Below are 69461 nucleotides of genomic sequence, written 5' to 3'. Positions count from 1 at the left end.
CAACTCTTCTGACTGCTAGTCAGGTGCTCTGTCCATAGACCACACTAACACCCTGAGGCAGAGAGGTCTAGTTGTGAGGCAAACATTACCTAGACAAAACAAAGGCCACAGTGCTATTATTAACCCTTTGTTTTGTTAGCCTAGGGCCAAGTCACCTCAGTACTGGTTTCCCTTTTCCAGGGGTAAAGGGTGAGGTAGCAAAATTTGCCGACAATTCAAAATTACTCAAGATAGTTAAGTCCAAAGCAGACTGAAGTTACAAAGAGGTCTCACAAAACTGAGTGACTGGGTAACAAAATGGCAGATGAAATTCAATGCTGATAAATGCAAAGTAATGTACATTGAAAAACATAATCCCAACTATACGTACAAAATGATGGGGTCTAAATTAGCTGTTACCACTCAAGAGAGAGATCTTGGAGTCGTTGTGGCTAGTTCTCTGAAAACATCTGCTCAATGTGCAGCGGCGGTCAAAAAAGCAAACAGTACGTTGGGAACCATTAGGAAAGGGAAAGATAAGACAGAAAATATCATAATGCCTCTGTATAAAGCCATGCTACGCCCACATCTTGAATACTGTGGATCTGGATGCCACATCTCAAAAAAAGATATATTAGAATTGGAAAAGGTAAGAGAAGGGCAACTGAAATGATTAGGGGTATAGAACAGCTTCCGTATGAGGAGAGATGGAAAGAACTGGGCCTTTTCATCTTGGAAAAGAGATGACTAAGGGGGGGGATATGATAGAGCACTTTAAAATTCTTGACTGGTATGGAGAAAGTGAATAAGGAGTTATTTACTCCTTCACATAATACAAGAACTAGGGGTCACACAATGAAATTAATAGGCTGCAGGTTTAAAAAAGTCCAAAACAAAATAAAGTAGTTCTTCCCACAATGCACTGTCAATCTGTGGAACTCTTTGCCAGGGGATGTTGTGAAGGTCAGAACTATAAGAGGATTTAAAAAAAAAAAAAAAGAAAGAAAAAGAAAGAAAAAACTAGATAAGTTCCTGGAGGATAGATCCATGGCTATTAGCTAGGATGGGCAGGGATGCAACACCATGCTCTGAATGTCCCTAGCCTCTGTTCACCTGAAGATAGGAGTGGACAACAGGATGATCACTTGATTGCCTGTTCTGTTCATTCCCTCTGAAGCACCTGGTACGGGCCGCTGTCGGACGACAGGATACTGGGCTAGATGGACCACTGGTCTGACCCAGTATGGCTGTTCTTATGTTCCAGGTCCCTCTGGCTGGTCTCAGATTGTGGGCTGTTCAGGGCACAGCCTTCTTTTATGACTGGAAAGCACCTAGCACATTACAGGCAGGATTGAAAGTCACCATCGTCACAGGGGAAAGCATGCAGTGGGTTTGATGCAGAGATGGGCCAAAGCCCCACAGCTGGGAGCCAGACTTGCCCTTAAGTCCTGGTACAGTTGCATCTGGGTTTGCCATTTGGGCACAGGGCTACATTTTTATTCTCACTGAGGCTGCAAGAGAGATACTTTGTGAAGCAGTGTTCAGACAGGCCACACGTCTTGGTCACCTGTTTTCATAGGCACCAACTCTGTGGGTGCTCCAGGGTTGGAGCACCCACAAAGAAAAATTAGCGGGTGCTTAGCACCCACTGGCAGCAAGCTCCTCCCCCTCCCTCCCACCATCAGCTGTTCTGCAGTGTGCAGGAGGTGCTGGGGAGAGGGGGGAGGCGCACAGACAGGTGCGCTCGGGGAAGGGGGCAAAGTGGTGGTGGGAAGAGGTGGGGCAGGGATGGGGGCTTGGAGGAAGGGGTGGGGTGGGGGCAGGGCCTGGGGCAGAGCAGGCGTTGAGCATCCCTGGGGCAAGGAGGAAGCAGACACCTGTGCCTGTTTTAGCCACTCCATCACCTTTGCTCCTTAGGTTTTCTGGTTTGTTAGGAGAGCAAGACTTGCCCCTCACTCAGGAGGTCTTGCAGAGTAGGTGTCAGTGAATCCCTTTTGCAAGGGCTGACAGCCCAGCCCACAGGACTTGACTTGCCACGTCCTGCCTCTGCATCCTCCACTCTCAGCCCAGAGAGCGAGGTGGTCATTCCCCATCAGGTTTAATATGCTACCCCCACACCACTCCCAGTCCAGGGAGTAAGAGATCAAGTAAGATGCTCTCAGTGGGTTGTCGACCTTGACCAGGTCCTGCGAGAGAGCACCCCCTGCATGCCGGGCCCTCCGGACCTTTTTATCAGGCCCCTGTGCCATGGCCCCCCCAGCCATCCCACCCCTTCACTGTGAGCCAGCTGCACAAATTGCAGCCATCTCGCTTCTGGACCGTGACAAGGAAACATCTGTACACGCTCATGCTCCACACCCTTCACATCCTCACCCTTGCATCCTGCCCTGACACAAAGTGTCGGGGACCTCCTACCGCCTCTGGAGGGTGAGGCACCCCAGTGGGCCAGCCTACACTCCACCCTGGTCCCAAGGCCCGCCGGGGATGTCAGTTGGCAGCTCCTTCATGGGGCTGTGAGCACAGGGGTGTCCTTGGCACGGTTCACCTCCATCCTGGACACCTGCCCCTTCTGCGGCGTGAAGGAGACCCTGGCGCACATGTACCTGGAGTGCACCAGGTTGCAGCTCCTATTCCGGCTCCTCCAGAACCTCCTGCTGAGGTTCTGGCTGCACTTCTCCTCACACTTGTTCATCTTCACACACCCTATCTGTGGCATCACTAAGTCACGAGACCTCCTTGTCAAGCTCCTCCTGGCACTAGCCAAAGTAGCCATTTACGCTACAAGGAAGAGGTTGGTAGACAAGTGGGTGCTCTGTAGCTGTGAGGCCTACTTCCGCTCCTCCCTGGTCTCACGCATCCGGGCAGAGTTCCTCTGGGCAGCGTCCGCTGACTCCCTTGATGCCTTCAAGGAGCAGTGAGTGCTGTCCGGGGTTCTCTGCTTGGTGTCCCTGTCTGGTTCCCTTCATTTAGCCCTGTGACCTCACTCCCGTCCCTGTTATATCTTTAGTTGTCCCCCATACTTAATTGAGATCCCGGACCATGTGGATCCTCCGCTTAGGCTGGGGGAGGTCCTTTAGTAGTGGGATCCATCTCCAAGATCCCAACAGACTGTGGGTTGTCAATCTGGGGGTCATGAACAGCCTCTCTTCCTTTATGATGAGATGGAAGGGGCTTCCCAAACCTTTTTCTATAGTAACAGGAGGTCACGGTATGGAGAAGGGGGAGAACCACTGCTTTAACCCTACTCCTCAGGGCTAAGCTTGCTGCCCCCACACCACGTCCAACTCCTGCTGCAGACAGCCTGAGCCAAGGGCTGCTGCATGGATCCCAAATGCAGACCCCTTGCTTCAGGCAGCATAGGGATCTGGCAGGGCTTGGCTAGGGTGGTGGAAGAGTGGGGCCTGGAGCTGCCACAAGGTGCTGGATTGCCAGCTTTGAAACAACGGGCTTGGTTTCATCCCCAAAGCAGCTCTAGCAAAGCAAGCTCCCAGCACCCTCCATCTCCTTCTATATGTGGCCAGCCCTCCTCCATGGAGCCTAGTCCACAAGGTCCAACTCCTTGGCCCCTTTGCTGAGGCTACCAACAAGGAGGCCACTTGTGATTTAGGTACCTCTCCTCTAGGCACCGCACTTCAGTCACAAGCTTATTACGCACAGTGCCAGCTGGCTTGGTAGCCCAGGGATATACCACCACTGCCCAACATCGCATTTGAACCTATGACCTAGAGGTGAAGCTTCACAGCCCATTCCTCAAATCCTGAAGCCAGACACTTAATACCAGAGGCTGACACAAAAGCCTGTGATGTGGCCAGCAGGGAGGTCCAGGGGCATGGTGAGAAGCCCTGCCCCCAGTTGCTGGGATGGAAGAACATGCAGGAATTCCCACTAGGGTGCTATCCCCGAACCCTGGTCAGGGGCTGTAGTTTTCATATTAGTCTCTGGCTAGTAGGCATCTCATGAACTTGAAACCACTGCCCACTCCTTTGCAGCAGGAAGAGGAGAAGCAGCTCTCTCTTCTCCCGCCCTACCCAGAGCCATTAGGGGAAGGGTTGAATATTCCACCCTTCCCTAAAGCCTCCTGGATGCTGGGGTAGAAAGGAGGAGTGGAGGGGGGAGTCTTGCTGTTCTACTAAGAGCTGGATTAAAGGCACAGACACAATAAGCATGTGTCTAGATTCTAGTCCGTGGGAGTCATATGACCACAACAGATTCTCAGCTTTCATTTCAAGGGCAAAAATAACGTTGCCATCCCTTATGATTATAGAGAGAAGCTTGAAAACATGTGTAAAGGGCTTGTCTACACTAGACAGCTTTGTCGCTTTAAGGATAGCAGGATAGTTAAAGCAGGAAACAAAAAAAACAATCCCCTTCTTGTGGATACAGTTATACCGGTATAAAGGTACTTATACTTGTGCAGCTTATTCCAATTTGAAAAGGAGTACTAGTGGCACCTTAGAGACAAACCAATTTATTTGAGCATAAGCTTTTGTGAGCTCATTTCATTGGAGCTGTAGCTCACGAAAGCTTATGCTCAAATAAATTGGTTAGTCTCTAAGGAGCCACTAGTTCTGTTCTTTTTGCGAATACAGACTAACACGGCTGCTACTCTGAAACCTGTCATTATTCCAATTTGCAAGGGGAAATATGTTTTACAGATATAAGGAACCTTATACCAGCATAACAGCATTCACACTAGGGCTAGAACTAGAATAGATATAAAAGTCACACCCCCTAACCACAACACTGTTATACTGGTAGAAAATTTTCTAGTGTAGACTAAGCTTAATAGTTATGTCCGACTCAGACCTGGTTTGGGGGTGGGAGCAGGGGGTGGGTGTGGAGGCTTTAACTTTCTAGTGTAGACAAGACCTGAGTCCTCCAGCAGCATGACACAACAGCTTTACGAGGTGTGAGCTGCCCCATTCATCTTAACACACCCATAAACACTTCCAGTTCCTCAAACAGCAACCACGTGAAGCTGACCCAATACTAGTGAGTGCATTTTTCCATTTGTGTTAGCTTAACTGAGATAGTGGAAAGCCCTTTACACGTGTTACCCTGTGTCAATGCCATGTTTGTAGTCTAGGCGTCAGGGCTGCCCACGGCTGCAGTGAAGCTGAACAGAGTCTTGTGAACTTCCCTTTATGGATGCTTGGCTAAGCTCTAAGCAGCAGTGGCAGCACTGGAGCTGCCTGCAGGCCCAGGAAAATGACATCATGTTTGGAAAGTTTCTCACAGCCATAAAGACTAGAAGCCTTGACCAAAACAAAGAATCAAAGTTCAGATGCTGCACAGATATTGATGGCTTCAGCTCCCATGCTCGCCAGGAGACAGTGGATTTTTCAGACCCTTCCTGAGCCCATCTAATATCCCATGTATGTCCTGGGGTCAGACTGGAACTCCAGAGATGGGGGGAGGCCCTATGTCCTAGTCCCTAAACCAGACAGTGCCCTGCACCATTAACCCCATGTGGGTCCAGATTGGAAGCTGGGCCCTAGAGGTGGAAGGCTCCACTCCAATGCATGGGCAGCGTTGTTTGTGATGTCATGGATGACAGCACAGGCCTGTGACTAGCACTGTGGGTTCCCTCTGGTGGCTCCCTGGCCCTGCTGCGGCACAGGGAAGTTTGTGTGTGTGGAGAGGTGGAAGTTAAGGGAGACAAAGTGTGTCTCTTTTTACCCTCAGACATGCAGGGGTTTCAAATGGCCAGAAGGCACTGGGGGAGGGGGAACTCTGGGGGGAGGGGAACCGGGTTTATTGTCCTTGAAAGAAGGAAAGGCATTTTCTGGACAATTATGTCCTGGGGCGAAGTCCACATGGAGAGACAATACAAAGGTTCCTCACGCTCCGTTCCAAAGCTGGGCTGAGAGGCCCCAAGCGGGGAGTGAGGAGCCGGTGAAACTGCCCTGGGAGGCCCAGTTCGCATGGGGAGGTGGCGGCTCCACAGCAGGGCTTGGGGCCGGCGGGGAGGCGGAATAGACAGAGTGGGTGAGGCAGGGACTTCCCTGGTAGCCGCCGCAGCCCCCTGGGCACCACCCTGCAGCTGCTCCGCGTCCGGAGGTGATTGCACAGCTTCCCCTTCGGCTCAAGCCCCAAGCGTTTGGACCCTGCTGACCTGGGCTGCGCTTCCTGCAGTCCGGCCCACGCCTGGCTTTCACCCTTGGGATGAAGATTCCCTCCTGAGCCAGGGCTGTGCGTTGGGAATCTCCCCTGGACTCACCTTGCTTGTTGGGCAGAGCACTACAGCTCACACCAGCCAATCCCCGGCTGCTGCTGCTTGCCTTGCTCCCTCGGCAAGGCAGTTCCCTGGACATTTAAATCCTGCAGCAGGAAGCGCAGCAGGCTCCACTTTCTCAGCTGGGTCCCACATTCAGACTGGAACTGGTTTCAGATCTGGAGTGAACCATCTGGAGTGATTGGCTTTGGCTTGTGTGAAGGGGTCTCAGCTCCTCCCCTCCCCCACCAGGAAATAGTCCATCCTCAAGTGCTCTTGTATCCAAGATGAAAGGAGTGCAGATTCAGGGGTCACTTCCAAAGCTAAAGTGATAATGGCTATTGTCTCAAGACACTCAGGCCAGCAGGACTTCTTAAAGGGCCAGCACCTTCACTACTGTGTGCTCTCAGACCTTCCAGAACGTGAGCAGAAAAACAAGAAGAAACTGGGAAGATCTCAGTTCCAAAAGGAAAATGTAAAAGCAGAGAAGTCCTCCGGAAGGGCTCTGCCTGAAGCTGGGAGCCATGTGGGCAACTCGGACACTGGGAAGGGAGCTTGGATACAGACTGATTGGTTTGGACCCCCAACAGCTTCCTCCTCAGCCCCTGCAACACCCTCCTGCTGCTTCCACAATTATAACAGAAAGAGAATCAAAGGGCCAGGAACTTCTTGCCCAGAGATCAGCCCTGGATTTGATTTCTCCTCTTGCTCCATCAACTCAGAGCAAGAAAAATTGAATGTTTTCTTACCTAGTCTGCTAGCTATCACCCTTCCGCACCCACTCTCCGGCCTGCCTACCCTTTCCCAGGCAAGTCTCCTGCCACTGCCCATGCAATCTGTTGCCTGCCCTAAATATTGTGGGAAGCAGACCCTCCTCCACAAAATACTCTGTTGCCATGGGGAAGGTGCACAGAGCTGGGAGCCAGGACTCCAGGAGTTCAAGTCATACCTCTTTCACTCACAGCTGTTTATATTTCTGTGCATTTCACAACCCTTATTCATGAGCAAGGCTTCACATTTTTCTCTATGAGACAAGCAAGTATAATTCTCCCCATTTTACAGATAAGGTACCTTCTGGCAGAGCTAGGAATAGAACCTGGTTCTAATATGGCAGACCCAAGTCTCAGCTGCATTGCCTTTCAGAAAGAATTATCCACATTTACCTGCTTGTCTGTAACCACCAGGCCCTACTGCCTCCTAGAGCCCAACCTTACCAGTCTCCCCCTGGCTCTGGTGCTCTACCCACTGGCTCTTTACTCCTGGCAGCTTGCTTATACACATGGCTTGTCCCTCACCCACACCCTTCTACCATCAGCCTCTTTCCCCCACTCTCCCTGATACCTGGACTGGTCCCTCTCTTGTTCATTGGATCTCTTCCCTCACTCCTTTCTTGCCCTCAGAAACCACCCCCCTCCCACTAGCTCTGGCCTGCTGCAGCTCTCTCCCTCTCCCTATTCTCTTGGCCCCAGAAATCTCTTTATCAGCCCCTCCCAGCACATTAGATTCGTCACATTCCTTGGGCTTTACATGAATCTGTGTAAACAATAAAACCCATGAGAGTTTTGCTCCATTGTCCCCCAGTCCCTAAAACCAACTGCCTCAAAGTCTAAGTCCTCTCTGCAAGACCCTGCAGCCTCTAAGACCTCACTCGAGACCCTGAAATTGCAAACCTTACCCTCTTCTTCCAGCTACAGCTCTGCCATTCCCACAGCCTCTCCAGCCCTCCAATGCCCTGTGGTCTATCCTAACCTAACCACTGCCTCCTGCCAGCCCCCCTGAAGCCCCTGCACTCTTGCCCTCTATGTCTATTCCACACTGGCTTCTCCAAAGCATCTGTCTCCCATGCCCTGTTTGGATTTGTGTGGAAAAAACAGCAATGGAATGAATGGTATGTCAATTTCCTAGGACTCTGGTTCTACCAGGGGCGGCTTCCTGCAGTCTTTGTAGTGGGTTGGTCATTTGCACAGTCAGTGTCCAGGCTCTGGACTGGGACAATTCAGATGAGGGAAGTTTAAACAAGTTCTTGGATTTGAAATGCTTAATTGAGAGAGTGAGAGACTGACTGTCCACTGCCCCAAAATGGGGCCCTGAGCTTTGGTGCTTGTTACTGAGGGTGGGCAGATATAATGGACCCCAGTGGTCTTGGAAGCCCAGCATACATCATGTTTTCTCTTGCAGGTATTAGCAATAAGAAGAGAGGAGCCCTGGTGTCAGGTTATCCCCAACCGGTTCATTATTCTCGTTGTCAGCTGCATCCACCTTTGTTTAGCCAACGTGTGATTTCTGCTGGCCCCCAAACAAACCCTTTACTCAGGTCTAGTCTCCACCCACCCCCTTCTCCCAGGACTAGCCCAGACCCCAACCCAGCCCCGTACCTTTTGACCTGCCAAACCCCAAGCATGGGATATGGTGTGTGACAAAGACCCGAAGTGAGAGGCACAAAATAGTTATTGATGCAGATACCGAACATGCTGTAGCATTCCTTCGTCAGCATAACTCACTTTCTGGACCTTCCATTTTTTTATTCTTTATTTCTCATGTAATAATGGCCAGTAATAATGGAGGGGGGGGATCAAATTTTTGAAGTTGTGTGGCCTGTAGGTAACTTTGGGGCTAAAAATGAGTTAGGACCCTTGAAATGAGGGACATTTGAGAAGTGTTTCCAGACCCCCTATGTCTCATTCCTGTTTTCTCCCCCACTCTCCTCCCAATGTGCAAATGACTCGCTCAGTTGCCACTGCTCACTCCAGAAGCATCTTGGGGAGGTTTCAGCAGGAGAAGAAGGGCATGACTCCCTGTAGACTAGTGCTGTGACCAGCCCCATCTCCCAGCTGCTAGACTCTCCTCAATCCCTCTAATTAAGACCATGACCCAATCTACCTTCGAACCCTGGCAGCCCCTATTTCCAGGTGTTGGCTGCTCACCCAGAACTTGGATTCCATGCCCAATGAGTTCACTATTCTGAAACACTGAAGAGTCATTTCAGAGAGAGTGAATGAGGGAGAGGAACCCAAAGAGCTGCCAGATTAGCCTCCTTCTCCCTGACACCTTGGGCAGCTGCATAGCCAGTTTCCTTCTCCCTCAGACCCTGATTCAGAATCACCTCTCCCTGGCAGCCTGGCTGGCTCCTTTCTCCCTAGCACACCCACAGACACTCTAACAATGTTTTCCTGCACCCTTCTCTTTGTAACTTTTTGGTCTTATTTGCAAGGCTGCGCTCACAGGCCTGGGACACTGGTAAATCCAGAGTCAGCTGGATCAGTGATTAACATGGGGGCTGGAAAGCACACAAAGAGACACCCCTGAGCAGTTCTGTTATGCAGATCACTGCACACACAGGCTTGCAGCATATAAACAAGTAGTTAGTGTTTTTCTGTGCTTGGTGCCGCCTGTTCCCTGGGCCAGGTCAGCGGGAGACACCATTGCTCTCTGTTACTTGGTTCTGAGGAGGCTGGATTTTTTTTCTGTAGGTCATGGAGACATTTGTGGTTTAGCTGTTGTGCTTTAACCTGCCTGCTGCAGCCCGTCCTTCTCAAACAAGCCCTGGGGCAGGGGGCGCAGAATCCAGCTGGGCTCAGTTTCTCATGCTGGGTTCTCTGCCATGTTGTAAGTCAGGCCTGTCTGCTCTAAGCCATCGGCACATGCATTTCTGTGCAGAAAACTGGTCCAGTTTTCAATAGACATTTGTAACTCTCCCTGGTGTTTTTGAAATGGGGGAGGAGTGTCCGCAGGGCGTAGAGCTGGGTTCTTGTTCAAGGAGGGGTATTTGTAGCTGCGTCACTGGAATGTGATGACTCTGATAGCGCCTGAAAAGGGGAAGGGGGGCACATTTGAACACATTCCACACTCTCCCCCAAATAAGAAGAAAGCACTCTCCTCTCCCTACCCCAATGCAGAGTCAACTTCCCTCACAGGATCAGATACAGGGGACCCTCCAGAACGGAGCATGGGCTGAGCAAGTCCAAGTAACTCATTGACTCCAGCATTGTTCAGGGGAGGACAGAGGAGACCGATTGATTTTGGGCTGTGGGATGTCATATAATTGCCCAATCTTCTGTGTGTCACAGCTAGAGCCAGGCTCTGTTCTGGGTGGGTCAGGCTGCTGCTGGGGTGATTCTTCTGGATTTGGCCTGAGTTGATCTGAATGGATTCAGGGCTCGTGTCGCTCAGCCCTTCTCTAAAGAATAGATTTTGTTCTTTGCCTTTCTCAGGGCTCAGTCCAGCAAGGTGCTGAGCTCCCTCCATTCCCATGGAAGTCTATGGGAGTTGAGGGTGCTGCACATCTGTTCCCATGGTTTGACTTCTCCCCTCTTACTCATGTGCTGTTCTGCAGGGAAGCTGAAACCTGGGAAGTGGGAAGAGTTTGCAGCAAGCAGGGTGGAGTTTGCAAATTGCACCAAAAGCTGGGTCAGTGCAGTGGCCCCAGGTCAGGAGACAGAGGGGTGAGAACCCCTCTCTGTACAGCTCTGGTGGGATATTATGTTCAGTTCTGGGCACCTCTCTCTGAGTTAGATAGAGAGAGTTCAGAGAAGAGCAACAAAAAGGCTCAGAAACTAGAGCAATTGAATTATGGGGAAAGATTAAATGAGCTAAATCTGTGTAGCTGAGCTAAGTAAGGACTAGAGGGGAGGGACAGCTAGCATCAAAGGGGTTAACCCAGGGATTTCTCAAATTGGGGGTCAGGACCCCGCAGGGGTTTATGAGGTTATTACATGGGGGGGGGGGTCACGAACTGTCAGCCTCCACCCCAAACCCCGCTTTGCCTCCAGCATTTATCATGATGTTAAATATATAAAAAAGTGTGTTTAATTTATAAGGAGGGGTCACACTCAGAGGCTTGCTATGTGAAAGGGGTCACTGGTACTAAAGTTTGAGAACCACTGAGTTAACCCTTACGGAGGGAGAGGAACTAATTAGGGTGATACCAGGGGCAGGGACTGAGCGTAATGGAATGAAATGAAGGAAGGAAGGGGAAACCCTTGCTCAGAGAATGGCTCAGGGGGAGACTTGTCCCTCCAGGGGAAGGTGAGCAGGAGGGGAGAGGCCCCATTGCTTGAGTCATTTCGACCAGAAAATGCACTGGCCCATTTGCAAGAGGGACAGTCCTGCCCTGGGATAATAGAGATGGGACCCAAATGGCTTTCTCATCTCTGCCTTTGATTTCCAATGACATGCTCTGGGCTTCTGCACTCTTAGGCTCCCTGCCCTCCTCGCTCAAGGTACCTGCCCAGTTGGGTTCCCTTCTCCCGCACCCTGCTTTTGCAAAGGGTGCGTGCCATGGACTGATTTAACGCTGGTTCTGGGCTCTGTTTTCTGCTCTGGGGGGCTGTCCTTAGGGGTGACTGTAATGCACACAGCACAGTTTCCTGCTGTTGGACAGGAGCGGGAGACACCAGCTTATCCCAGCCCATGTCCTATAATGCTGGGCAAGCTCCTGGCAGCAGGTGGTGGGGGAGGGGGAGTTCTGGGAACTGCTGAAGATTCAAAGTCAAGATCAAAGCATTTCTCTTCTGATCCCCTCACACTTTCCTTCCCTCCCGCATGCACATAAAAGCATTCAGCCCCCAGCAGGCTCTCTGTGGAAGGGGATGGGGGCTGCTCTTCCCCTTGCTTTTCCTGTGTCATAATAACTCTACCCGCAGTGGAGACCTGGTGAATGTCCCCCACCCCCAGTGTTAGTGGAGACCTGATGTGAGTTTGGTGACTGATTTCCTCCCATGCTTGTGCCAAGAACTCTCAAGGAGCCTCACAGTCCAGGGCTTCTTTCAGGGCGGGGGGAGGGGTCCCAGAAGATCTCCTTGCTACCCCTTTCCCTACCCCTTTCCCAGGAACAGGGGCTGCCAGTAGGACCTGGGAGGAGTAGGGATTGGAGGTTAGTGGTAGACGGTGAACCACAAGGAGAGATTTGGAAGAGGAGAATAAGGCAGCTTGGCCCTCTGGAAAAGGAAGGTTAAGCCAAGCATAGTGAATGGGGTGAGAAGAAGCAGAGTCATTAGATACTAGGATGACAGGCACCAACCTACACACATAGACTTGAGAGCAAGAGGAAGACAAAGGGAGTGGGAGTGCAGGGGACAATAATAGGCCGAATTATATTTAATTTCCTCATTAATGATCCAAAAGGGGGACTGAACAACCTGCTATGACACTTGCTGATGACACTGAGTTGTGAGCAGCTGCCAACTCCAGGGAATACAGAGAACTATAAAAGGGCCTAGAGATTAGACCCATGGGCAGGAAACAGCAGAGCAAGACTCAACTTTGGAAAGCTTCTGCTGATATGTCTGGAGGAAGATAATCCCAAACCCAGCTACCGGCAGGGGGAACCTGGGAAGTAGGAATGTCTGGAAGAGACTGAATGTGGAGAACAGGCAGCTTGCAATGCAGTCTAGCTGCAAAGAAGCCACTGTCACTCTGTCAAAGAGAATGTATAGTCACTGTCCATACAGCTCTGCCTCTGCTGTGACCGCAAACTGGAAGGAGCTGGAGAGCAGCAACAAGAATGGTTCAGGGGCTTGAGAGACTGACTGATGAGGAAAGTTGAATAGAGCTAAATCTGTCTAGCTTGGGTATAGAACATTGGGCTCAGGGGGGACAACAACCAGGAGGTTTGGAGGATTGTGGGAGGCATGCAAGGGGTTATAACTGAGAGCAACAGGATGGACTGACACCTAGGAAAATACAGGCTGAATCTCAGGCAATTTCTGAATGCTGAGATCAGTCAAGCTCTGCACAGAGAAGGGAGTGGCAGCCTTATCTCACGGCTCATTGAGAACTGGACTGGCCAAAGCCCTGCTTAGTACACCAGAGGGAATTACGTTGCACTGCTGGGAGGGGGTCAGCTGTATGGGACCAACTAGAGCTCTTCCTTCTCTAACTTCTGAATCAATAGCAAATCCCTCAGTCGGGGCCCTGCAGTGCAGAGGGGATCATTTGGTGCGTGTCGCCAGAACAGCGGATATGAAATGGCCTGTGGTGTAAACAGTGCAGCGCGTCCCCAGAAGGTCTGACTCCAGGACTCACTCCCCAGCCCTGCCCTGAGGCATGTCCTGGAATGGACACAGCCTTTGCTAGTGAAGAAGTGTGAGAAGTGGGAAGGGTGTCATAAAAGATGTAAATGTTCAGTGCTGAGAGCGGCTCCGACTGTCTTGGACACGGGCTCTGGGGGGGAGGGGGAAGAAAGCTGATAGAGAGGCCCAGAGGGTGCGTTTCTCTTTTGTTCTTGATCTTGGCTGTGTCAGGAAGAGCTGGGGAAATTCTTGGAACTGATACACTAAATGGAGCTCACAGCAGGTGTTGTATGAGGCAGGGGGAGGACAAAGAGGTGGTGGGAAAGGGGTTGGAATAGACAATTGCAGCCCAGCATGTATATGTGTGTCAGATCCCCTGGCTTCCAAGCATTCAAAGTGGAGTCCAGTTTATAACAACCCGGACATGAATATTCTGTCCCAGCTGGGAAGCCACTTAATCTTCCTAGTGGGAGGGAGAGCGAGGCAGATAAATTCCAGTGATTACTGACATGACAAGGCTCACAAATGCCACCTCTTAAATACTGGTTTCAGAGTAGCAGCCGTGTTAGTCTGTATTCGCAAAAAGAAAAGGAGTTCTTGTGGCACCTTAGAGACTAACCAATTTATTTGATCATCAGTTGGCAAGAACAAATGGGACAAATGCCCAGTTTGCCAGAAAAGTCAGGTGCAACTGCTAGCGGGGCAGGAAAGACTGTGCGGGGGGAGGGAGGGTTTGGGCGAGCAGCTCAGGCTGGCCTGGCCCCACGCAGGCGGGGAGAGTGAGTGGCAGGAGCTGGCCCCACGCAGGCAGTGGGGACCCTCAGGCTAGCCCCAGGCGGTGTCCCGTTTTCGCTTTGGGGAAATATGGTTAACCAGTAGCCATAACATTCCATGCTAGTGGGCTCAGTGTTTGACAGTGGTGGTGGGCTTGACCTTTAAATATGACTGATAAAGCTGTAAATCACAACAGCCTGTGGTGGGAGGGAGCTGAGATGTGAACCAGGTGGGAGAGCGATATTTGCAAGGAGGCAGATTGTGTGCATTTTAATTGATTATGTAGAGTCTGATTTTTTTTGTTGCTTTTTAAACTGATCAGGCACAGGACCAGCTAGTGCCTGAGTAGAGAGGAGTGTGGGGAAGCAGCCAAGAGGAGTGACCTGCAAGGAGGGATTGGACAGGACAGGGGAGTGAGGCTGGTTGGTGTGTGGACAAAGGGAGCATGGTCTGGGCACAGGGGTTGTGTGTGTGCAAGGAAAGGCCCAAAGGCGCAGTGGGAGAAGAGATACAAAGAGAGGTCCAGGTGTGAGGGGGGATTGTGAGGAAATGTGGGCCTCAAGCCCAAAGGGGCTCAAATCTCTTTACAATCAGATTTTCCTCAAGCAAAAAGGTTTCCTAACCCAGAGTTAAGATACAATTTAAAAAACAATAGCTTTAACTGACTCCAGCATTAAAGATGAGATTGCTGAAAGGCCAGGAAAGTCAGTGGTAACTTAAAGAAAAGGAGTACTTGTGGCACCTTAGAGACTAACCAATTTATTTGAGCATGAGCTTTCGTGAGCTACAGCTCACTTCATCAGATGTTTACCGTGGAAACTGCAGCAGACTTTATATACACACAGAAATCATGAAACAATACCTCCTCCCACCCCACTGTCCTGCTGGTAATAGCTTATCTTAAGCTATTACCAGCAGGACAGTGGGGTGGGAGGAGGTATTGTTTCATGATTTCTGTGTGTATATAAAGTCTGCTGCAGTTTCCACGGTAAACATCTGATGAAGTGAGCTGTAGCTCACGAAAGCTCATGCTCAAATAAATTGGTTAGTCTCTAAGGTGCCACAAGTACTCCTTTTCTTTTTGCGAATACAGACTAACACGGCTGTTCCTCTGAAACCAGTGGTAACTTAGGTTCCAACACAGACCCTATTCTGCCACCTACTTCAACTTCCTACCACAGACCCTCCCCATTTCGCATCAGTCTCACTGTGCCTCTCTCTTCTGCTCCTTCACCAACCTCCACTCTGACCGCTTGTGTTCATCCTTTACAATAGGAGGTTTCATTGCAGGATCATGGGACACACATGGGATTATGCTGTTAACCACCACCTACCTACTGTATATTAGTCTAATGTCTTCTTTGCTTGCCAGTATGCTGTTTGCACCGTGTTGTGTGACCCTGGAAAGAGAAACCTGTTTGAAAAGAGCAACAGGGCCATCACAAAAGGTTCTGGTTACTTGGGATGCTTCTGTGAAGGCCCCCCCTCTATTCCCACCCCACAAGTCATCAACCCTGCTGTTCTCCTTCCCTTCCTCAGCCCCTCTGGCAGTAGCACACTTGAGAGGAATGCTTGCCACCTGCAGGGGCCTTCTCTCAGTCGGTGGGGATCTTCATGGGGAGGGTCAGGCTCCTTGCTCCCCAGAAACAAGTGGTGGTGCCCATTTTTGAACTGGAGACACCAGAAAGCTTTGCTGACAGCAGCAGCCCAGAATGTAAATGTGTAGCATCCCTATGTTGGGCTTAATATGACATTTTGGGCTCCGGACTGGTGCAGCCAGGGAAGCTCCCCAGAAGAGCTGTGCCGGCAGCAGACTCAGATTGTGTCGGCAAGCCATAATGTTGATGGTGCCGGTCCTGACTCATACAGAGAGTTTGGTTGGGCTTTGTTTGAGGAGATAGGGTTTGGCCAAAGCACTTCCTATGTGTAAGGAGCTGGTGCTGGAACATCAGGGTGGAGGAGTTTGTGGGTTGGTGTTGGAATTATTACTGGGAAGTTCCTGACTGGCAACATTTAAATTAATCTCATGGTAACTTGAACTGTTTGTAGAGGGGAGAAATTCTCAACCTTAGCCTCGTGCGCTGGATGGAGATTTCTTTGGTTTCTCTGGGAAGATATCTTAGAGACTAACCAATTTATTTGAGCATCAGCTTTCGTGAGCTACAGCTCACTGCATCGGATGCATCCGATGAAGTGAGCTGTAGCTCCCGAAAGCGCATCCGATGAAGTGAGCTGTAGCTCCCGAAAGCGCATCCAATGCAGTGAGCTGTAGCTCCCGAAAGCGCATCCGATGAAGTGAGCTGTAGCTCCCGAAAGCGCATCCGATGAAGTGAGCTGTAGCTCCCGAAAGCGCATCCGATGAAGTGAGCTGTAGCTCCCGAAAGCTGATGCTCAGATAGATTGGTTAGTCTCTAAGGTGCCACAAGTCCTCCTTTTCTTTTTGCGAATACAGACTAACACAGCTGCTACTCTGAAATCTGGGAAGATATGTAACTGCTGTAGGTTGTCAGAGAGTGACTCAGCTGTGAAAAATGTAAGAGATAAAAAGATGACAATCAGTGTAAGCTTGCCCTATATTTCTACTGCTTTATTGTTCTTTAAGTGACATCACTGCGTGCTCATCTTTGTACAAGGGGCTCACAGTGCAAACACAATGCAGCTCACGTGGAATTGACCAGAGGAGGGTTATATTCTCTGGCTGTACTATTCACAGCACTAGGCTTGGCAGCAGGATGTGTTTTAAGGCAGTGGTTCCCAAACTTTAACAGTCCGTGAACTCCTTTCACAAAAATATCAAATCTCATGAACCCCCTCCTTAAAATGAATATTTCCATAAATTATAGAAGCATAAATTATAGAAGCAGTGATCTTGGAAATAATTTGGTTTTTTTATGACATTACACTTATTACACACTATTTATCATTACATTATTAATTTTATTACATTATGAAAATGGCAACACTCTTCCAAGATTTCACTTCTGTAGCTCATATCCTACATGTTTCATCAAGGAGTACCAGACGTGAAACAGCATGAAGGTATTTAAGAAGCCAACTCAAATCAAGAGTTCCTCCCACAAAGATTCGGGTCTTGAGCAGTCCAGGCAAACAACGCATGATTACAATACAACAAAGCTTAAACTTGTTCTGTCAGGAAGTCATGGTCACGGAGCTCGGGCTGCCGGCCCCCGCGCCTCACGGGGCTTGGGCTGCCGGCCCCCGCGGGGGTTGGAGTCCCTCGGGACAGCTCTGTCCCCCATTACAGAATTTTTTTCTGAGAACCCCCTGATACATTTCACAAACCCCAAGGGTTCACGAACCCCAGTTTGGGAACCACTGTTTTAAGGGATTTGAATGAAGAAAATTTTATGTTGCAAATCTTTGACTGTGAATATTATTAGGAGAGCTGCACATTTCTACCATAACTCAAAAAGATCTCCTTTATCATGTCTAGAGTTTCCTAAATAATTCATCTGTGCATGAGCCTGATCTATGTCAGCCCTGGGGAAATGTATTTCTGAAAAGAAGAAGGGCTGGAAAATGGAGGGGAGGCCCAAAGAAAGTCCAGATGCTACAAAGAGCCATGTGGTGGCTCGATAGGGGTCGCTGTGCCCTCTAGCACCGCTCTCCCCAGTGTTGCAGACGGTGGCGCTTGGGGGTGCTGTGCTGTAGGGAGCGGTGCTGGTGATTCCAGACTTTATGGGGCTGCAGTATCTTGTTATCCGCTGGGTGGGAGTGTAAAAGGACCAGCAGCAGCGGACTCGTGGCCCTTCTAGCCCCCCTCGCGAGATGTCTATCGTATGGGATTTTCCTTCCCTGCCGCCATGTTGACCGCGTCCGCGCCCTCCCTTTCCCGGATCTGCTCTATCTCAGCTGTCGAATTCTTTGGTCCCTGCCGGCGCCTGTCTGCCTCGTGGTGTAGAGACGCTACAGTTCCATTGGTGGGCGGGCTGAGAAGGGCATCTCATGAATATTCAGAAGGAGTGATGAATATTCATCACGTGGTGCTGGGGGCGGGGTAGGACGCTGGCGAAGTGACGGTCTCTTTCGGACTCTGGCCCCGGCGGCGGCAAGGCCCGGTTCGGGGGGTGCTGGGCTTATGGCTGTCGGGAGCGCAACGGTGGGGAGCGCCGGCAGCCGGTGAGTGGGAGCGGGGTGCAGTGGGGAGGGATATGGGGGCCGCGTTGGTTTGCGGGGGTAAGAGGTATGTGGGGGGCGTGTTTTCTGGCAGGGCGTGCAGGGGATATGGGGGTACGTTGGCTGGAGGGGGTACGGGGGATGTGGGGGTTCTTTGGCTGGTGGGGGTATAGGGTAGGGGCACGTTGGCTGGAGGGGGTACGGGGGATGTGGGGTTCTTTGGCTGGTGGGGGTATAGGGTAGGGGCACGTTGGCTGGAGGGGGTACGGGGGATGTGGGGTTCTTTGGCTGGTGGGGGTATAGGGTAGGGGCACGTTGGCTGGTGGGGGTATAGGGTAGGGGCACGTTGGCTGGAGGGGGTACGGGGGATGTGGGGTTCTTTGGCTGGTGGGGGTATAGGGTAGGGGCACGTTGGCTGGTGGGGGTATAGGGTAGGGGCACGTTGGCTGGAGGGGGTATAGGGTAGGGGCAAGTTGGCTGGAGGGGGTACAGGGGATGTGGGGGTTCTTTGGCTGGTGGGGGTATAGGGTAGGGGCACGTTGGCTGGAGGGGGTACGGGGGATGTGGGGTTCTTTGGCTGGTGGGGGTATAGGGTAGGGGTACGTTGGCTGGTGGGGGTATAGGGTAGGGGTACGTTGGCTGGTGGGGGTATAGGGTAGGGGCACGTTGGCTGGTGGGGGTATAGGGTAGGGGTACGTTGGCTGGAGGGGGTACGGGGGATGTGGGGTTCTTTGGCTGGTGGGGGTATAGGGTAGGGGCACGTTGGCTGGTGGGGGTATAGGGTAGGGGTACGTTGGCTGGAGGGGGTACGGGGGATGTGGGGGTTCTTTGGCTGGTGGGGGTATAGGGTAGGGGCAAGTTGGCTGGAGGGGGTACAGGGGATGTGGGGGTTCTTTGGCTGGTGGGGGTATAGGGTAGGGGCATGTTGGCTGGAGGGGGTACGGGGGATGTGGGGGTTCTTTGGCCGGTGGGGTATAGGGTAGAGGAACGTTGGCTGGAGCCCCCCCACATACCCCCCGCCAGCCAATATGCCCCCCACATACCCTGTACACGTGCCAGGCAATACCCTGTACCCCCGTCAGGCAACTTGCCCTCCATTGGTTGGCGGGGGTAGGGGGTGGGGGCATAGCTGGAAGCAGGACGGGAGGAAGAGGAGAGGGAAGCTGTGTGGTGTCCAGGATCCCAGAGGCTAGTCCAGGGTGGTGTGGGGCTGACTCAGCTGTCTGTGGGGGACTGGAAAGGAGCCTGAGTGTGTTCTGATATTACAGCAATAAGGGCCACACAAGTACCTAGATAGCTAGGGAAGGGGAGCTGGCAGAGAATGGGAGGTGGTGGTGGTGGGGTGTCCTTTGGATAGCAAAAGGTGGTTGCTGGGGGAAGAGCTGAGAGAGAGCCTGGAGGCTGATGTCCAGGATGGGAACGTGATGCAGAAGGAGATGTGAAACTAATGAAGGGAGTGTGACCCAGAAATGGGGGAATTGTTGGAGCAACAGAACAGGAAGATGGCTTTAGCCTCAGCACTTTAGTTAGACTTTAGGATCCAACTCAAGAGTCAGGTGGGCCAGTTTTCCAAGGGATTGTGAATAACTGGGCTTTACCTCTCCCCTAGACGGCATCATCTCTTTTTCCCCGTTCAGGTGTTTCATTGGCAGGACAAGTTAGATGCATCTTGCCAGAGTGTAAAATAGCCACACTTCTTGGGCATGTGCTGGAGGTAGATCTAGAATGCTGGAGCAGCAGCTTCTCTGATTCGCACTCAGTGGGTGGAATCAATCTCATCATCCAACCATAAGGCCTGGATCCTGCCTGAACCATGATGTGGGGCCAAGCCTATCCCAGCCTGTAGAAGGCACAGGAAAGGATTCATATTCTCCAACATGAAGAGCCATCTTGGCTACTTCCTTTGGGATCCTCCGGCACAAATGCTCTGCTGTGGAATCCCTGACTAATGAATTCTTATTAACGCACTTGACCCCTGACTGGCTTGCTGGCCTTGGACCAAGCAGGTGTATCTTCCATGGGGCAGCTCTGCAGTTTGTTCTCTTGGCATGTAGAGTCCTTTATTTTGAGGATCACTGCACTCCTGGTGCCCCGAGGCTAGTCCGTGGCCTCTCCTGCAACTGTCATTGGGGATGTCACTGGGACATATGACCAGGGAAGTGTATAAAAATATTGCTCGGGCATGTAGGAATGAAATCAGGAGGGCCAAATCGCACCTGGAGCTGCAGCTAGCAAGAGATGTCAAGAGTAACAAGAAGGGTTTCTTCAGGTATGTTGGCAACAAGAAGAAAGCCAAGGAACGTGTGGGCCCCTTACTGAATGAGGGAGGCAACCTAGTGACAGAGGATATGGAAAAAGCTAATGTGCTCAATGCTTTTTTTGCCTCTGTCTTCACTAACAAGGACAGCTCCCAGACTGCTGCGCTGGGCATCACAACATGGGGAGTAGATGGCCAGCCCTCTGTGGAGAAAGAGGTGGTTAGGGACTATTTAGAAAAGCTGGATGTGCACAAGTCCATGGGGCCGGACGAGTTGCATCCGAGAGTGCTAAAGGAATTGGCGGCTGTGATTGCAGAGCCATTGGCCATATCTTTGAAAACTTGTGGTGAACGGGGGGAGTCCCAGATGACTGGAAAAAGGCTAATGTGGTGCCAATCTTTAAAAAAGGGAAGAAGGAGGATCCAGGGAACTACAGGCCAGTCAGCCTCACCTCAGTCCCCGGAAAAATCATGGAGCAGGTCCTCAAGGAATCAATCCTGAAGCACTTACATGAGAGGAAAGTGATCAGGAACAGTCAGCATGGATTCACCAAGGGAAGGTCATGCCTGACTAATCTAATCGCCTTCTATGATGAGATTACTGGTTCTGTGGATGAAGGGAAAGCAGAGGATGTATTGTTTGTTGACTTTGGCAAAGCTTTTGACACGGTCTCCCGCAGTATTCTTGTCAGCAAGTTAAAGAAGTATGGGCTGGATGAATGCACTATAAGGTGGGTAGAAAGTTGGCTAGATTGTTGGGCTCAACGGGTAGTGATCAATAGCTCCATGTCTAGTTGGCAGCCGGTGTCAAGTGGAGTGCCCCAGGGTTCGGTCCTGGGGCCGGTTTTGTTCAATATCTTCCTAAATGATCTGGAGGATGGTGTGGATTGCACTCTCAGCAAATTTGCGGATGATACTAAACTGGGAGGAGCGGTAGATACGCTGGAGGGCAGGGATAGGATACAGAGGGACCTAGACATATTGGAGGATTGGGCCAAAAGAAATCTGATGAGGTTCAATAAGGATAAGTGCAGGGTCCTGCACTTAGGACGGAAGAACTCAATGCACAGCTACAGACTAGGGGCCGAATGGCTAGGCAGCACTTCTGCGGAAAAGGATCTAGGGGTGACAGTGGACGAGAAGCTGGATATGAGTCAGCAGTGTGCCCTTGTTGCCAAGAAGGCCAATGGCATTTTGGGATGTATAAGTAGGGGCATAGCGAGCAGATCGAGGGACGTGATCGTCCCCCTCTATTCGATTTTGGGCCCCACACTACAAGAAGGATGTGGATAAATTGGAGAGAGTCCAGCGAAGGGCAACAAAAATTATTAGGGGTCTGGAACACATGACTTATGAGGAGAGGCTGAGGGAACTGGGATTGTTTAGTCTGCAGAAGACAAGAATGAGGGGGGATTTGATAGCTGCTTTCAACTACCTGAGAGGTGGTTCCAGAGAGGATGGTTCTAGACTATTCTCAGTGGTAGAAGAGGACAGGACAAGGAGTAATGGTCTCAAGTTGCAGTGGGGGAGGTTTAGGTTGGATATTAGGAAAAACTTTTTCACTAGGAGGGTGGTGAAACACCGGAATGCGTTACCTAGGGAGGTGGTAGAGTCTCCTTCCTTAGAAGTTTTTAAGGTCAGGCTTGACAAAGCCCTGGCCGGGATGATTTAATTGGGGATTGGTCCTGCTTTGAGCAGGGGGTTGGACTAGATGACCTTCTGAGGTCTCTTCCAACCCTGATATTCTATGATTCTATGTGAGGCTCCTCCATTGAGGTAGAGGAAGGGTTGATAGAGTCTGGTTCCAGGGAAGCAGGCCCTGGGGTGGGGTGGAGCAGAGATGGCTACTTCTCTGTAAAAGGCAGATTACATAGTGCACCTTCAGGAGTCTAGTGCCTGCTTGCTAACCTCACTCTCCTGCTCTTTCTTTCTCTCTCTCAGCAGGCCCCAACCCCAGCTGGACCTACAGTTCCTGCAACGCTTCCGGAAGATCCAGGCCATCTTGTTTCCCAGATGGTCCTCCCAGAATGTGCTCATGTTCCTGACCCTGCTGAGCATTGCCCTGTTGGGTGAGCTAGTGAATGGCTGGCCTGGATTGGGCTGGGCTGGGGGACGGAGGGGAGGCGTGCAAGTCCAGGCCTTTCACTGGGGCATGCTTCTTGGCACTCCTCCACCGTGCCTCCTCAGTCCTTCATTTTCCCTCTGTTTTTCTTGTCTCCCAGAGCAGTTGGTCATTTACCAGGTTGGATTGATCCCCAGCCAGTACTACAGGGTCTTGGGGAGCAAGGACTTCTCTGGGTTCAAAACCCTGACTGCGATTGCTGCGATACTCATCGTACTCAATTCCACGGTAAGAGAGGCATGTGCTTCTAGAGGGCTAGGGAGAGCAAAGAGGGACCCTATGGTAAGACAGTAACGCTTCCTCGTCTTCACTCTTAGGATGGGGAGGAACAGAGAGGGACCCTATAAAAAAGGAGAGCCCTCCGTAGGCTGAAGCATGTGCTCTCAAGCCTGGGTTCTCCAGATGGCCTGGGATCCCTTGTCAGCTTTACTCCTGGTGGAATTCTGGACTACTGCATGTGTGCATAATTAATGAGCCATGCATATTTTAAATTTTTTATGCAGAAAAAGCTTCTGCCAAAATGTTGCTGCAGTTCTGCCTTTTGCCCACCAGAGGACTGTCAAGGCTGATTCCTCTGGCACTTTGAGTACAGAAGGTGGGGGCCTGCAAGGATTGTAAAAATTAATACTGGCCACTTCAGGCTTGTATTAAACTCCCAAGGTTACAGCTTTTCTCTGACCTTGGATGGGTAGATGCTGCCATCACCCAAGTGAAAAACCCGTTTGAGGACCCAAGAAGGCGCACTTGGGAATTCCTTCCTGTGGGGTACCCTCAAGCCCTTTCACCCCCACCCCGGGGAAGAACTGAGGAAAAAAAACAAAGGTTTAATTAGCTGGTGGCAACAGCTGATTTCAACGTGTGCACAAACCTCTTAGGACACAAAAATCCAATCCTGTTCTTAAAAAGGTACATTTTATTAAAAACAAAAAGAAAGAAAATACATCTGGAAAGTCAGGCTGTTGCTAGATTTAAAAAAAAAACAAACCACCATTTACAAGGATTAAGCATCAAGAATAACGTTCTTGAGGTCCAACTTAAAGGTTACAAGCAAAACAAAAGCATTTGGGGTCAGCACAGAGGAGTCCATAAGCTATAAAGAGATAAACCTAATCGCATCTGCCTAGACATTTCCTGGTTTACTAACATGTCTGGGATTTCAAATGAGTAATTTCTAGGTATGACACCGATGATTTTTCATACCTGGCCCAAAGCTTCTTACAGCATAACTGTCTGCCTCTCCCCAAGAACAACAACAACAGACAGACAAAGGGGAGTCTTGTTTCAATTTTAAAAAGTTCTAGCCTTCCCATTGGCTCTTTTGGCCAGGTGCCTACTCACTTGCTTTTACCTTTGCATCGCAGTGAGATTTTTAACCCTTTACAGGTAAAGCAAGTAGAGAACAGCTACTAAGAGAAATTTTATAGCTAACTGGTGGGCTGGATCCATAAAAGGGAGCTTCCTCCCTCCCCCCTTTCATTTATCACAAGGGTGCTGTGGGGCAAGAACAGCAGAAGCTCCCAGCAGAAAATAACTTCTGCAGTTCTGCCTTTTACTCACCAGAAGGCGTTGTGGTGATAGAACTCAGCAGCAGCTCCCAGCCAGCTAGGGAAGAGAAAGAGCCTGCCTTCTTCACAGCACCTGTTAGGCCAGGTCAGGAGACAGGGGCTATAGGGAGACAGTGTGGGGCGCTGGGGGAGTCAGACGGGGGCTCATAAGGGCTAGTATGGGAGGACAGACTGGGGCAGGGGCTGAATGGGAGTGGAGGAACAGGCCCACGGTGAGGGGGAGGGAGGTGTAGGGCCACATGGTGATGGGGGAGTGCAGAGCTACAGAGGGTGGTTAAGTGGGGGTACAGAGCGACGGGGAGGGGGTACAGAGCCACATGGGAGTGGGTATCTGAGTGGGGGTGGAGGGACACATGTAGACAGGGGGTGCAAGGACACAGGGATGCTGGAATATATGGGGATGGGGCAGATGTGTCTGAGTGGGAGAGGCTAAGGGTCAGCCTGGGTGTGCATGGGGGAAGCTCGCTAACAATTCCTCCTCACCCCCCAACAAAACCTGTTCCATACTTTTCCTACCCATATCCAACAGCCCTCCAAGTTAACACCCAGGCTCCTTCCCAACAATTTACTTTCCTCTCCCTTACCTTCTCTGTTACCCCCGACTGCCCCAAGCCTTTGCACTGTTTCTGGGGCGTGAAGGAAATACAGTTCTGTATTGTAGTTTAAATGAATTATTATTTAGAGTTCTGTATTAATATGCCTAATAAGGAATCTATTTGTCAAAAAACATTTCCTGGATCTTTTTTTGATGTCTGTATTGTTAGACATACTTGCCGACGGGTATTTTGAAATAAATGACAAAAAATAATTGAAACTGTTGTGATTTATATTGTTGTTTTGACAAATAAAATATGCAGAATATTAAAATATTGTGTGCAGAATTTTTAATTTTTTGGCACAGAATTCCTCCAGGAGTACAGCTCGCAACGTTGCTCTTGGACCTTAGTGCCCAAGGGGAGGGACTGAGACTCCCTTCTGCCCTGTGCAGACAGCTGAATGTGGAATGGGCTATTTAGTTTTTTATTTCTGATTCATTTTGGATTTGTATCATTAAATGATTGCTCTCCCTGCCCCTCTTTCTGTCTCTCTTTGCCTCATCCCAGCTGAAAAGCTTGGACCAGTTTATCTGTAACCTGATGTATGTGAGCTGGAGGAAGACGCTCACCGAATACCTTCATGGCTACTATTTCCAGGGCCAGGTGTATTACACCCTGAACGTGCTGCGTGAGGACATCGATAATCCGTAGGCTGTTCGAAACTTCTTTCAGCCTCTTGCTTGGTGTCTCCTGAACTGCTTCTCACTCTTTGGCTGTCATGTCTGTGTATCTGGCTACCCTTGGTAGGGGGCTGTTTTGAGCTCTCTGTGTGTGTAATTCTGCTCTGTGGGTTTTTCTGTAGGGCTGGGTGGCCTGGGTCCCTATCTCTGTGCCTGGTGGGAGGCAGCTCCTGACAGAGAAAACTCTTCATTGCCAAAAGATCTCAGTGCCTGCAGGTTGACAGAAAGTGCTGTTGTTTCTGTTGGTGGGTCGTCTTCTGTGCTGCCTGGTCTTTCCTGCCTCATGCAGCTCCCCCTGCCCCCACAGCCAGCTCCCTCCCGCAGGGCCTTGCTTCCCTCTCAAAGACTCTGCTCCCCCTGGTAGGGATGTGAGGTCATCCTTTGGGCTGGTGCTTTGCCCGGGGTAAATCCTTCCTCTTTGACAGGGCTCAAATACGGAGCAAGGAAAATATGCCCACTTGAGGCTTAAAATAATGAGACTAGTTATTTGCACAGTGGTGTTGGTTATAAACAAGACTCCATGTGCTGTGCAGCATGTTATCCTGTGGAAGGGACCTTGGAACCATACAGCTGGTTCCCCTCCGCCTTCTTCCCCCCTCTCCCCAGTCCAGTTGGGACAGGCTTCTTTGTTTGTTTTGATCTTAAACTACTCAGAATTTTTAATTTGATGCAGGTGTTTTTCTAAGAGGTTTTGACAGGCAGGCAGGGGTCAGGCAGGGCTTTTGACACCTGGGAAAGGCTTGGGAGTTGGCTTTGTTTCTTGCAGTAGAGGCATTTAGAACTCGAGAAGGGGGTGTATCTTCTCTTTTCTGTCCCCTTTTGGGCAGAGTCAACGTGACTTTGAACTTGGGAGTAGTGGGTGGAGAGTTGAATTCCTCATAGTTCATCTCAGCAAACTTTGACAATTGGCTTCTCCATTACACCCCACTGCAATATTTGCCACTGCATCAACAAGCAGGGGAGAGGAGGAGTATATTAGCTGGATGATTCTGATAAAATGATGAGCAGCTAAATAGTTAATGTTGTCATTTGAATCAACATCCTTAGGCTTTTGAGAGGTCCCTCCATTTAGCTGTCACCCCTGCCAAAGCTATTGTTTCAGGCTGCCTATAGATTTGTGAAGTCAACACTGTGTTAGTTGCACTCGTATCACGGTTGGAGAGAATAGGGGCTGTATGTTTTTTTTTTATTTCACTACAAATATTTAATCCAGAATCTGAACAAAAAAAAAAATGCAATCTGTAGCAAGTTACATGGCTGCATAATGACATTATGGCTGAGGAATGGGTACTTCAGACTTGGATAGCTAGTGATAGAATTCACTTCTCTTACTGGTGACCCCTCCAAGGGAATTGAGCTGAGCCCAGAGATAGTTACAGGAAATGATTGCTTAATGGGGACCATAACTCTTGTTAATGGAGATGACTTCAGGTAATTTAGTCCTCTCAAGTAAGAGGATCATGATCATTCTGTAATAAAAGTGATTTAGCACCACATCTGTGTGGGATGGAGATACAGGAGTGGCACTGAACTATGATTCTCCAGCCATGACTGGAGCTGCCACCCACCTCAAAAAATGTTTGTTGCTGACAAAACTTTGCACTAGACCAAACTTGCAGAAACAAGTTTAGAAAGTAGTGCCTAAGGTCAAGACACCTGGATGCCTCGTTAGTGTGATAGGCACTATCGGTGCAGAGCATGGATCAAAACCAAAAACTCATGCACACCCAGCTGTTCCTTCAGGGAAGGAACAGAGAGGCCCCTCACCAGACTTATCTTAGTCAAATGTTTGCTTTTAATCTTGGGATGTGCACTATATAATCAGGGCCCCCTCGGTTCCTCAGCAACATGGGACCACATTGTACGGAAGCAAGTCCTAAATTCTGCGGCAGAATGAATGTGTTGCTATGGAATACTCCTCATTCCCCACCGCCAAACAAATGTGTTCTGTTATGGCTCATAATTGAAAATATTCCAGGACATAAATGTGTCTGATGGGTTTTCCTCAGGGATCTTCCTCTGCACCAGGAAGTTAGAGGCTAAGCAGTAATGGTGAGGTGGTGTCTTGTTAGCTCACACAAAGTCCCCAGTTTGATTTACAATCTCCCTTTCTTTCTCTCTCACTCCCCTCTGTGTGGGGGGGAATAAGTAGATGGGCACCATCAGGGTATCACATCCAAACAGCTCAGAGTTCTAGCAGGGTATCCGAATTAATATTACTTATATAGAGCTATAAATGTTGTTTAACAGACAAAGGAAAGACAACATTCCTGCCCCGGGTTTCCAGTCTAGTTAAAATGTAACTGAATGAGAGATGATCACAAACACTTGTGAGGAGGGAGGGTGGCAGCAGTAAGATCAGTGTATGATGGAGCAGCATAAAAACAAAAAGCTGGTGCTGTTTTGGGGTTGCAGAGGGAGCATGTCAGAGTTAAGAAGGGGAGAGTCTCCCTCCCCCTGGCTCTAGGGAAACCGTGCCTCCTGTACTGTGTTGGTTCAGGGCACCTCCTTTCCAGGCAGGTATTGACAAATTGGAAGGAGTTCAAAGGAGAGCAATGAAAGTGTGGGATTGATTTATGGAGAAAGTTTTGAAAAAATATGTGTAGCTTGCATAAAGGGCCAGCCTACATGCCAAACATAATCCGGTCAAGCAGCTCATTACAGCAGGGTCAGCCTTTGGCAGTGTGGTTAGGGCCCCTCACTGTGTTGTTAACTGGTATGTCTAATCAGGCTAAGGGGGCTGGCAGTGACTTGGTGGATTTTGTAGTGCACATGGGGCCCCAAGAGATGGCTAAGTAGGTTGTGAGCACCATGCGGGGAGAAGGGTGATTCAGGATGGGCTAAAGGGTAAAACTGGGAATGGGATGAAGATAATGAAAGGAACATTGTGCCTGGGTGGTGTTAGTGGCATCTTAATAAGTCCTGTCAGGTTGTGGAATGGTTTCGCAAGGGAAGTGGTAGAAGCCCCATTACTTCCTCAAAAACTGGATTGGACAAAACCCTGAGACTAGACAATGGAACAGCCCTGCCCAGTGTGTGGGATGGAAGTGGTGGGGGAAGGAACTAGGTGCGTCCTGACAGGGCTTTATCATCTCTTGTTCTGATTTGTTCTTGCTTTCATACTTGGCTTTAACAGTCAGTGTTGTTTTATGTCGAGCAGAGACCAGCGAATCAGTCAGGATGTGGAGAGGTTCTGCAGACAGCTAAGCTCCATGGCCAGTAAACTCATCATCTCTCCTTTTACGCTGGGCTACTACACCTATCAGTGCTTTCAGAGGTAGGATCTCTGCACCTTCCCATTGGAGTACTGCACCTCTCAGAGCTGCTTTCATATCATCCCTGGGAGTGCTATGGTCCTCAGAACTTAGTGGTTGGGAATTTGAAGCCTGGCACTAGTACGTGGTGTGGGATTCCTGGCACTGATCTGGTGGGGTGACTCTGACTATGCTGGAGCAGGAGGGGGGTAGAGTTCCTAGTCCTAGTGTACTGGGGTTCATGTGTAGGGTTCCCAGCAATAGTGGGGTGGGTGTTGCTCTGACTGCACTCCCAGTCTAGTGTGCGGCCTTTCCTGGGTTTGCTAACTAACCTCTCTCCATCTTCCCCTTTAGCACTGGCTGGCTGGGCCCAGTAAGTATCTTTGGGTATTTTGTCATTGGGACTGTTGTTAACAAGGTGCTGATGAGTCCCATTGTGTCGAAACTGGTGCATCAGGAGAAGCTGGAGGGGGATTTCAGGTGAGTGGTCGGAGTCTTGCTGTCACTGACCCTTCCTTTCTGGAATTGCTCTGTTTAATGCCAGCCTGGTCATCCCCCAGTCCAGTGCACTCAGTGTGTGACCCAGATGTGGCTAATCTCCTCCCTGCTCCTCTGACTAAGCAAATCAGCCTGCTCAGCTCCTTTGAGTGCACAGCCAGCCCACTGAACCCAGCCTCAGAGAGACCCATCTGGAATCAACCTGCTAAGCCCCAGCCATCCCTGCCACTAGAGTGTGACCTGGTGAGACAGCGCCCCTGGGTCTCTGTTGGTCCAGCTGTCAGTGTTTTCCACTGATCCCTCACTGCTGCTGCTAATTGCAGTGAGGTGCTGTGGTGTAGAGGGAGCACGGAGCTTCTGTTAAATTGGATCTTGATCCACGTTCACCAAGGATGGTGGCTGAGACTTGAGGCATTGCTCTTCCTCCCACCACACACATGCACTTACCTTCATGATGTGCCTGAAATCCCCACACACACCCTAGGTCTTCTAAATCTCTCCTTACACTTTGGGGCATAAACTGTGGAAAGGTATTGTATCAATGACCAGGTGCATTGTAAGGGTTTGACAGCTTCCTCTATAGCATCCATCACTGTCAGAGGTGTGGATGCCGGATTAGATGGGCTCATTTATCTGATCCAGTGTATCTCGGATACTGGGCTAGTAAACAAGATATGGAATACTGGACTGTCCCAGCGAGTGGGATGCCAATGGTCCAGTGCGATTGGTGCAGAAGGTAGGAGACCAAACTAGACCACTGATCTGACCTGCTCTGATGGTACCTATGTATAGGGCAGTGTAGTGCCCTTCTGAACCTTGCTCAAGGCCCCTGGCCCTATGTTCAGGCCCATTCCTGGGCTAAGAATCTGTCAGGTCACTCACCATGATGGCAGGAGCAGGAATGGATTTTTCTGTTGCAGGGATGTTCATTGTTTATCCTGTGGGGTGGTCGCATCTCACGTTTTGGTTTGCGTTGTGCAGGTTCAAGCACATGCAGATTCGTGTAAATGCAGAGCCAGCTGCTTTCTACAGGTAAATGATGGATTAACCTGTTTCTTCTCATCTCTTCTCGTGGATCCTCCCAGCTCCTAGAATAACTGCTCAGTTCACGCGTTCCAGAACAGTAAGGGAAGGGACCTATCCTGTTGCTTGCACTGCCTCGTCCTGTCCTTTTTGTTTAAAAGCTCTTGTCCCTGCCCCCTGTGCTTGGTACCAAGTCTCTAACTTGCTGCTCTGCTATGATCCCACTATGATCCAAGTACAGGGCCTGTGCTGGGTCCTACCTTTCCTTTAAGAAACAGTGCCTGTAGGAGAGTTTCCTAGACCTGTGATTGTGCCACAGTGCCTTCCTTTGGGTTCTGCTCAACACCTGCTGGCAGCGGTCAATAAATAACTCAGGTGCATTAAAATCCTAGGAGTTGGAGGGGAACAACCTTTTGCCCTCTCCCCCCCTCCTCAGGGTCCAGTTTCGGATTATCCTATGGCCTACGTTTATCCTATGGCACCATTTTCTGGTGCATCAGACTGGGGCCTCTTCTACTACTCTGGGAGACTGTTCAAGGGCCTCATCCTATCTTGTTAAGATCCTCTTCTGAGATCTGTTCTAAGGTTCCCTTTTCCTAATTTCATCCCACTACTCTCTCCTGTTTCCCCTTTGTTGTCAGCCCAGCTAAACAGACTTTAGTTCTTTCTCTCTCTATCCTTCTAGCTCAGTCCCTCTAATCACCTTGTTGATCTTCTGCGAACTGCATCCACTCTGTCAATGTCTGCTACTACTGAGGTGCCTAGAACTGAGTGTGCGCTCCCAGGTGGGACCAGTGCTGTATGGTGTCTGTAATGTCTCCCAGTGGTGTTCTTCTTGTGGACATCATCAGCATGCTCTTTACCCCCCTGAACCAGATCATTACTAAAGATGTTGCATCTGATTTGCTAGAACCCTGATGCCTGAGGGCCCCCAGCTTGATTAAGTCTGGAGTGGAGTGCCTGGCTGTGGGCAATGAAGGTCCATGTTCCCCTCACCACCTAGCCTTAGCACTATGGAATCTTATCACTGGGGGATACTGGGGGCTGCCCCGTTCTCCAGCCCTCCCTGCCTCCACTGTGTATGTGGCTCACTGGCCTGATCTGATTGAGCACCTGTAGCGGTTCTCCCTCCATCGGTCTGTGCCCATGTGGTGCTAACAATAATGGGAGCTGGGGACCAGTATCTTCACTGCTGTATCATCTAGGCGTGGTGAGAGCAGAGTTGGACAATTTGGTGGCAAAAGCACCTGCACTGGACCTACACTGGCAGCTGCTCTGGGGCTAGCCCCATGCGCTGCTCTGAGGGGGCTAGAGTTGGTAGAAATTCAGCGTGGACACAGCCTGCGTTTGAATACTAAACATTTTATCTTTTTCTGCTTTTTGCCACCTGAGGGTGGTGTAAACTTTGTGAATGAGTGGAAGTAGCTGTTGCAGACCTCAGCCCAGGTGGTTTGGTGTGTAAATGGAGCTCTCTGGTGCAAGGATCTAGGCTCCCAGGGTGCAGTCAGAGTGGTGCTGATCTAAGAGTCAGCAATGACTGCAACTATATCAGCAGCTACTAAAGCTGGGGTGGGAGAGAGCCCCCTTCCAGGCTTGAAATCCAGTCTTAGACCGATAGTTCCAGGGACATGAATTTGATGGGCACAGATTCACCTGGATTAGCTGTGTAAAGTACTTCACGGTTTGGCTTCTCAGGATGTTGAAGGCCTGAGCCAAAGTGACCCACAAGAGACCAGTGATCAGTCCATTTCTGCTCCAGTGTGATAACAGTTATGGAACAGTGGCCAGGCTAAGGCCTGGGCATCTTGGTGGTCAGGGGACAGGTAAACAGGCTAGACGTCACTTCCTCAGCTCGCCACACTGCTTCCCTTTCTGGCTGGAGGAACACTGCAGGGTGTTGTCCATCCATTCCAGAAGGCTCTTTGTTCAGGTGCATGAAATAGCCCCACAGGTGCCCTAGTCCAGTATTGGGCCTTGCTGTCATCACTTGCCTCCTTTTTGCCCTCCATGTCTAATAGAAATACCAAGGTGCTCTGGCAGATTCTTTCTCAGAGCCACCTGCCTCAGCCGAGGAACTCCTCAGAGGCACATTCACCAGGCAGCACCTGGGTATTTAGTGCCTGGCCACCACAATAACATTGCCCAGAAACTGTGGTGATGGGCATGCTCCAGATAGCTACAATAGTCCTGCAATGTTTACAGTGCACCCAGCATGTGGTGGCTTTTGCAGATCCATGGCATGCTACTGTCTTGTTTTGCAGAGCTGGGCAGGTAGAGCACATGAGAACTGACCGCCGGCTGCAGAGCCTCCTGCAGACACAGAGGGAGCTGATGGGTAAAGAGCTGTGGCTCTACAGTAAGTGGAGAATTTCCTTGATTTGCAGGGGCATGTGGCAGCTTCATCAGGGTAATCCTCAGACCTGGGGAGTGCGTCCCCAGAGACGTATAGGAGTGCTGGCTGCTCCTGGCTGCAGGAGGCCATACCTATTGGTGTACTGGCACCTCAGGTGTTTGCTGAGGCGGCATTGCCTTCCTAGAGGAGAGCCCAGGAGAGAATGATGTTGGGTGTCACACTGATGCTGTGGGGGGACACTGGCAAAGCCGGAGGACCAAATCAGGAAATGGGTTCTGCAGGAATCCAGACTCTGAGGGGAACAGGTGGCAGCAGCACTTGGGATTTCAGTCATCCACACTAAGAGCGTCAGGGAAACTGGGCCCTTAGAAGGAAGAAGGGTTGGTGGGGGTGAACGGGAGCTGCTCTGAGACCATGTCCCTCTTGCCCTGATGCTGCCCGGAAATCTTGACTATGATCCTGATTCCAGCCCCACCTGAGCCAGTCCCTTAGTGCTTAGAGTCAAGGGCAAGTGGGTGCCTTGCCTTCAGGGTACAATCTAGAGCTCTGCAAATCGTGGAGTGGCGTATGTGGGAATTCTGAACGCTTGAGCGTTTCTGCCTTTCCTGTGTTCCTTAGGAAGGTCAGTGATGTAGGCTTCCTGCCCCAGCCAGATCCCCGGATATTCCTTCCTGCGTCCTGGCTTGGCTGGCCACTTTGCTTCCCCATGTTTCTAAGAGGCAGCGGGTGCTCTGACATTTGGAAACAAGTAGGCTAGGTGGATTTTGCCCTGTCTAAGGTACTCTAGCTGTGTGGGTGGTGGTATCTGGATGGCTTTTTCTCCACTTTGGTGTCCTGGCTGGGGGAGCTTCATGCCAACAGGTTTCATCTCTGTGATGTGGGTCTTTTGCTGTCTTTTGTCTTGGCCCCTGAGGTGCAGTGTGAGGCGTGTAAATGGGGGGGACTAGTTCTGTGTTTGGCCCCAGAAATTGGGCTTGGGTTTGCCTGGGACAGAGGGTGCTCCCTGCTCATTAACTTCTGCCAATGTGCTTATATCCAGTTGGGATCAACACCTTTGACTATCTGGGCAGCATTCTGAGTTACGTGGTGATTGCCATTCCCATCTTTAGTGGTGTCTATGGCGACCTGGATCCAGCACAGCTGAGCGCTCTGGTCAGCAAGGTGAGTTCAGCACGTGTCCCCTCTACTGTGTTTCTTCCCCTTGCACCCTGCAGGACACTAGGCCAGGGGGTGTGACCTAGCACAGGCTGACCCAATCCTGAGGGTCTGGTGCTAAGTCCGAAGACAGCGATGTGCTGTGCAGGGCTGGGCTCCAGAGGAAGGGGTGGCTGGTATTGAGAGCAGAGCGCCGCAAGAGGCGGTGCTGAAGGTTGAGGGGGTGACTGCCCCTCGCTAGGGATGGCTGACTTCACTGAGTCACGTTCAGGACATTCTTTGCCAACATAGGGCTAGAAACGTAGGCCCTGTGCCTGCAAACTCTTAGGTATGTGATTGATTCGATGCACTCACGTGTGGAAAGCTAATCACACGCACAGGCATTTGCAGGATCAGGCCCTCCTGTTTTAAATGAAAGGTTACATACTGATGAGACCGCACAAGGCATCGGCGCAGGGCTGGGCCCATGCAGCACTGCCAAGCCCACTGCTTCTGCTGACTGAAGAGAGACTGCAGCAGCTGGCTGCTCATGGAACCAGCCTGTCCACAAACCAGATTCTTGGCTCTAAAAGCCCCTGTCTTCATGGAACTGCTCTGTCTAGAAGGCTGATCTCTCTCCTGCTTTTGTTGCCTCACTAGGCCCCTAGGGAGGGGCCTCCAAATCTGACTGGTTCCCAGCTAAACGAAAACAGCCCAAGACTAGTAATGCAGATCTAAAAACAGCCAGCTTAGCATTCCAGGCTGTGTAGCAGAGACATGCATCTGAGAGTAGCAGACCACTTCCAGTGCAGGGGGCGGGGGGAGTGGTCAGCGTGCCACCAGGGAGAGGACATCGACCCCAGTGCTGGCAGGAGTCACAGTGCAGCTTGGCAGGACTTGTGGACGTGCTAACTGAACAGCTGCAGCCTGTTTGTTTAGAATTCCTGGTGGTTCTTCTGGTTGTTCCTCTTTTGCTTAAAGCTGTTAGAGGCTTTAACCCTTGGAGTACTGAGAGGAGCTCCCTACTGGCTGGGATTCCTAAGGCGTTAGTGTGAGGTGCTCGTCCAGGGCTCTAGGGAGTGTTCAGGCCAGTGGGGATTCTTGTGGGGAATGAGTCCTGGTGCCCTCTCCTCCCCAAGTCCTACCACCAGGCCCCCTGGCCAGTTATTGTGTTTGTAGTGGGCTGATCGTGTTCCCTTCAGGGGTGGCCTTATGGGAGGCAGTTCACTCAATGGCTGTGGGGAGTGAGAAAGGGCAGCTCCTAGCAGACACCCAGAGGGGTCTCCCCAGGGTCAGTCTACAGGCTGGTGCAGGTGAGCCCTGTTATGTCTCTTGTCTGATGCCGCTTTTTCTGTGGTTCGTCCCTCTGTTGGGTCACCGCTCTCCTGGAGTCTGAGCAACTGCACATGTCCAACTGTGATGGCTGCCCCTAGCTGAGCATATGGCATCCATTGCTTCTAGCTTACTGGCTGTGAGGGCAGGTACAGCCGCCTGGGCGCTGCTGCTCCATCTCTGTGCTAACTCTTCTCCCGGTGTGTGCTTCTCCGGCAGAATGCCTTTGTCTCCATTTACCTGATCAGCTGCTTCAGCCAGCTCATCGATCTCTCTGCCATCTTGTCTGACGTGGCTGGCTACACACACAGGTGAGAGTAGCCCTCCCTTAAGCCTGTCTCCAGGAGAGGGAACCTTCTTGGTGCCCCAGTGCAAGGCTTCTGGGACTGAGCCCAGTCTGCGGCTCTGGCAGAAGTGGGGAAGCTTGTACCCTAGGCAGGGCTCCTTGGTAAGGGGTGATTGCTAATGTGGGGTCAGCTTGTACAAGGTGTCATTCTTAGTATGAAGATAGCACCCACAGACCCAAACCCAGATGGTGCTAGGCATGGTCCGTCCATACACCTATTGCGAGACTGCCCTTGCCCTAGAGAGCTCGCACTCAAAGGTCACTGCCATGGGCCCATTTGGAACTGAGGTTGGCAGGGAGCGCGTCTCTCCAGAGCCTGGGTGCTGATTGCCTAGGAGTGGAATCCCCTTGCCAGCAGAGGCCACTGAGGAGGCCAGATGCTAAATGGAAGGGTAGCTCTTCCTTTAAAATATGCCTTAGTCGCAGCCCACTAGTGTCCGTGTGCTTTCTAGTCCAGTGAGTAGCTTGCAATGGAAGCTGACTGCATGATGCCTGCTGCTTAGGAACTCTGGGTAATTCAAAAACAAAAGAGAACTCCTTTTAACCTCTCTCCAGTCCCCCAGGATGGACGTCCTGTCAGTGGTTCAGCCTGGCAGCTCTGCAGGGTAGGACTTGCTCTGTGTCCTGTACAGCACCGAGCACATTGCTCAGGCTAAACAAATATTAAATACAATCTGTTTAGAAGCCCAGTTGGGACAGGAGCTGGAATGTGGGGAGAGGGCTGCAAAGTCACGTCTGTCCCTCTTGCTACCCTCCCTGTCTTACAGGATTGGGGAGCTGCAGGAGACACTGCTGTCTCTCTCCAGGAAACACCGTGATTGTGAATCAGAAGCCAAAACCAACTGGGACTTTGACAAGTGAGTATCTGCGGCCAGCCTTAGCTTGGGATGGTAAATTACTGTCTGAAGGTGGGTTTTCAGGCTGTGGGGAAAACTCTCATGTTCATCAGGTATTTTGGATGTGCCTCTGGGATGGTAAAATAGGGTTTCTTCCAAACGCTGCAGCCTAGGGTCCTTCTCCCTTGAATTCCCCCGGGGGTGCTATTACGAGGAGCAGAGGTCTGCATCCTTTGTGTCTGAGGAATAGGCACAGATTAAACAACCACTAGGCATGTCCCCAGATCTCCCTGAGGCAGGGAGGTATGTTCATGTCACTGGAAAATCAAGGAATCTGCAGCCTTGGAAATCAACCAGCTCAATAAGAGGCAGGTGCTGGTAGCCAGGTGTTTGTGAAAAATACTTTTGAGGCCAGCAAGTTGAGCCTCCCTAATGCCAATGTATTCGTAATCATATGATCATACGATCTGTTACTGGCTGCCTCCACTCCCCTCCAACTGTCACATTCACCTGTCATATCTTGTTTCATATTAGTTTTATAAGCTGTTTGGGGCAGGGAGCATGTCTTCATGTGCGTGCACACGCAGCACCCAGTACGGCGGGGTTCTGATCCCAACCAGGATTTCAGGGCACGACCATAGTGAAAATAGTAAATAAGTCGAGAGAGAGAGAAGCTCTATCTAGTCTGCCCCGACCCAAGCAGCTAGTGGGATTGTTCCTGATAATGTGTTCTCCAGGGCTTTGGCCAATTTCAGGCTCCCTCCAGTTCCTCACTGTATCCGTCCACGTGGGGCTCTCTTTCAGCATTTTCCTTCTTGCTATTGTCCCAGATCATCACATCCTGTCAGACATGGACAGCCCCTGCATTTGGGGGTGTTTCTATGCTTTGGAATGTGTTCCTTCCATCTGTGGAATTGGAACCAGTGCTTGGAGGGGTGGGGATCTGACGGTATGTTCGGGGTGTGGGCCAACCTTTCCAAACCTAGAAGTCTAAAAGCAGGCCTGAATAAAAGTGGCCTGCCTTTAACGGATGAGGACTGCAAGCCCCAAAGTCTGAAAATCCTGGCCTTGGCCTCTAACCATCAGATGCCTCTGGCCGGCAAAGTTACTTCTTTCCGTTCCCGCCATTTCTACTGTACCTGTGCTCCCCGATTCCTTCCTGCTGGGTTCCTGGTCCTGAGCAGGTTGTCGAGGAGAGGGATGGGTTCGCCTCATGCATCGGGATTGTTGTAGCTGAGCTCAGAGTGCAGCTCCCATTGTGGGCAGTGAGGCGTGAAGCAGAATGAGTAGTTTGGTTCCTGCAGTCTGACAGTTTCTGACTTGCAGTCTGAGAAGATTGGGTCTGGGAGCCCCACTGAGTATAACTTATGTAATAGCAGCCGTGGCCCCCCACAGGATCTGGGCCCCCTTGTGCTGGGGGCTGGACAAACATCTACAAAAACAGTCTCTACCTCAGAGAGCGTACGCTCTAGATCAGGGGTTCTCAGACTTTTGTATTGGTGACCCCTTTCACACAGCAAGCCTCTGAGTGCGACCCCCTCTTATACATTAAAAACACTTTTTTATATATTTAACACCATTATAAATGCTGGAGGCAAAGCAGGGTTTGGGGTGGAGGCTGACTGCTCGCAACCCCCCATGTAATAACCTCATCGCCCTCTGAGAAGTCCCAACCCACTGTTTGAGAACCCCCTGCTCTAGATAGATGAGTGAGGGGAGAGGAAGACAGTGGGATCTAGGCCTCTTATTCATAGGAGGGTGCGTGTGTTTTAAAAAGTTATGAATGAATCATCCACTCTCTGTCCATCTCTTGACCTGTCTATCAATAAGTAGCTGATTCCTTACAGGTTGTTTTCTAGCTTGAATCACTGTTTAATTCTGGATTGAAGTGTTGCCCCCCCATGAAAGGGCCTCATAAGGTATGTCTACACTGCAATGAAAACCCTGTGGCAGCGAATCCCAGAGCCTGGGTCCTTGGCCTTGTGCTACAGGGCTAACAGTAGCAGCGTAGACTTTCCCACTTGTGCTTGAAAACCCACCCCCCGCGCCAGGTTTCAGAGCCTGAACTCCAGCACAAGCGGTAACGTCTACACTGCTATTGTTAGCCCTGTAGCACGAGCCCTGAATCAGCTGACCCAGGCTCTGAGACCTGCTGGCATGGTCTTTTTGTTTTTTTTTTTCCAGTGTAGACCATCCATGGGGGCTGTCTATTCCCAGTACAGCCTTCCAGAGCTGGCAACTGTTATGGCAACGTTTCCACAAGGGGGAACTGGAGATCACATTTCGGTGTTACCCTTTGCCACAGCTCCTGCTGCAGGCCGGTGGCTTGTGTGGTCTGTGCTGTGCTTTTGTGCTGGGTCACTGATTAGCCCACTATTTCACGGCATAGCTGGTATAAATGACACCTTGGTACCCCAGTAACTGGTGCTTTCTAACTCAGAAGGCTGGAATCTGTTGAGTTTTTGTCTGTTGGCACCAGTCGCCATGATATCTAGGCCCTAAATATGACATTAGGGGAGGCATGTCATTTGAAAGACATCTGCTCCTCACCACCACGAGGCTCAATCACTTACCCTTGGTTCTTTTCTTCTCCTTCTGCTTTGGTGGCTGGGCTCCAGTGGTCTTGGAGAGCAGAGTGTGCTGGGGGAGACAGCCTTCCTTCTGGAGCGAGTGTCTCTCTCGGTTCCATCCTCGGACAAGCTGCTCATCAAGGACCTCGACCTACGGATTTCCCAAGGGAACAATCTGCTGATCGTGGGGAACACTGGCACGGGGAAGACGTCACTCCTGAGGGTCCTTGGTGGCCTCTGGGAGAGCACACGGGGTAAGGACGGTGACTTCTCCAAAACCTCATCCCATGAAATGGGGGGCAGGAGCTGATGCTGCCCCAGAGAGGCTGGTGGGTGGAACTTGAGCCACGAGTGGCAAGTTAGGGCCTTGTGAGTGCTGTCACTGGTGCATTCAAGCTGTCCCCTCTCCCGTGTGCTGTGGTGTGAACTTCTCATCCGTGCACTCTGCTGAGCACCTGACCTCTGATCCATGGAAGCGTGATCATTACCTAGTGCTTGGATCTCACTAATGCAGGCCTGTGCACCGGGAAAGGGCTAGAAGGTAAGCTTGTGAATTGGTGTGACTCTCTCTCTCTCTCTCTCGGATCTATGCAGGGAACATCCACATGCTGAGCTGCTTTGGTCCCCATGGGGTGGTGTTCCTGCCACAGAGACCTTTCTTCACAGATGGAACCCTGCGAGAGCAGGTGAGTCTGTTTGGTGCAGGGGTCCCACAGGCTGGCTGCACAAAGTGACAGTCCCAGTCCCTAGTTGCACTCGGAGCAGATGGGACGGGACAAGCAACCCCAGTGCTATGAAATTGTGGGCTGCATAAAAGCTCATAGGAGAATGGACTGGTGACAGCTCATCTCCTCGCGTCTGAGTTCTGGGCCCAGCGTGTGGCTGTGATGAACTCCATGTCCAGCTTCCTCTGACATGGGTCTGTGTTTGGTTTGTTCAACCAGGTGATTTATCCTCTGAAGAAGATTTATCCAGTTTCAGGTGAGTGGAAATTAATTGAAGCAGCTATTAAGTGATCACTGGCTGCACCTGCCCCCCTACACAGCCCACTGGCACATGGTTTTTTCTAGCTCAGCATCTCCGTGCCTGTCCGTATGTTAGCAGCACTAACTCGTTCTGTTTCTGCTGCCCTTAGCGTTTCCTTGAAAGCCTTATCTGTGTCTGTAGTTCAGCTCCATGCTCTCCATACACTTCCGGGAGGAGGATTCGCTTTTGTGAAGCCACATTGGCTGCTGCTTGTCCCTTGTTCATTGCTACTTATGTACGGAATCTTCTCGGATTCCCTGCTGATTTCCATACGTGTGTGTGGAGAGGAAGTACTCAAATCACCCTTACTACACTTCTGAATTCTCCCAGATTCTGAATTAGTCAAACACTGAGTCTTCACCTTCTGACCAGTAAGAAGTAGGTCCATGAAGGGTATCTTAGGAGTGGAACTGCCCCGTGAGACCAGAATCAGTGGATTCAGGGTGCTGTGGATTTTCTCTCGGTGCTGTACTAGTTGCCCATGACACTCCTTTGTTCTTTGTAATGTTACCCAACATATTTCATCACCAGCCCCCTTCTGAACCAAATTATGTCTTGTTGTCATGGTAAATATATATTGAGTTAAATTTCTGAAAGCACTTTTCCCAGCAGATGTAGGTGTTTGTTTAAAAAACAAAAAAACATTAAATATACAAAACCGAAGCTTAAAAAAACCTGCCCATCCAAAGTTTACCGAGACCACAGGGCTACTTGTCCAGTGTAACCACTCTTTATTGCACAACTCATGACTGGCTGCTCCCACTCCTAGATTTATTGTGTTATCCTCCTGCTGGATGGTGGGTATTTATTGCTGTACCAAGGAGGGCTGGACAGTCATTTCTTGTAACTTTTAGTGTGTTTTATGACTGCTTCACAGAGTGTAGAGCCTGCCTACAGAGCCTATTCTAAATAAACCTACCCCTCACAAAGAACCTGAGAAAATAGCTGGACTTTGCATTATGTCCTGAAGGCAAATGAATCCTGGTTCTGTCAGACCCCTAGGAAGTGTGTTCCATAGTCAGGCCCTGCTGTGGGTGGTATCCTGTGGGAGGGAAAGAGAATCTTTCCCATGCTCCCCCGCCAAAGCACACCCCGTGACCAGTGTAGCCAGGAGTCAAGCCTAGTAGGACTCTATCAGTTATAACCAGACTGGAGTCTGACTGGAAGCCAGTGCAGACTGCAGAGCTCCAGTGTAATGTTGTCTGAGGGAAGTGATGCCCAATAAGCTGGCAACTACATTCTGCTTCCAGATGTAGAGTGCATTGGAGTCGCCTAATGTCAAGGTGGCAAAGGCTAACTTCACTTCAGAGAGGCACTTGGTAGGTACATGGCCCTTCTGTTTAGCTTCCAGATCAGCTCACGTGTCTATTTTAGATTTCAGCTGGCTGGCTTGTTTTAGCTCTGATATTGTCCCTGCATTTGTTGGAACTTCTTGTTCCTCTCCCAGAACTCCCCATTTGTTGGTGCCTGTGTTCTGACTCCTGGGATTCCCCGGTTTGCAATATGAGGGTTTAGAGCTTTTAGGCAGTCTTGCTTAAGGCATGTTTCTGTTGCAGTTGGGCACAGTCAGAACTACTGAACCCTTGGTCCCTGTGTTTCTCCTCCCTTGCTCTCCACTGACCCAGGCGCTAGATATAGCTCTGAAATGTGCTGCCTAGAAGTCTGCTTTGTTCATGGTGCTGCTCCTGGATGTTGGTGTTTAACCTCCCCTGCATGTGGTGGGCCTGTAGGAGCCACTTGAGGATTAGCCTTGGGCCGAACGGTGGAGTGTGAAATCTGCAGCTTTCAGTGGTTCAGACAGTCAAAAGTTAGACTTTAAATGACTTAGTTGAAAAATAAACAAGCAACCAGAAACTCTCATGGGAAGCAGTGGGAGATTTGGGCCCATTGGCCCATCCTTGGTGATCCCACAGAAGTGTTGTCCTGGATGTGATGATGATGCTCTTTGTGTTCTAGGGTCTGCAGATGATGAGAGGATCCTGCATTTCCTGGAGCTGGCTGGGCTGGTGAGTTGCTAAGGGAGCTGACAACAGCATAATGGGCCTGCTCTATCACTGAGGGCACTGCTCTCCTACCTCTCCCGGCAGGGCAGTACAGTGCTGAGTGTCATGTGCAGGGGTTATCTGTTACCTGGACAGGGTGTTATCTGTTACCTACCTCCCACTAGGCTCAGCAGAGGAGGAGTATTGCTGTGGAAGGTGCGACACCGGTGAGGAGGTGGGAACGTATCAAAGGCAGGAGTGACACCGGGGTGGGAGAAGGGATGTCATGGGAAGGTGAAATCAGGAGGCACGTTTGTGGGGGAGCTGACTTTGGGAGAAGGATGGAAAGGGGTTATTGAGGACAGCACTGGGGAGGAAAGGGGTGGTTCTATTCAGGACTGTATCTGCCGTGGGAGGCTGTTGGTCAGAGCCGGGGACGTGCTCAGATTTTCATTAGTCTCTTTTCCTGTGTCGTTTGCAGTCTGATTTGTTGGTGCGCACAGGGGGTCTGGACCAGCAGGTGGATTGGAACTGGTAAGGCTGGTGCAGTGTCTGAGGCTAGGTTTGTGTAGATTTCCTGGTTAGTGGAAGTGAGTGCGGGGCAGTCACACAGAGCTGACCTGAGTTATGAGGGGAATATCCTCTGCATCCAGCCGCACAGGGGTAAGGGAATGGTATTTTGGAGCAAAGATGTCATCTTAGCACTGAGTGTCTGTTCCGGCATCCCTGCCCCCAACATCTGAGTCTGATAGTCCCACATAGGCACATCTGCTCCCAAAGCAATCTGAGATCCCTGGGGCTGCAGAGCCACCCCTAAGCTCTGAATCTGACAGCTCTGGGTGCCAAGCTTGGAAAGGAATTGGCTCCATGTGAGCGGGGTGTGTGTGTGTGTGTGTGGCAGGGGGCGGCTGTGTACCTCTGCAGGAGACTGCTCTGTGAGGCAGACAGTGAAGGTGGATCACATGATTCTCTGGTGTTACCGATTGCCAGAGGGTTGGGTTCATCAGCAAGTTGGTGCTAATTGTGGCTTGTTCTGATTCTTGGCTCTGCTGCAGGTATGACATCCTGTCCCCAGGGGAGATGCAGAGACTCTCATTTGCAAGGCTCTTCTACCTCCAGCCCAGATATGCAGGTGAGTGACTGCAAGCTGGAGAAGAGTAGGTCTCTGTGCAGCTGGAGGGGTAAACCAGCTCTTTTTAGAAAACCTCCTTTCCTTTGCCAGGAACCATCTGGGTCTCTTTGACATCAGTCATGACTTCCTGTGTGTACCCTCCAGCTGCCAGATGACGTGTGCTTCTGTCCCAGTGAACATATTTATACAGTCCCATAGTTCAGGATGCCTGCTGGACAAAAAAGTGGCAAATATCTGCCCTAGGGAGCTTTTGTCTGTTAGACTAAACTGTGCAAAAGAGGCTGAACAAAGGTGAGGGATTCAGCAGGTAATCACTGAAAGTGGAAGGGCAAGGAAGAAGAGAAGAGTGGCTAGCCCTATAGGAAAAGGGGAAGAGTCAATGGAGACTACACCAAATATGAGCCCCAGGAGGATACAGGATGGGTTAAAGAGGATTACAAGGGAGAATAGGAATGGAAAGAACTTGCAGCCAGGGGGAACAGGGGATAGACTGGAGAATAGCACCGTCACTAGGAAAAGGCAGGTCTATGTGACTGGGGACTCTTTACTGAGAAGAATAGATAGGCCTGTAACCACAGCTGATCCAGAGAATAGGAGGGTGTGCTGTCTTCCAGGTGCTAAGATACGGGATGTAGACCTGAGGTTGAAAAGGATTCTAAAGGGAGCAGGAAAGAATCCCCTAATTATTATTCTTGTGGGAACAAATGATACGGCTAGATTCTCGCTGGAAAGTATTAAGGGAGACTATGCTAGGCTGGGGAAGATGCTTAAGGAAATTGAGGCTCAGGTGACCTTTAGTGGGATTCTGCCTGTTCCTAGAGAAGGGCAACAAAGGTGTGACAAGATTATGACTATCAACAGATGGCTCAGGCAGTGGTGCTATAAGGAGGACTTTGGGATGTATGGCCACTGGGAGGCATTCATGGACAGAGGACAGTTCTCTCAGGATGGACTTCATCTGAGTAGGGAAGGAAATAGACTTCTAGGATGGAGGCTGGCACAACTGATTAAGAGAGCTTTAAACTAGGAATTTGGGGGAGATGGTTGGGAGATGTCCAGGTAATCTCCACGCCGGATTTTAGCATTGAGAGGAAAGAAAACGAAGTAAAAAAGGGTACAGCCGTGGGTAGGAGGAAGGGCAGTGTGGATACCAGTCTAATAGGTTATACTGGCTGTAGAATGACTGTGCCTCATAGGGTACAGAATGTGAGCGAGGCCAAACAGCAAAAATGAAGATGTTTGTACACCAATGCGAGGAGCCTCGGTAACAAAATGGAGGAACTAGAGCTACTGGTGCAGGAAGTGAAACCAGATAGTATAGGGATAACAGAGACATGGTGGAATAGTCGTCATGACTGGACTACGGGTATTGAAGGGTCTGTGCTGTTTAGGAGAGACCGAAATAAAGGTAAAGGTGGTGGAGTAGCACTGTATATCAGTGATGAGGTAGAATGTAAAGAAATAAGAAGCAATGAAATGGATATGACTGAGTCCGTCTGGGCAAAAATTACATTGGGGAAGAAAACTACTAGAGCCTCCCCTGGGATAGTGCTTGGGGTGTGCTATAGACCACCGGGATCTAATTTGGATGTGGATAGAGTCCTCTTTTTAATGCTTTTAATGAAGTAAATACTAATAGGAACTGCATGATCATGGGAGACTTTAACTTCCCAGATATAGACTGGAGGATGAGTGCTAGTAATAATAATAGGGCTCAGATTTTCCTAGATGCGATAGCTGATGGATTCCTTCATCAAGTAGTTGCTGAACCGACTAGCGGGGATGCCATTTTAGATTTGGTTTTGGTGAGTAGTGAGGACCTCATAGAAGAAATGGTTGTAGGAGATAGTCTTGGCTCAAGTGATCATGAACTAATTCAGTTCAAACTGAATGGAAGGATTAACAAAAATAAATCTGTGACTAGGGTTTTTGATTTCAGAAGGGCTGACTTTCAAAAATTAAGGAAATTAGTTAGGGAAGTGGATTGGACTGAAGAATTTATAGATCTAAAGGTAGAGAGGCCTGGGATTATTTTAAATCAAAGCTGCAGAAGCTATCGGAAGCCTGCATCCCAAGAAAGGGGAAAAAATTCATAGGCAGGAGTTGTAGACCAAGCTGGATGAGCAAGCATCTCAGAGAGGTGACTAAGAAAAAGCAGAAAGCATACAGGGAGTGGAAGATGGGCGGGATCAGCAAGGAAAGCTACCTTATTGAGGTCAGAACATGTAGGGATAAAGTGAGACAGGCTAAAAGTCAAGTAGAGTTGGACCTTGCAAAGGGAATTAAAACCAATAGTAAAAGGTTCTATAGTCATATAAATAAGAAGAAAACAAAGAAAGAAGAGGTGGGACCGCTAAACACTGAGGATGGAGTGGAGGTCAAGGATAATCTAGGCATGGCCCAATATCTAAACAAATACTTTGCCTCAGTCTTTAATAAGACTAAAGAGGATCTTGGGGATAATGGTAGCATGACAAATGGGAATGAGGATATGGAGGTAGACATTACCATATTTGAGGTAGAAGCGAAACTCAAACAGCTTAATGGGACTAAATCGGGGGGCCCAGATAATCTTCATCCAAGAATATTAAAGGAATTGGCATATGAAATTGCAAGCCCATTAGCGAGAATTTTTAATGAATCTGTAAACTCAGGGGTTGTACCGTATGATTGGAGAATTGCTAACATAGTTCCTGTTTTTAAGAAAGGGAAAAAAAGTGATCTGGGTAATTATAGGCCTGTTAGTTTAACATCTGTAGTACACAAGGTCTTGGAAAAAATTTTGAAGGAGAAGGTAGTTAAGGACATTGAAGTCAATGGTAAATGGGACAAAATACAACATGGTTTTACAAAAGTAGATCGTGCCAAACCAACCTGATCTCCTTCTTTGAGAAAGTAACAGATTTTTTAGACAAAGGAAACGCAGTGGATCTAATTTACCTAGATTTTAGTAAGGCATTTGATACTGTGCCACATGCGGAATTATTAGTTAAATTAGATAAGATGGGGATCAATAGGAAAATTGAAAGGTGGATAAGGAATTGGTTAAAGGGGAGACTACAACGGGTCCTACTGAAAGGTGAACTGTCAGGCTGGAGGGAGGTTACCAGTGGAGTTCCTCAAGGATCGGTTTTGGGACCAATCTTATTTAATCTTTTTATTACTGACCTTGGCACGAAATGTGGGAGCGTGCTAATAAAGTCTGTGGATGATACAAAGCTGGGAGGTATTGCCAATTTAAAGGAGGACAGGGATATCCTACAGGAGGATCTGGATGACCTTGTAAACTGGAGTAATAGTAATAGGATGGGTTTCAGAGTAACAGCCGTGTTAGTCTGTATTTGCAAAAAGAAAAGGAGTACTTGTGGCACCTTAGAGACTAACCAATTTATTTGAGCATAAGCTTTCGTGAGCTAATAGGATGAAATTTAATAGTGAGAAGTGTAAGGTCATGCATTTAGGGATTAATAACAAGAATTTTAGTTATAAGATAGGGACGCATCAATTAGAAGTAACGGAGGAGGAAAAGGACCTTGGAGTATTGGTTGATCATAGGATGACTATGAGCTGCCAATGTGATATGGCCGTGAAAAAAGCCAATGCGGTCTTGGGATGCATCAGGAGAGGTATTTCCAGTAGGGATAAGGAGGTTTTAGTACCGTTATACAAGGCACTGGTGAGACCTCACCTGGAATACTGTGTGCAGTTCTGGTTTCCCATGTTTAAGAAGGATGAATTCAAACTGGAACAGGTACAGAGAAGGGCTACTAGGATGATCCGAAGAATGGAAAACTTGTCTTATGAAAGGAGACTCAAGGAGCTTGGCTTGTTTAGCCTAACCAAAAGAAGCTTGAGGGGAGATATGATTGCTCTCTGTAAATATATCAGAGGGATAAATACCGGAGAGGGAGAGGAATTATTTAAGCTCAGTACCAATGTGGACACAAGAACAAATGGATATAAACTGGCCACCAGGAAATTTAGACTAGAAATTAGATGAAGGTTTCTAACCATCAGAGGAGTGAAGTTTTGGAATAGCCTTCCAAGGGAAGCAGTGGGGGCAAAAGATCTATCTGGCTTTAAGATTAAACTCAATAAGTTTATGGAGGAGATGGTATGATGGGATAACATGCTTTTGGTAATTAAATATTCATGGTAAATAGGCCTAATGGCCTGTGATGGGATGTTAGATGGGGTGGGATCTGAGTTACCCAGGAAAGAATTTTCTGTAGTATCTGGCTGGTGAATCTTGCCCATATGCTCAGGGTTTAGCTGATCGCCATATTTGGGGTCGGGAACTAATTTTCCTCCAGGGCAGATTGGAAGAGGCCCTGGAGGTTTTTCGCCTTCCTCTGTAGTGTGGGGCACGGGTCACTTGCTGGAGGATTCTCTGCTCCTTGAAGTCTTTAAACTACAATTTGAGGACTTCAGTAGCACAGATATAGGTGAGAGGTTTTTTGCAGGAGTGGGTGGGTGAAATTCTGTGGCCTGTGTTGTGCAGGAGGTCAGACTAGATGATCATAATGGTCCCTTCTGACCTAAATATCTATGAATCTAAGGCCTTGAAGTTTGGCAGGGAGATGGCCTTAGTGTCAGGGATGTGCCTTTTGCCATCCTCCAGGAAAATCTGCCCAAATTTAGTCAAGTTATAAGCCTTTCAAAAAATTGCAACTTGCACCTGCTCATTAAAGACTTGCTAGAGCTTCAGAGCTAGCTTTGCAGAAGAGTCGATTTGCACTGGATATGCTGTAGCCCAGGGCTGAGTCGGACTTTCCCTGCAATTGCTGCTGTAGGCTGTGTGAGACCTGGGCACTAGAACTGAGAGCAGGGAGCCTGTCTCTCCTGTGCTCTGTGGGATGAGGAGCCCAGCGTGGGTAAGAGACAAGAATGGGACAGGTTGGAGGGGACAGGGCAGAAGGGGTCAAGTCTTAGTGGGGGAGTGGCAGTACCCTCTAGAGCGTGTTCCTTCCAGAACCTGCAGTAGAACCCAAGACTCCTGAGTCTCACCATTGCTCTGGTGTCAGCAAAGATCTGTGAAATCCACTGGTAAAGCATTTCCCATCCCCCTCTAGTGCTGGTTAAATGGGTAACCTTAATCCTGGCATTTCCTGACTTTTGAGTGCTTGACTTTGCAACTTTAATAATGTACTTTCAGTGCAGATTTGTATGTGTCTGTGTGTAGTATAGGAGGTAACTTGTGAGTGAATTTTGGGTTCATTGTTATATCGTGGACAAAGTACAGGTAGATCGAGTTACAGTATTGAGCTTTTTTGCCTCTCATCAGGTTCTCTGGCCCACAGTGAGATAGTTGTTGGGGAGAAGGTTGTGACTGGCCTCACCACTAGATCACTTTCCCCTCCAGGGGGAGGCTTGTGCATTAATTATTTACAGTAAGTGTTGGTAACGAGCGAGCCTAGCATTTTGGCAGGGAGAGTGTATCTGTGATCTATATTGCAACGGGAGGTCGGGTGTAGGGATTGAGTGGAATTAAGTGGGGGAGGGGGAAGAGCTTCCAAGTGCGAAAAGTGATCTTAGCTCATCCTTAGCTCAGTTTTTTTTATCCAACTTGTTTACCAGGGAATTTCTTACATGGGGGTGCGTATTCAGCAAGGTTCCCTGAAAGCTCCGTCAGGGACACTTGTAACCCCACTTAGTGCAACATTTCATAGAAAAACATCAGAAGTTACTTTTCAAAGGTTGAGCTTATGGAGGCTCCTCTTCCTCGGCTGGCGGCTGTCATAACCGGGGCCCTGATGTTCCCCACAGTGCCACACAACCCACCCTTTGGTGTGGAATTGTGCTCTGGAATCTCAACTTTTGTTTGTTTTCTAGCTCTAATGGTTGGGAAGATAAACTTGAAAACGTGACCTGCTCAGAATCCGCGCAGTGTTGTCTGCGTAGCAGCAGGCCGCCTGAAATAACTCTGAGCGGGAGTATTGTGCTTAGGAAGGAAAAATCAAATGCACAGCTACAAAATGGAGAATAACTGGCTCAGCAGCAGCAGAGGATCTGGGCCCATAGTGGATCATAAATTGAATATGAACCAACAATGTGATGCATTTGAGAAAAGGCAAATATCCATTCTGGGTGTATTAACAGGAGTATCATATCTAAGCCATGGGAGGTAATTTTTCTACTCAGCACTGGCACAGCCTCAGCTGGCGTATTGTGACCAGTTCTCAGCACAACAGTTGAAGAAAAATGTGGACAAATTGGAAGGAGTCCAGAAGAGAGCAACACAACGGATAAACAGTTTAGACAACCTGACTTTTATGAGGAAAGGTTAAAAAAAACTGGGCACGTTCAGTCTTGAGGAAAAAAGAGTGAAGGGGGGAAGCTGATAAATCTTCCAATATGTTAAGGTCTGTTGTTGAGAGGATAGTGATCAGTTTTCTCCATGTCTATTGAAGGTAGGACAAGAAGTAAAGGGCTTAATCTGGAGTAAAGGAGATTCATGTTGCTATCAGGAAAAACTAACTATAAGGCTCGTTAAGCACTGAAACAAGTTACCAAGGGACGTTGTGGAATCCCCATCACTGGAGGCTTTTAAAAAAGAGATTAGACAAAAACCTGTCCGGGTGATCTGGGTTGACTTGATCCTGCTTCAGCGCAAGGAGCTGGACTAATTGACGACTTGAGGTCCCTTCCAGCCCTTTATTTCTATGATCTATCCCATTCATCACATTGGGATGTTGATTCTGAAACCTAAAGATCCAAATGTACCTGGCAGCCTTGTTGAGCTGGATGTTTCTGCTAAAGTGAATCACCAATGGAAATGCTTACAGCACGATCCCCAGGCACCAACACCTGCAGCTTGTTTCCTCTCAACCCCTGCCCACCAGTACAGAAATCTTTGGCATATTGAAAACAAAAATTATGGAGTCTGTAAAATAAATTCAGTTTAATCTCTAACCAATACCCCAGGGACTCCAGGACTGTAGTATTAATAAACCTCTTCATTTTTAATTTAAGTGAAATGGCTGCAGAATTTCCAGTCTGCCCCACCAGCTTGTAGCTGAATTCAGAAACATTGCCACAGAATTGAGGTCCAGTTTGTGGAGTGAATGGGCCTGGGGTTCTAGCTTCCCCAATGTCGCCAGCCCTGGAGACTTTCTCATAGGGGAGACTTCCCCAGATTATAAGGTGTTTGAAGGTTCTTAGGGAAAGACAAACCCCGGTGATACTCACTGGCATCTGGCTGTGATGGAGGGGGTACGTGACGCGAGCTGCATTCTTTTGGCTGGAGTAGGAGTCCTTTTGGGAAGACCAGGTTTCCCCTTCAGCAGATAGTAGCTTTGGGAGCTGGGACCAGCGGTGAACAAAGGTCCCTACTCTGCTTCTCTGGTACCTTTTGTAGTTTGCCTAAGAGTCCCTCCATGGAGGTTTCAGCCTTGCCAGCTCCATGCAGCATGTGAGCAATGTTCTCAACAGCTGCTCAGTTCAGAATCCACACCTACAGGGAAGAGCAGGCTCGAGGGCAGGGATTGGTTGGGCTGGCTAGCTAGCCTGAGTGGTTGTAGTCCTTGGATGATGCCATGTTGATGGGGCTTTCTGCTTTGCTCTCAGTGTTGGATGAAGCCACCAGTGCTCTGACAGAGGAGGTGGAGAATGAGCTATACTGCACCTGCGCTCAGCTGGGGATGACACTAGTCAGTGTGGGACATCGCACCAGCCTGGAAAAGGTGAGACAGAGAGTGGCAGACCTATTTCCATCAGCAGTGTGGGGCCTGTTAGCTCCTGGACTGCATGTGGGACTGAACAGGGCAGGGAAGGGCAGGTGGATGAATGGGCGAGGCATATGTTGTCAGTGGGTGGATGGCATGGAGTTGGGCAGGGAGGGAGAGAGATGGTGGGGTGTATATGGGTCAGCTCCTGGGGAGGAAGTGGATCCCCCCCTTTGAAGCCAAGGCACTCAGTTGTGTGTTGCTGAATTGCAGTTTCACAGCTGGATTTTGAAACTCTCCGGAAGAGGAAGATGGGAACTAACAAGAACCCAGAGAGTGAGGAGGCTCCCAGCCAGTGAGGGATGCTGAACAACGTACTGAGGCTTGAGACTGGTTAATTACCCAGGAGCTGCAGAAACTACCTGCACCACAGGAGATACCTGATTAGTAGAACTGTAGGAACTGCAGAGCCACCAGGAGCCAATAAGTATTCAGGGAGGAAGGTGATGGTTTCTGGATTTTACTGAAGGAACCAGGGCTGAGTCTTTTCTTTCTGCCTGTTGTCCAAACTGCTGCTTGTTGGGTGCTGCTGAGAGTGGAGGCTTCTGTCCCTCCCAGAGAGGGGCTTCTCCCCAAACCTTTCCCCTGGCATCTGATTCCCTCTTCCTGCCTATCGTGCTAGGGGGAGCAGAAGGAGCCCCTCTTCTTGCTGCTTTTGAGAGGGGATAACTTTGGGTGGAGTGGGGGAACTTCTGGGTGCCAGGAGAAGGCATCATTTGGTGCTATGCAAAGGCAGGGCCAGTGCTGCCTGCATTTGACTGCAGTGTGATGCTGGCTCAGAAAGGACCATAGTCTCCACAGGGACCATTATCATCTGGGCCTGAGGCTGGAATCTGTTTGGATGGACAGGGCCCATGTCTCCTCATTCTGTTCAGGGTCGTGCTCAGCACATGGTGGATTAGTCCATGGAGTTTGTGTCGTCTCACCCTAGGGTGAACCTCACTAGAAGCATTTTGCATGAAAATCCCAGGCCTGTTCGCATGGGGTATGTGTGTCAGCATTCATCAAGAAGCCTGAGCTGGTGCCAGGCAGCAGCCGCCACCGCCTCCTGTCATCCTGCACTAGGGCTGGCCTTACACGAGGGCTACGTGGGCGACTGCCTAGGGCATTGAGGATGCAGCGTCCGAGTGCCACAAGCTGGTGGCCCTGGGCTACCAGAGCAGGGGTGAGTGGAAGCTGGGCTGGAGCCTCTGGCCAGCTGGGCGGGGGGTGGGCAGTGCTGCCCTGAGCTGCCAGCCTTTCTGGGAGGTGCAGGTCAGCCAGGCTCATGCCTGCAGAGCCAGTGCACCCACTCTCCTCCTGCTAGGTGTGCAGGGGTGTATGGCCAGGGGAGACCCTGGGGTCAAACTTCTCCCTGTGCAGCCTGGCAGGCACCTGATCCCTGCACCCCATGCTGCAGTTCTCAAACTCCAAAGAAAGGCCGACTCTGTCTGCACCGCCACCCCTCCCCTACACAGACACAGTGCTGTGGCAGTGGGTTTGGAGCAGCAGCCGGAAAAGTGTCAGCGATTAGTGTTCTACATGGACATGCTGGAGCTGGGAGCCATCCTGAAGAGAGGCCTCCAATCTGGGGTTAACTAACCTCCCCCCTCTGCCTCCTTTCTCGTTATCCAGATGCTGGGAGGGGTATGGTGGCTTCTCACTAGGGCCTTCTGCTTCTCAGGGAGGAAGCAGGACCCCCTTCCTCACCCCCTCACTCCTACTGCCCCCAGACATGGTCACCTCTCAGAGGAGCGGTCTGCTTTGGAGGTTTAGTCCAAGGTCTTCAGTGCCGGTGTAAAAAATAAAGGTCTGATCTCAGCTGAATTACTGGTGCCTGCTGATTGGCTTTTTCTAGCCTAGGTCCCAAATTTGATGGGGGTGGGAAGCGTGAAGAAAAGGGGAGCAGAGAGCACTCATGTTACTGGCCCTGCTCCTCCTGCAGGAGGCGCTTGTGCCCCTTGATGATCTCCTCTACAGCCTCGTGGTCATCTAAGGTGGTCAGGTCCCCAAGCTCATCTGCCTTGTTCTCTACAATCTTCTTCAGGACACGGCGCATAATCTTACCTGAACGGGTCTTGGGGAGCCGCTTTGTGACCTGTGGCAGAAAGGAGCAGAGTAAGCGCTGGAGCCCTAAGCTGTATCATCTGGGGCTGGGAGCAGTGGGGAAGGGGCTTCCGCCATGCTGTTGAGACAGGGTTGAGGGCATACAGGGTGTAGTATGGGCAGGAACAGGCCTACGGGCTGTTACCTGAACATATTCAGGGCTTGCGTATTTTGCAATCTTCTGTGAGACCAGCTCCTTGAGTTCATTGCTCAGCCTCTCCTGAGAGATATCAGTCCCCTTCTTCAGCACAATGAACACATACGCTCCTGGGAAAAGATGGAGTTACTCATCCATGCACTAAGCCATGGTTCAGGGAGATGTCCAGTGCAGGGCTAAGCACTCTGCAGCTGGCTGAGATGCAACCTGAAGTATGATAGGGGCTGAGATGGTGTGTCTGTGACCTAAGTGAATCTCTGAAATGGTATCACCAAAGCTGAGACTGTTCCTCTACAAGGCTACAGTTCCTCTACTCCAATGAAGTTGTGGGACCTCCCTCCTGAAGATGTCCTGGAGGGAGTCCTGTGTTGCCTGAAGCTGCAAGCCCCTGCAGTGTAATGCTACCAGAGACTTGCCCCCTTCCAGCTCAAAGCCATGTGGCTCTTGCGGGGACTCCCACCACATACTCTGTGTCCTACAAAGCTTACTGTGTGTGCCGCAGGGGTGAGTGTGGTCCCTGTGTCCCTATGCCCCAGTACAAGTCAGGTATGCAGTCACCCTGAGAATGACTCTTCCCCCCCACCACTAGCCCTAGCAGCTGTGAAGCCCATTACAGAGATTGCAGTAGCAGGAATCAGAGCCCCTCACCTTCTCCTTTGATCTCATGAGGGAAGGCGATCACGGCTGACTCTGCCACTGCTCTGTGCTGATTCTGGAACAAAACATGTCTGCATGTCACTTCAGCAGTCCTGGCAGGCTGTCCTGCCCCACACTGGCCTGGTATGTGGCAGAGAGATGGGGAGCTCCCAAGGTGGCCTCCATGCCCTCTTCCTACTTACCTGCCACAGTAGAGTGTAGGGAAGAGGCCTGACACCTCTGCTTCCCCTTCCAGCTCGGCTTACCTCTGTGAGTGGCAACTACCCACTCTGCTCCTCCCACCCCTGCTGCAGCAGGACCCAGTAACCTGTTCACAAGATCTCACTGGGTAGTCCCTGCTTACAAACCCAGGGACATGTCGGCTCCAAAGAGCACTGAGAGACTCCAATCACATAACAGTGGGGGCCTCCAAGGGTTAATAATCCCCTACATTTGCATGATGCTCTGAATTCACCTAGCTGTAGCCTGAGCTCCAAATAAACCTTTTTCTCTCCCTTGAGTGCAAGGATAGAGCTGGGGCCTGTGCTATTAGAACAGCTTAGTTGTGATATTGGAGCTAAATACTTTGCCATCTCGTCTGATGCTGGTGAGGAAAGTGGAACTTACCATAGTGCAGCCCTGTGCTGGGCTTTTTGACAGAAAGGTAAGAAGGCCTGAAGTGTTTGCAGGGAGAAGGGGTTGCCCCCTACCCAGTAAAGCAGCAGGTACATACTCGTAGCTAGCTTGATGGAACTTGTGATGGGAAGAGTCCTAATGTGACTTGAGAAACGATGGCTGCATGTTGTGATCACTATCCCAGCTGGATAGCTCTAGAGTTGGTTGGAAATCAGAGTGGGAGTGGTAGAGATGAGAGAACTGCTCCTTCCACCCTACCTGCTCCAGGTAGAACTTCTGCCCCATTCCCTACAAAGCCTCCTGCTGGAGCAGAAAACTCGGGCATGATACCAAGGTGCTATGTTCACTCAGTGTTTCATGGCTTCTTTACTTGGAGGCCCCTGTGCCCCTGCTCTGCTCCCTGAAGAGGCTCTCCCCACCTCAGCTCTTTGGACTTGCTTATAAGCTAGGGGTCAGATGTTTGCCACTTCTTTCTGCCCAAGCCTCTTACCACAATATCTTCCAGCTCTGCGGTGCCTAGCCTGTGCCCGCTGACATTGATGACATCGTCCAGACGTCCTGTCAGCTGGTAATATCCTTGGCTAGTACGATAGGCTCCATCTCCCGTGAAGAAAAATCCTGTGATGATCAGAACCGTGAGTCTCTCACAGCTAGCCCATGCTAGCTACACTCTCTTCCCATTACCCATTCCCATTACCTCCATGGCTTAGGTACACCCCTCCCCACATCAACACCATCCCCCTGTATACTATGCCCCCCCTAAACTCACAGCAAAGGGACTTCCCCACTCCCAGTCAACCTCATGGCTTCTCCCAGCTCTACAGCTCAGGGGCATTCTCCGTTACCACCCTTAATTCAGGGGTGCATGCTCCATTGCTGGACTAGCCCCATTCCCACAAGCCTGGGACACATGCCACAGTGCAGCCCTCCATGGTCTGGACACTCTTCTCTTCCCTTTCTCTCATTGCTACAGGAGCTGACATCATTTGTATTACAGAAGCAATTGGTGGTCCCCACTGAGATCAGGATCCCTTTGTGCTATATATACACACATGGTAAGGAGCTGTCCCTGTGCCAAAGAGCTTATGTTCCAAATAGATGAGACAGGCGAAGGGTGGAAGAAAGAAAGAGCCATCTCCATTTTACAGATGGGGAACTGAGGCACAGAGAGGCTACGTGACTTATCCAAAGTGTTGCAGTGAGTCTGTTGGAGCCAGGAATGTAACCCAGATCTCCCATGTGCCAGTCTAGTGCATTTGCCATAAAACACTTCTTCATGTGGCTCTAGAAGCACTCAGTCTCCAATCCATGATCAGCTGTGCTCCTTCCTCTGTCCTTCCCTGCAAATCCTACCTGGGTAAGGCATCAAGTAGGTTTCCAGAAATCTCTTGTGGTCATTGTAAATTGTCCGTGCCATTCCTGGCCAGGCCTGAGAGATGCAGAGGGCTCCAGAGACGCCGTTCTGTGTTAGGACATTTCCCTGGAAAATAATACCCTTGGTCATGACTGGGGCTGAGGGTAACCTTCATGCTTAGTCTTGGGTCTAGTTTTACCTGCCACATCCCCACCACAACCTTCTGACGGGGAGAGACATGGAGAGCAGTGGGGGAGGATCTAGTTCACACCACCCGCAGGGAGATGATGTGCATGTGTAGCCCACTCTGCTGCTTAACACCCGGTATTGGTCCATTGCTTCTGACAGAAGCCAGTTCTCACTCAGGCCCAGCTTGTTCTGTGCCCTTGTCCAGATCTTCTTCCCCTAGTGTGTTCCAGGCTCCCTGGGCACTGGCATATAGCTACAGCTATGATTGTAAGTCTAGCATGGCATCCGTTCAGTTACTGAGGAGCTGGAAACCACTGTTCCAGAAAATACCTTTGTAGCATTTCTGAGGCGAGCCTCCAAACTTCTCCCAGGACAGGGTGCTATAGAGAATGGTGCAGGAACACAGGCTGAGATGTCAAGGGGTTGCTACCAGCTCCCTTGCTGGAGTTGCTCGAAATAGGAGGATCTGTGGGGAGGGGGACATGACCTTGGGGGTGGGGGGGGGTGGAAGACAGGTGCAGCTTGCAAGTTCTCTACTTCCAGCTTCTGCCTCCTAGAGGGGACAGTATGGGAACGTTGGCTAAGAGAACCTCTGGACTGATGGTTGTAAGTTACCTTGTCATCCAGGAGGGCAGGGCTGATCCCAAAGAGTGGTCTCATGGCCATGCCTGGAAGAATCTCATCTCCAGGGCTGGATGGACGGGGAGAGATACAGATGCCTCCTGTTTCTGAGGTAAATGTAATGGTGACACCCATGAAATTAGGTCAAAGCGAAAGCCGTGGAATACTGCTAAGAAATCCACCTTCCCCCCTAAGTCTTGCATGGTTAATGCAGCTGCTTCCGTACCCATGCAGGGGTTACTGTAGGCAAGGCTCTCTGCTGTCTGGAGGTGGCTGGAAAAAATTGTTAATTAGAGATGGAAAGTCTTGCTCATCTAGTCCAGTGCTGGATTGGTCCCTACCGTCTCTTCTCCAGGTTAATTTTAAATCCTATCATTTATTTAACTGTCTGACCTGTGGTGGGGCCAAAAGGCTCCCTGTGCTGGGCACTTGGCTACAATGGGCCATGCACATCTATGGTGATGTCTAAATAATAATTGCCTCAAGCTGAACAATCCCAGATGGGTATTACACCTCCTAAGATGGGGAGATGACTGGGGAACTGCTTAAGTGCCTGTAATGGGAGGGGTCTTCTTTGCTTCTTACCAGTTTGCCACCATGTGTCAACTACTGGGCACCGTGCATCCCCAATCACGTTGAAGTACCACTCCCACGCTTCTGTGTTGATGGGTTCTCCCACTGCAAGGGGAAAGGGAGATGAATCGTGTTTAAGGGACAATTCAGAAAAATCTTTCTCCTTCCGATTTCCTTCGACATACTGGCTTTATCAAGATCATGGACCTGGGCCAACTAATAGGCCTTCTCCTTGGTGGTATATTCTCTCTCACTGCGAAGTACTGACCCAACACACATCTCTAATCCAGCCCACTACGGAACTGAGTCTGAGAGTGGTAGTCTGGTCAGCCCTGAACCATCACCTGGTACCAACCTGATCCAAGGGTCTTGAGGGAAGATCTGTCGTATCTCTTTACCCACTCGTCCCCATATCTCAGCAGCAAGCGAATTGCTGTGGGTGCTCCATAGAACTGATTAATTCGTAACCTCTCCACTGTTTCCCAGTAACGCCCTGGAATAGGAAACTGGGTCAGTTACCTCTAGAATTGGCTCATTCACCCTGATCCCAATACTTTCCTTGCTTCCATACCCCTGCTGTAGCCAGGCCAACCTAGCTCAGGATAAACACCAGGAGCAGCAGCAGTGGCTCTTTCCTTCCTTGAGAGCCCTTCCTGATAACCATCTCCACAGCGCTCTCTGCGGCAGGGAAGGGCACAGCTAGCATCCCCCTCAGGACCCTACCATGTGGAGGTGACTTCCCAAACATGTAATACACAAGAGACTACTCCAGAGAAGGAGGGATTTGCTCTTCTCCTTACTGCTCCACCCATGATTAAGATGGTTTCCTACCACCTCCCCTGGGGTGTGAGAGGAATTCAGTGTGTTCTTCAGCTCCACATAGGGACTCAACTCGTGCCATGGGGGCAGGAGTCTTTGGTATGTGGGCTGAGATGGGAATTAATTTCAGGCCTCTCTCTCTTCTGTATAGAGCATCCAGGGTCACTTCCCTGCTTGCCAGAGATTTCAGAGCAGGGTTACATTCATGCATTTCTAATAGCTTCTTACAGTTTTAGCAGAATGGCTGCCAAGCATTTTTGAAGAAGGATCCTTGGTCCCTCAGCCCCACAGCCTCTTTCGGCTGCCCTTCCCTGAGGCCAGGGCTCTTCTGAACTTCATTACTCACCAGGATTGGGGTACACTGGAGTGCTCTCAAAAAGGACTGTGGTACCTCCGTTGCACAGAGGGCCGTACACCACGTAACTGTGCCCCGTGATCCAGCCGATGTCGGCTACGCAGCCAAAGACATCCCCATCGTGGTAATCAAACACATACTGTGCAAAAAAAAGAAGAGAGCAAGAGCTATAGCCTGGAGACAGGGCCCCTCCTACCACAGAGGTTGCCAGAGCAGCTCTTGTGTGGGAGAGATCTATAACTAAAGTCTCCTGTCTCTGCCAGTCTTGTCTTTCCCTTCATAGATGCCAAGGCCAGAAGGAGCCATTGTGATCACCTCACCTGCCCTCCTGTGTAACACAGGCCATAAAACTTCTCCCAAATAATTCCTAGAGCAGGTCTTTTAGAAAAAACATTCCATCTTGACTTAAACATTGCCTTTGATGGAGAATTCACCACAGGCTTGGCAAATTGTTCCAATGCTTAATTACTGTTCAAAATTTACACCTTATTTCCAGTCTGAATTTGTCTAGCTTCAACTTCTAGTTGTTGGATCATGTTATACTTTTCTCTGCTAGACTGAAGAGTCTATTATAAAATATTTGTTCCCCGCGTGAGTACTTATAGACTGTCATCAACTCACACCTTAATCTTCTCTTCAATCTAAATAGATTGAACTCCTTGAGTCTATCACTATAAGGCATGTTTTCTAATTCTTTAATCATTCTCATGGCTCTTCTCTGAACCTTTTCCAATGTATCAACATCCTTCTTGAATTGTGGACCCCAGAACTGGACACGCTATTCCAGCAGCGGTTGCACCAGTGCCAAATACAGAGGTAAAATAATCTCTCTACTCCTACTTGAGATCCCCTTGTTTATCCCAGGATGCCGTTAGCTCTTTTGGCCATACTGTCACACTGGGAGATCCTGTTCACCTGATTATCCACCATGACTCCCAAATTGTTTTGAGTCACTGCTTCCCACCCTCTCTGCTACACCAATCTGTCACAGCTTGTCCCTGTTTAGCCTGTAAGCAGGGACTGGCCTATTCTGCATTTGCGCAGCACCCAGCACAATGGAGCCGTAGTCCTGGTTAGGGCCCTGCTGAAAAAGAAATAAATAACTAAAGCAGCTTCAGTCCTGTGCTGAGGAAAGGAGCCAGGGTCCTGATGCAAATTCAAACAAGCCAGTTCCCATTACTACTGGAGTCAACACTTGAGGACTGTCAGGAACTCCAGAAGACCCTTCTAAAGGTAGACTTGGCAACATGATTTCAGATGAAATTCACTGTTGGCAAGGGCAAGGGTATGTTTGTTGGAATGAATAATTTGGACCACTCCTTCACATTGCTGGATTCTAAATTGACTCACGGAAAAGAGCTGCTTTGTGCAAACAAGTTATTAGGCTGTATAATGAATTGAACTGACCATGTGATACTGCCATTAGACAAATCAACAGTAAGTTCATAGCTGAAGTTGTGTTCAGCATTGCTTGTCACGTCACACACAGGTACAGTAGAAATAGAAATGAGTGGAGGCCTAGAAGACTTCTCTAAGAGGCTAGACTATTTAGTTCAAAGAGGAGATGAGTCAGAGGGGATGTGACAGTGGTGTATCGATTTGCCAGTTAAAAAAAAAAAAAAATTCTTTCCACTTGCCAGCCCTCAAACTCCCCCGTGAGCAGAACTGGGCTCCTTCCACCTCACAACACTCTCTAATAAGGACAAATAGTTGCACTGCTGCTCTGCAAGCCAAACTCGATTCCAACCCCTCTCTTCTTGTGGCGTTGGCTCTGCAGGGCTAGCAGGCGGACACCCCTCTGTCCCTCTCCGCAAGTTAAGCCTGGCTCCGCACCAGCACAGGGAGCCGGAGTTCAGACCTTGCTATTTTCCACACCCTCCCATTTCATTGGATGTAGGGGGAGGGACAGAATGTCCTAAAGTAACTGGATAGCAGGGCTGGCCCTGAGCGTGAAACCTGTATTTTACTTGGGCCTGGCTCCTCTTACTCCATTTCCCATCTGTTTCCCACCAAGCAAGTTTCCTGGTGTAATGTCTCTTGGAAGCCCTTTGTTTCTTGGCGGTTGCTCTGGGATCCGCCATTTCCAACAATACTTTAAAAGCCTTTCGTCCCTTACTAACATGCTCTAGCTGCCATTAGGTTTGCTGTGGCAATGCTCCAGCAGCTCCCCGCAAAGTGGGCCCCGCTGACAGGAGGGTGACAGATGAGGATTCCAGGGGTGAGGAAGGCTCTGGTGTGTTTGTAATGGAAACTCGCTGTCCTCTGAGCTAGTCTCTGTTTAAAGTAACAGAGTATTCAAGCAGCAGCAGCTTGCTGAACCCACCCGGGGAAAACGAGCCGGAATTCATTCCAGCTCTGGTCATGTTTTCCAGAGCAGCTGGAGCTAAAGTGGCCTTGTGTTGGAATTGGACAGTGCTGCCTCATTCCCACATTCCTGTCTTGGGGCAACATCCGCTGCTTTGTTCTGTGTCCAATCACTGGCTCCCTGATTTCCACATGTCCCACCTCCAGGCACACAGGGCATTTCAGACTTAAGTCACCAGATCTGGCCTCACATGAATGCTAGATGCACCAAGGCTAGGACTGGAGCCCTCTGGTAAGAGGGCCTGGGTGGAGGTGTGAAGGTCCCTGGATCAGGTATAGGGGGAGCTTGCCCATGGCTAAGGAGCCCACACTGAGGTGTTTAGAAAGGGACTTGTCTCATGAGAAGCCAGAAGGGTGGCTCTTGTGTAAGACCGACAGGCCCTGGTGGTCAGGGGGCAGGATTGAACCTGGGACCTCTGGAGCTTAGTGCATGAGCATCTACTGCATGAGCTAAAAGCCACATGGCTGTTAGCTAAGGCTGTAGAGCAGACTCATTAATCTCTCTCTCTCTCTCTCTAAGTGGTCTTGGTGCCACTAGATGGGACAGAACACCACACCCAGGAGGTGTGTGGGTTACACTTGGAAGCTGTTTGCTTGGTGAACTGTCTCAAGCAATGGACTTTTCCCCACTTCCCTTGGAGGGCTGTTCTGCAGCCCAGTACTGTGCTGTCTCAGGAACACGAGTGTGGCTCAGCACGTGAGCTCCCAGCAGCTCGGTCTCCAGCTCTCTCTCATGTCTACACAGCAAAAAACCAACAACCCCACGGCAGTGAGTCTCTGCACCTAAGTCAACGGGTGCCCAGTGCTCACGCTACAGCACTAGAAATAGCCATGTAGGCATTCATGCTCAGGCTCTGAAGCCCGGGGGAAGAGGGTGAGTGTCAGAGCCTGAGCTCCAGCCTCAGCGGGAATGTCTACACAGCTAGTTTTAGTGGCGTGGCATGAGCCTGAGTCTGTATACCCAGGCTCTGAGACTCGCTGCTGTGGGGCTTTTCCCCCCAAGTGTAGATGTATCTTCAAAGGTCTTGCCTACAGGCAACCTAATGACTGGAATAAAATCTGGGACATTGCTGTCTGTTTTAGGGGCTTCCTCTTCCCAAAGCTACCTCTGCTCTATTGAAGTATGGACCCCTCTCTTTAGTGCTCTAGGGGCTCTCTTCAGGAGCAGAGCTTTCACTCTCATGTATGCTTAGGGGTAGTTGAAGCTCAGAACACAGGGGAGAGGGGGCTTGGAGATCTCTCTCTCTCTCTGTAAGTATATCCTGTATTCCCCATTGCCGGCCTGTAAGCAGGTTGCTGGCTAAATTGCAACAGAGCTTATGCAGAGAAGGAAAAGGCTGGAATATTTCTGTAAGATACCAGCCATTTCTCCCTCTCCATCCCCTGGAATAAACTGGCTGGGTGTCTGAGCAATGCTTTTCTCTGTGGGTAGAGCACCCTCCCTGAACCGATTGGCTCAGGGCGTGGCGAGGACAGAAGAAGGAAAAAACAAATGTTTAAACATAAATGACTGTAAATATAAAACCTGTGTCTTGCTGGCATTTGCTGCTCCTCCCCCCCTTTCTACCTCACTTGTCATCTTGGCAGCTCTTTGAGGCATAGACCGCCTCTTCCCAAGGGTTGGAGCAGTGCCCAGCAGAACAGGGCACCCAGGTCTACCTGGGGCCTCTGGGTGCTACTATAAGTAATGAATAATTGACCTGCTCTAGAACATGCACTGGTGCCCCCTGTTGTCTGGACTCAGTCCTGCTCCATTCCTAGTAACCGTCTTGCTCTCCAGCAGCTGGACCCCTAATAACATTAGCAGCTCCCAGATTGTGCTTTAGCTCAAATAGTAGAGACATGATCTTGTCATCATAGCTTGGTAGTTCTGCTGCCTGTACGCCTTGACCCGACATCCCTGGTGTCTGTGTCTAGGCCTCATTACCTTGTGTGTGATGGCAGCATAGAGCAAGTATCCTGCCTGGGAGTGGACCAGCCCCTTGGGTTTGCCAGTACTGCCTGATGTGTAGAGAAGGAACAGCAAGTCTTCACTCTCCATGGCAGCAGGCTCACAGCATACATCCTCTTTCATCATTTCCTATGACACAAAGCAGAGTGGTTCTCACTCAGCTCCAGGATCTCCTCACAGCCCCCAGATTTCCCTCCATTCTCCCCACACTTGCTCTGACCTTACATTTCATTAGTCATTTACTAAGCCCAGAAGAGCTGAATGGAAAGCATTGTATACGTCAGAGAAATGAACCCCACTGTGGCTTATTCCTCTGCTGCCTGGTGACGGGCTAACGCTGCTTGGCAGGGGGATAGCACTGCGGAGGCTGGGACAGCACTCTAGCAAACCAGATCCTAACCCCTCTCCCCACATTCAGGCTCTTGAATCCTGTTGCTTCTTCCTTCCTACATTTCTCAAGTCCATCCCTTCCTCTCCTTCCATATGGCTAATGTCTCGTCCAATTGGTCAATTCTCATCTTCGTTGCTGCAGCCTCTGCTGCTCTTGCTTCCCTGCCTGATCCTCTCCAGTACATACCAGAATGGGTGCTGCCACTGTGACCATGCCACCCACCTCTCTTCAGAGCCCTTCAGTGTCTTCCTTTCACCTTCCACATCTGGTTTAAGGTCCTTTTCCTCCCGCTCACAAGGCCCTACAGAACGCTGCCCCATCAACATCTTTGCTCTCATTTCCTCCTCTATTTCCTTAGCTTCCTAATCATGTCTTTGCATCTTCTTCTATGCTACCCTTCAGCTTTGAATTCCCTCCCACTCCCAAACGCTCACCCCTTCTTCATTCAGCTGGCTCCTTAAAATGCAGAACTACTCTGGAAAGTGACTATCAAAATGGCACCAATGGGAGCAGTGTTTATTGTTTTTCACTCTTGCCAGATCAAGTGTTCAAGTAAACGGAGGGGTTCTCTTCCACATGCTGGCACCACAAACTCCCCGTGGGTTCTGAGGGTCAAGCTGGCTCTTGCTGGCTCCGGCATCACCACCAGTAATAACGATTCTGCAGTTGGGGGCGCACTTAAAAATTGTGCTGAGGCCCTGTCCAGAATAGACTCCAGCTCCCTCTCCCAGGCCTCTGTAGCCAGCAGGAGTAAAAGGCTGTAATCACTGAGCCAGCAGCTCTAATGCTGAACCCTGCCACAGAGCAGATCTCCTGAGTAGGAAGAGGCCATTTGTTCCTGTCACTTTTCTCACCATAACAGAATTCTATGAGAAGCCTTCTCATGTTAATTAGGTTATTTGTTGAGCACAGACAGTGAGCTCCGCTCTGTACAAAACATGGTGGAGGCAGTTGTTCTGAACCCAGGAGCTAACAACAAAATACTTCTTCAGCAAGCATGAGTGCTGCTCCCCTGAGGTCTGACCATCGTTGGGTGCATTGTGCCTCACTAGGAGCGTAAACACCAAGAGAGACAGCCTGCGTCACTGTCTAGGCCAGGGGTAGGCAGCCTATGGCACGCATGTCAGAGGCAGCACGTGAGCTGATTTTCAGAGGCACTCACACACCCCGGGTCCTGGCCACCGGTCTGAGGGGCTCTGCATTTTACTTTAATTTTAAATGAAGCTTCTTAAACATTTTAAAAACCTTATTTACTTTACATACAACAATAGTTTAGTTATATATTATAGACTTACAGACAGAGACCTTCTAAAAACGTTAAAATGCATTACTGGCACGCGAAACCTTAAATTAGAGTGAATAAATGAAGACTCGGCACACGGCTTCTGAAAGGTTGCTGACCCCTGGTCTATGCCTTGTATAGCACTGACTGCTAGGACTGCCCTCAGTAAATGTGGCCCCACCCAGACTGGAATAGAAGGGTACTGCAGGCCAGGAATAAGGTGCATGGACAAAGCTGTGTGGAGAGCTCAGGGCTGGAATAGCAGGGCGTGCTACAGGCCAGGTCTGAGGTACATGGACAGATAGTTTTCAAGGTCTTGCCCACACTATTGCAGGCTCTGGTTAGTGCTGCCAGCCCCTGATGTTACACAGAGAATATTATGTCTCCAAGAGCTCCCCACATTAACTCATTCATTCATTCTGGAAAGCAGGGCAACTGTTGTTGGGAAGGTTCCTGGCCTGGGCATTAAGCTTCGGACCACGACGCTATTACCCCAGAACAATGTCCCCAGTGCAACTAAGTGCAAACAGGGTCCTTTGGGCTGGGCTGGAAACCCACCCCCACCACTTCTCCCGATTCCCTCGAGCAGATGTCCTACCCTAGGGGGAAGTTGGTGGTAGCTCCATATGGCATCTTACCTCCTCCAGTGGCACATCCAGTTCTGACATGGGAACCTTCTGCTCAGTCCTCATGGAAACCAGAACTCGCTTCACCAGTGGGCACGCATGCACGGCCTGGTCCACTGTCTGCTTCAGCTCAATAACCTTGCCCCCCCGCAGCCCCTGATTCACAGTGATCACTGTCTCTGACTGCGCTGAAGAGGGCAAAAGAGAAGAAAATGAACAGCAGCATGATCAGCCCTTCCCCTCAGCCCAGCTGCCCCTCTGCCCTCCATCATTATTACCAGGATATCTAGCGCCCCCTCCCCCCCGGCTCCAGATACACATCTAACCCTGCCCTGCCCCACATGCCTTTTCTCTCTCCTTCCCCCTCCCATCTCCAGTTTTCATGGCCTCTCTAAAATAAGAGCAGCAGTTTTAAACTCTTTCTTTCCCATTAATGTGTCCCATTAAGTCTCATACAACTTGATGAGAGGCAGCACTCCAGGCCCTTGCTCCCTCTGTTGAGGCAGAGAACTCAAGCCCCCACACCAAGAGACAATGGCCTGACAGACCCTGCTGCTCTAGGAGCTTATTTTTAAAATGCTGAATTTGATGAAGCTGGGCATAGCATCCACTGGGCTGGAAGAGGCTTCTAGTGAGACCTAGTGAATAGCCTTGCATCAGGGGAGGCCCTCTACCAGGATACAGTATTTAGTCCTCTCCTCCCTGCCGTGCATCATCATGGCAGGATTTCTTAATCATCCCTGATAGGGCAGGGGATGTTTCTCCTTAAAGAGGTCCAAGGAGCAGCATTCCAGCACCGTCCCTTGGCAGCATGTGCCACTGCTGAGCTCTGCTTAGGGTTAGAGAGCGTCTCTGAATATTGAACCTGAACTTCCCTGGCTGCATCTTAAGCCTCTTCCTTCCAGGCCTGCCCGTGGGAATGAGCGATCCCTGTGCAAACCGTTTCATCTCCCTCAGTCGACTTCCTGGCTGCAGCTTTTATTTTCCAAACCGTCTCTCAGGGCAGGGCTTGTCTGTAGCTACAGCTTGTGGGGAGTTGTGGTGATGTTCTTGGGTGGCCTGAGCATGTGGTCCAGGGCTCACTTGTTTCCTCCACTCCCTCAGGCCACTCTCTCCTCCATGGCTGGAGGAGTAAGAACGCCGGGGCCAGGAAGCTTTGGGCACAATCCCCACACCCACAGCCCCACTGGTCACTGAAGCTGACAGGGGTTTATATTGTTCTCCAAGGGGCCAGGCTGAAGGGACAATTTGTGCACAGAGCACCTATCAGTTGTGAAGAAGGCTCTTACCATCCCGGATCCTGTCAGCTAGAGCCTCGGAGCTGAATCCGGCAAATACCACTGTGTGTACGGCTCCTATCCGGGCACAGGCTAGCATGCTTGCCACAGCCAGAGGGCATGGGGGCATGTAGATGGTGACTCGGTCACCTTTTTTTACTCCCTGTCGTTTCAAGGTGTTTCCCAGACGGCAGGTCAACTCAAGCAGTTCTCTGTCCAAAGAAACCAGCTTGTAGTTAGAAGCTCTCCCATCCCAGAAGCCTCTCTGAACTGGGAACAGATGGGGCTAGCTTCCCTTCCCTTCCCTTCCCTTCTGGGAGCCCCGCAGAGCTGGAGATAAATGACTCTGGTCCCTTAATCAGATAAGTAACCATACCAGCCCTCTGTGCTCAATTCCTCTAGCTCAGGATTGGGGTAAGTACTGACCTGTATGTAACCCGAACTTCTTTCCCAGGCTCATCTTTCTCCCAGATCAGGGCCACTTTGTCTGGGGCTATATGGACATGTCGATCCAGACAATTCACTGAAAGAGAAGATTGACTGTCATTACTCTCTGAGCTATTTTCAATTCTAGTAAAGCCAGTGCTCGCCACTTCATTTTCTGAATACAATCAGGGTGGCTGCATTGTAAGTTTGACTGTTATTCAACCCCTTAAACCACATCATTGCTAGCACCAGCCATCAGGTCAGAAGCACCACCCCAATCCCACTCCCACACCTTCCTTCCTGCCACACCCATGACCATCCTCATCATCCTTACTTACAATCTGCACATTCCTAACCAGAAACTGCCCCCAAACACCCTGAGTAACCATAACAGCCCTCTGCACTCCTCCTTGGTGGCTCTCTGAGTGCCTCATGAATATTAACTCAGTCATTTCTCAGCAACCCTGTGTGGCAGGTAAGCAATCCACAGGGAACACTACACCTCCCACTGAAATGCAGCTGCCTCTTTAGTGGAATGAGGGAGCTATTAAACAGTGACAGCAGCACTCCAGAAGGCAGTTTAGGACAGGAAGTGAGGAGCGCTGCAGAGGGAATGTAGGGAAGTAGAATGCAATCACCTGAGATGAAATAGGGCCAGAACTCTGGGGGTATGTAGAGTTCCTTGGAATGTTGAATGACCACAAGCGGTCAAGACCTTGGTTTTAAATCTTATCCCAAAGTGGGCTCCTCTGAAAGCACTAGTGTTGCCAACACTTGTAGTTTTATTGGGAGTCTAATTACATATGTTGTTCGTTGTAGAGCTCCAGCTCCCAGAGTTGCGATTAGGTGAGACTTTCAGCTTTCATTTAAAAAAAGTTAATTTCTCTCCCTCATGGTTCCAGAGAAAAGCTTGAAAAAACTGACCCCTGAAGGCTCAAAAACCAGAAGGCAAATAAAAAAAGAACTAAAACTTATTTTTGAAATCTCATGATTTTGGGGGGCCTGACTCACGATTTTTGAGTGATTTGGGGTTGGCAGTGCTGCTATCTAGCGCTGTGAAGAGGCACTCGTTGATAATGGATAAGGGAAGAGCACTAACTTCTATTTGATGACCTCAGTAGTACATGGGTGCACCTTTGAGGACTCCCACAAAAGGGTACTGACCAGGCCCAATGACACAGCTTGCGAGAGCAGCTAGGCTCACAGCACATGGTGGTCCAGCTGTATTCATACATCCTAATGAGACACACTTGCTCCCCTACAACCAATCACATTCCTACACACCTACTACACACAGCCAATTGGAACGTTCCTGGCAGGCGTCCTCTGGCTGAACTTGTGCCTGGATCTGAGAAACCATCCCTCATTTGAACCCTTTTACCAGACCGTGCTGCTCAGCTCTACCTCCCTAGTTTTTCTTTAAGTGTTGGATTGAGTGACACCGTTGAGCACTCCTGGATTTGTGTGTGAGGAGAATAAGACTGGGAACAAACACGCCAGGGAAAGTGGGGGTCAGAGGCAGGTGCTGTCCTAGACTCACACCCTCGCTCTCTGACACACGTTCTTCCCTTGCCTTCCTCCCTCTTTGATGTTTGTTCCTCAGACTATTCCTCTCAGTTTAGGATTTCCACATGCAGGGGAAAGACAGATTGGTGCACTTCCAAGAAAGTGTCTAAAAATAGAAAGCTAATTCTTGCTGCCATAGAACTTCCCCAGTAGCAACTGGCTAACAGAAGGAGTTAAAGGTGTGTGCATTCCCAGGAACAGATTCATGAGACTGAAAAGGATCCATCCTGAAGATGCTGGGACCAGGTGGGTTCCCCAAGAGGCCAGCAAACTAGGGTGGGGAGGTCTGGCTTCCTGCTTACCTGCTACATTCAGTTGTCCTCCCAGGAACCAGGACACCCAGCCCTGCTGTAGATTACAGTCTTGTACAGAGTGAAAAGGATTAATCCACATGAGTCGGTTTCTCCCTAGAGCTCCCCAGAATTCATCTGCCTGCTCCACTGACACCTTGTACAGCCCTGGGTGGTCCCTTGATCCAGGGAACGCTGCAGCTTCTGGCATATATGCAGTCAGGGGCCCGCCACTCCAAGCTCTAGCTATTCCAGAAGAAAAGGGTCCTCTAGAGGATTGACAGAAGACTTTTAGGCAGCAAGCCCTAGGAAGCAGCCAGGCCATGATCCAGGGTTGCAAGAGAGCTCCCCAACTCTGCAACAAGCAGGAAATGGTCTTCAGAACTCTGCTTTTCTTCTTTAGGTACAAAACTCAGGCTAAGTGCTTTCAGTCTGCCCTGGAGCCGTGGCGTTGAGCGGGAAGGAGTGGAGTGTTAGCTGGGTCTCTCTCTGTCCATCAGATTATAAATCTGCACTCAGCAGACAGCTCAAGAGGTGCGCCGTCTCTTTCTGACACGCTTTCTCGCCTGTTCCAGATGGATACATGAAAAGGAAATTCAGTCCCTTCTAAGGGAGGAAAGGGGGTGGGCTCTAGGAATGTTTGACTGGAATAACCTTCATGCTAATCTGAATTCTGACGACTGCTCTTGCACTGAAGCCAGAACTGGCTGGTGATTGTATTCTCAGCAGCCGGAGCAATCCAGGCTGGCCTGTGTCACCTTACACTTTCCCTTTGTCCTATCATTAACCTGCCCTTGCTTAGAGGTTGAATGGAACAGTTTGCCTGCTAGATTGATCTGGCCCCACCCAAGCCTCCTGACTATCTGCTCCGCTTGAATTCTTTTCCCAATCTCACTTTGTGCCTCCCCCACTCACGCTGCCCCCTGTACCTGTAATTATTTCCCTTCCTTTATGTTCCAAATGACCTCACTCTCCTCAGTCAGAATCCTCCTAAAAATACTCTTCTGAAGTCTTTTAGCCACAGTCCACCACAGAACTATGGGTCTATTATGAGTCTATGAAAATGCTTTGCTGACTGAGATCACACCTTCAGCTGGTTACTCAAGTTGATCTGGGCTGTTTATATACACTCTCTGGGGCGGGGACCGTGCCTTCCTCTTTTTTGTCATTGCTATTTATGCCCTGCCACAGCATGCCCAGAGTTTTACTGGCAACTGTAAAAATGAGATCCTTGTCCCAAGGGGCTTCCCATCTAAAGTTGGACTGAAGAGACACAGCCAGATTCTGATCTGCACCTCCCTGGAGATGCAACACCAAAG

At 50.0% G+C, this 69461-nt stretch overlaps 3 protein-coding genes across 11 annotated transcripts in view; 1 reads left to right on the top strand and 2 right to left on the bottom strand.

The window, feature by feature from the left end:
- Nucleotides 1-6813, bottom strand: part of VRTN (vertebrae development associated) — a 13637-nt gene extending 6824 nt beyond the window's left edge. The window contains exon 1 of the mRNA XM_073350695.1: nt 6200-6813. The gene's annotated coding sequence lies outside the window, so the exon portion shown is untranslated. The remainder of the gene's footprint in view (nt 1-6199) is intronic.
- Nucleotides 6814-17800: 10987 nt separating this feature from the next.
- ABCD4 (ATP binding cassette subfamily D member 4) lies at nt 17801-52350 on the top strand. Of its 9 annotated transcripts, XM_073349151.2 has the most exons (20): nt 17808-18117; nt 20781-21102; nt 22313-22440; nt 22594-22721; nt 25162-25301; nt 28495-28611; nt 28943-29068; nt 30068-30118; nt 32371-32465; nt 33502-33623; nt 35148-35239; nt 36042-36134; nt 38717-38934; nt 39275-39366; nt 39625-39661; nt 41663-41712; nt 42170-42222; nt 42744-42820; nt 50387-50502; nt 50758-52350. In XM_073349151.2, exons 2-20 carry the CDS (start codon nt 20843-20845, stop codon nt 50851-50853), a joined length of 2091 nt encoding a protein of 696 aa, XP_073205252.1. In that variant the 5' UTR covers nt 17808-18117; nt 20781-20842; the 3' UTR covers nt 50854-52350. The 9 variants fall into 9 exon arrangements, with proteins under 9 accessions (XP_073205251.1, XP_073205254.1, XP_073205253.1 ...); XM_073349158.2 differs by lacking the exon at nt 30068-30118 and having other exon boundaries at nt 17807-18117; XM_073349148.2 differs by lacking the exon at nt 50758-52350 and having other exon boundaries at nt 17807-18117; nt 50387-50749.
- Nucleotides 49695-68802, bottom strand: LOC140913193 (acetyl-coenzyme A synthetase 2-like, mitochondrial). The gene is made up of 14 exons (XM_073349159.2): nt 68155-68802; nt 66287-66383; nt 65873-66072; nt 64596-64771; nt 62261-62413; nt 57961-58108; nt 57151-57288; nt 56808-56900; nt 56217-56329; nt 55412-55538; nt 54549-54676; nt 53435-53498; nt 52775-52896; nt 49695-52621 (listed from the first exon to the last, which is right to left on the bottom strand). Exons 1-14 carry the CDS (start codon nt 68465-68467, stop codon nt 52445-52447), a joined length of 2049 nt encoding a protein of 682 aa, XP_073205260.1. The 5' UTR covers nt 68468-68802; the 3' UTR covers nt 49695-52444.
- Between the last annotated feature and the right edge of the window lie 659 nt (nt 68803-69461).

Source organism: Lepidochelys kempii, chromosome 6, assembly GCF_965140285.1.
Source record: "Lepidochelys kempii isolate rLepKem1 chromosome 6, rLepKem1.hap1, whole genome shotgun sequence".
NCBI lineage: Eukaryota > Metazoa > Chordata > Testudines > Cheloniidae > Lepidochelys > Lepidochelys kempii.
This window is presented reverse-complemented; position numbering and strand designations above follow the sequence as displayed.

What these genes read in the sequence shown, in the direction of transcription:
- ABCD4 (XM_073349148.2), top strand. Translation starts at nt 20,843, where the DNA reads ATGGAGCAGGTCCTCAAGGAATCAATCCTGAAGCACTTACATGAGAGG. An exon ending in AAGCTGGAGGGGGATTTCAG is followed by an intron (nt 29,069 to 30,067) that starts GTGAGTGGTCGG and finishes TGCGTTGTGCAG; the next exon opens with GTTCAAGCACATGCAGATTC. An exon ending in ATGGAACCCTGCGAGAGCAG is followed by an intron (nt 39,367 to 39,624) that starts GTGAGTCTGTTT and finishes TTGTTCAACCAG; the next exon opens with GTGATTTATCCTCTGAAGAA.
- LOC140913193 (XM_073349159.2), bottom strand. Translation starts at nt 68,467, where the DNA reads ATGGCCTGGCTGCTTCCTAGGGCTTGCTGCCTAAAAGTCTTCTGTCAA. An exon ending in CTGCCCTCCTGGATGACAAG is followed by an intron (nt 55,539 to 56,216) that starts GTAACTTACAAC and finishes ATTATTTTCCAG; the next exon opens with GGAAATGTCCTAACACAGAA. An exon ending in CTACTTGATGCCTTACCCAG is followed by an intron (nt 54,677 to 55,411) that starts GTAGGATTTGCA and finishes TGATCATCACAG; the next exon opens with GATTTTTCTTCACGGGAGAT.